Here is a 70,353-nt window from a genome sequence, read left to right on the forward strand (position 1 = left end):
CTCACTGCTTGCATCTTCCTCCTAAACTTCTCCCAGGGGAGGTTTATGGTGGGCATTAGGAAAACCATCTTCACCAAAGGGTTGTCAAGGCCTGGTATAGGCTGTCCAGGGCAGTGGTGGAGTCACCATACCTGCAGCCACTGAAAAGCGATGGATATATGGTGCTGAGGGCCATGGTTTAGTGGTGACCTGGAAGTGCTGGGTGAATGGTTGGGTTTGATGCTCTTAAAGATCTCTTCCAACCAAAATGATTCTAGTCCCAAAGCTGTGGGACATTTCTGCTGTTTCTAACAACAGGCAACATAAAGCAGTCCCTTTGTAGTCTGCCTACTGCAGAGCCAGAGGCAGGAGAAACATCTTACTACTTCCATGAGGCTAGAGCTGCGTGCTCTTGGGTGCTGCACCCACAGAAGACGCCACCATGGGAACCATGGCTTGGGAACCACTTTAATGAAGTTTTGTTTGGGACAGAGCTTGGAGCTTCAAAGGCAAATCCAAGATAGGAAGCACAACTCAATGTATGGGCAGGAGTGAAACACCAACTAAGAAATAAATAGAGAAGGAAGTCATAAGAGTGGAAAGGCATTAAAATCATCCTCCTTATAAAAACCATTCATTAGGGAAAAAAAAAGGGCTTCATGATGGTAACTTGAGCTTGCAGGAGCAGTGCTGACTCTTTAGATGATGTTGAGATGCAGGTTGGCTTGGTATATATATACACACAAAATGTGCATGTATTTAGTCAGAGGTCCTTGTTATCAGCTAACTTCAACCAAACAACACCCCCCCCCTTTAAATCAATTAAAAACCTGGGTGGCTTCAACCTGCTTTTGGAGACTGCCAAGAGGAGCCTCTTCCATCAAGTCACCCGTGGGAAGCCCCGTGACATCTGAGGCTCTGGGGAGCAACGTTTCCCCACCCTCACCTCATGATGCTTTTGGGCAGTGGGGTTTAAAGCAGGTGGTGAGTCCAATGTGTGCTTTGCACCCGGGTTTTAAGGGGTGAGAAAGCCTTGGCCAAGCCTCTCTGACTGCTGCCAGGGGTCTCTCCTCTTTCCCTAAGGCAAGGGATGCCTCCTTCAGTCCTCTGGGCCCAGGTGAGGTGCTGGCCCTGTGGAAGGCCAGGAGGAAAAGCTGCCTTTTAACTAAACTCTGGAATGGCCACAAACCCCTGCTGGGGTACCCGCAGGCCACACGAGACCCATCTTCATGTGTCCACCTACCCTACCAGCCTAATTGGCCTTGTGGGGAGAACACAGGGAGCTGGACTAGGTGAGCTTTAAAGGTCCCTTCCAACCCAAAGCACCCTGCAACTCTATGATCATGTGCCCCTCAGGGCAGCAATTCTTCAAGGCACTGTATGCCGACCATGGACAACATCCTGCCCCTCAGTGTACCTGGGAAAATGCTCTCCCTACTGCACCAAGACCTGCTGGAGAAGCCACCTTCTGCCATCCAATCCTTTGGTGGCCCAGGACACTCAGAAGCTTCCAGTGTGCCCGGTGGGGGGGGGATTTCCACCTTGTCTGGTTGGTGATTTCTGTCCTGATCCAGTGATCACAGTTAGCACCTAAGCCATCAGGCTCAATGGCCGAGTTGAAAGTTCAGGCTGGCACCCAAGTCCTGGCTGCTTGTGGTGGGAAAGGCTCTGCTCATGCATGTGGTGTAGGTTAAGGGTGTGGTGTACCCAGGAAGGCATCCTGAGATGCTAGAAGGTGTCTCTAGAGGCTGGAAGGCATCTCTAGGTCATTGAGATGCCTTCCTTGGCACTGAAGAAGACGGTGCAGTGGTGGACTTGGGGGTGCTGGGTTCCCTGTGGGACTCAATGACATTAAAGGTCTTTTCCAAATGAAAAAGTCCCATGCCTCGTCTCTGCTGCTGTTCTCTTATCCCAGCAGGTTAGTGGTGGCACCGAGCAGGAGGAGGGGGATGCAAGTTCTGGTGGCAGTAGAGCCCTGCGTTTCTCTTGTGAGCCTAGGGGGCAGCTGCCCCAGCTCAGGCCACGCTTTGTGGATGGTGGTGCTCAGAGAAGCTTCGGCTTCCCCCTGGTGGGGCAAAAGGTTGGCCCAATGTTATTCCTTGGAAAGCACTGGGATGGAAAAGCAGAGGAGGCACATCTGGCAAGCCAGGCACGCTCTGGTGTCTCCTGCTTCCTCTGCAAGATGAAGAGGATCCGAAGAGGCTGGAGGTGTCACAGCGTCACCTCACCCAGCCCTTTGAACCTTCACAGCCTGCTCCCTGTGCTGTACCCACCAGGAGATGCCCATAGCAGCTGTGTGCAGCAGGACCCTGGGGTGGAGGGCTGCAGGGAGGGGCTGTGGTTGCACATATCCAGCGCCAGGGCAAGGTCGAGGAGGGTTCTGATGACCTTAGGCAGCCTTGGTTGTGTGCTGGCACTTCTCAGAGCAGTCTCTTTGGAGACCTGCGGGTTTTCACCGCAGCTGTTGTCCCCTCCCTTAGCTGCTGCCTCTAAACTGAGAGCAGTAATTCTCAACCCAGGGAAAGCCAGAGGAGATATTTTGCTGCCCCACCATGCACATGAGCCTCAACACTGACTGTGACTGTGGGCAAGCCAAGCCCAGGTGCTCCCTGGGACAGCAAACCATGCTGGGAAGCTATCTTCTACTGGGGTGGGTGACCAGAGCCTGGCCAAAACTGCCAGCACCATGGAAGAGAAAAGGAACATACCCTGCACAGCCTCCTACATCTCTGAGCTTCGTCTCAGCCTGCAGGATGGAAAGGAAGCAGGGCAGGAGGAGATGGGTGGGCAAACGTTGCCTTCTTTCTAGCTTCAAGGTGTCTCCCCGGCTTGGCTGCAGGAAGCCATAGATGCTTGCTAAAGAGTGGGAACCTGAGAGATGTCTCTGTGTTGGTGCCAGTCTCCATCCCATCCACTGGCCAGGGCAGAACAGATCTGAGCAACACTGCCACCAAGTTAGGAGGCGAAGGGGAGCGTGGAGGTATGTATGGACTAGTGGTGGTGGCGGTGGGCTGGCAGAAGCCCCTGAAAACACCTTCGGGCTCTTGCTCTTTGGAAAGGCAGGTCTGGTGTCAGAAAGAGGAGCAGGGAGGAAAAAAACAACCCTGGGTTATTGCGGGGAGGGGACGATGGGAGGGGAACTCATCCCAGCCCAGACCTCAGTGGAAGGGGGCACTGCTCCGCACCCCTCCTTCTCCTCGCACGACCCCAGGCGGCGGCGCGGCGGGGCCGGGAGCGCCCCACTTACGTCCCCATGTGTCCTTGAACGCGCCGAGGGTAGCTGAAAGTGCTGCGGTCAGATCCTCGAGGAGGCAGCTGCTGGCTGGAGTCCGAGCGGGGTGGGGTGGGTTCTGCTGTCCCCCCACGCGTGGCGGGTGCCGGGCGTGCCGCCCCTCGTCATGTGGCCCAGGAGATGGCCGCGCTGTGCTCCTTCGCCTTCATGCGCAGGGCAGCGATGCTGGAGGTCTTGCGGTCCGGCTCGCCGCTCAGCTCGTAGCCGTTGAGGCTGGGGCTCATGCCGGCCGCGCCGAAGAGGCCACCCATGTGAGTCTGTCCCACGGGGCCGCCCGGGCCGCCCAGGAAGTCAGAGACGCTGCTGGCCGCGTGGGGGTGGGCGTGGGGCGACATGCAGGAGGGCACCGTCTCGCAAGGCACCACGCAGGCGGGCACAGGGGAGGCGGCTCCGTTGTTGCCGATCCAGGAGGGGTTCTGGATCTGGGGAGGGACGGTGGGTGGGAAAAGGAGGGTTAGGGCTACCCAGTTTGGGATGTGACCAATGGCTAGGGGCAGGAAGGGATCTGGGCAGGCTGCACTGAAGGACTAAGCCTGCATCGGTGGGATGAGGCTCAACGAGGCCAAATGTTGAGCTCTGCACTTTGGTCTCCACAACGCCACGAGTGCTCCAGGCCTGGGGCACAGCGGCTGGAAACTGCCCAGCAGGGAAAGACCTAGGGATGACGGTCAAGAGCTGGCTGAAGATGAGCAGGTGTGTGCCTGGGTGGCTGAGGAGGACAGCAGCATCTTGGCTGGGATCACAGCATCACTGAATGTTAAGGGTTGGAAGGGAACTCTAAAGACCATCCAGTCCCACCCTCCTGCCAGGGCAGGAACACCTAAAGCAGGTCACACAGGAACACAACCAGGCAGGTTTTTTAATGTCTCCGGAGTACAAGAGTCCACAACCTCTCTCGACAGCCTTCCCAAGGGCTCTGGCACCTTCACAGTGAAAAAGTTCTTCCTTATGTTCCCATGGATCCTCCCGTGCTCCTGCCTGCACCCAGTGCCCCTTGCCCTGTCATTGCACATCCTTGAGCAAAACCTGGCTCTGTCCTCCTTACAGTGCCCTCTGGCTCCTCTGCTCCAAGCCCAAGAGCTCCAGTGCCCTCAGCAAGGAGACGATCAGCAATTGTGTGGCCAGCAGGACCAGGGCAGGGATTGTCTCCCTGTACTCACTGATGAGACCACACTTCAAATGCTAGGCTCAGTTTTGGGCCCTTCACTGCAAGAGGGACATTGAGAGCCTGCAGCAGGTCCAGAGAAGGACAGCAAAGCAGGTGAAGGGTCTGGAGAACAGAGCTGGTGAGGAGCAGCTGAGGGAACTGGAGTTAGTTGTGGAGAAGAGGAGCCTGAGGGCTACACCTCCCTGAAAGGACATTGCAATCAGGTGGGAGTTGGTTCTCCTCTCCCAAAGAACAAGTGACAGGACAAGAGGAAATGGCTTCAAGTTATGCCAGTGGAGATTTAGGTTGGACACGAGGAATAATTTCTTCCCCAAAAGTGTTGTAAAGCCCTGGAGCAGTCAACCCAGGGCAGTGGTGGAGTCCCCATCCCTGGAGGGATTTCAGAGCTGTGCCAATGTGGCCACCTGGAGCAGCCACCTGGAGCTGCTGCAGCATCCCTGCAGAAGAGGCAGGGGGTAGGTGTGCTGTGGTGGGGGGATGCTGGATGAAAGCAGGGAGGTGAGCAGCTGGAGCAAGAGAGCAAAAGGCCTTTCATCCCACCACCCCACTGCACCCTCACCCATGGCCTCTTCCTGACCTCCTACCTCCTGCAAGTTGTTTTTTGGCTCTCCAGAGTTGGGAGAGGAGGCCAGGAAGGGGGGGGGGGGGGGGGGGGGGGGGAGGGTGTAGAGTGGGTGACAAAGGCAGGAGAAGGGCTGCTGAGAGTGTTCTCTGCTCGCAAAGCTGCCTTGGCGTCTCTCAGCTGTTTCATAAGGGCCTCTTGTTCAGCTCGGGGGAGATGCCAAGCAGGAGAGAGGTCAAACGCTCTTGGCTTGGCTGCAGGGGAAGCTTTGGTAGGGAAGTAGCAGACAGCTGTGACACCATGGAGAGAGGACTCCCAGCAGACCTCGGAGGACAAGTCGGGGCCAGAGCATCACAGCTACAGAACTATATTCCATAAGTCTACAACTATGCCCTTGAGCAAGTTCTGGGTGGTGGGAAGAGCGGTTGGCCAGCTGGAGGAGTGGTTATTTGAGGGCAAAGCCCCCATTCTTCCTGCCCTAGCATCAACTGAAGGCAGTGCTGGAAATCAGAGGCTGACCCAATGCTTAGGAGGCTGCTGTGGCATGTCCAGGTGTCCCAAGACAGAACGGTGAGGCAGGGAGGAAGCTCTGTCCTCTGCCTGCTGAGCCAGGGCAGGAATGGTTTCATCAGGCTCCAGGAGCAGCCCCAGATACTGCCAAGGAGGCTGCTCTCACCCTTCTTTTGGAGCACAAAGGCACAAGCCCCTTGGAAAACTTCCCTGGATGTCACCAAGCATGCTGCAGGTGCATGCTCTCATTGGAGAGAGATGGCTGTGAGAGTTTGCCAGGGGAAAAGAGATTCTGTCCAAGAGTCTAAAGAAGGTGCTTGAGAGAAGACAACCAGGGAAGTTGTCCTGCCCCTCTCCTCTGCTCTAGTCAGGCCTTATCTGGACTCCTGGGTTTAGTTCTGGGCTTCTCAGTTCAAGACAGACAGAGAACTAGAGTCCAACAAAGGCTGTGAAGTTGCTGAGGGGCTTGGAGCAGGTCTGTGAGAAGGAAAGGCTGAGAGCCCTGGGGCTGTTGAGCCTGGAGAAGAGCAGTTTGAGGGGATCTGAGCAATGCTCAACAACAGCTAAAGGGTGAGGGACAAAGAAGCTGGGGCCAGGCTCTTTTCAGTGGTGCCCAATGACAGCACAAGTGGCAACGGGCACAAAATGGAACCCAGAAGGTTCCATCTAAACATGAGGAGGAAATTCTTTGTTCTGAAGGTGTTAGAGCCCTGGAGCAGGCTGCCCAGAGAGGTTGTGGAGCCTCCTTGTCTGGAGACATTCCAAACCCGCCTGGCCATTGTGATCCTGGGCAAGCTGCTGTGAGTACAAAGACTTTGGGCTGGATGATTCCCAGAGGTCCCTTCCAGCCCCCACCAGGCTGGGACTGTTTGGATTGTGTGAAATCAGAGTGTGGCAACAGGGAACCTTCCTGGGGACTACTCAGGTTTTAACCATGTCTCCTGCACCCTTTCCAAACCAGTGGCAGCAGCAGATGTGGTAGAATAAGAGTGGTGGAACACAGTGTGCTGGGCAAGGTGACCTGTGCCCAAAAGGTGACTGAGCTTTGTTTCTTCACTGAGAGTGTGATCAGGGATTGAAACAGGCTGCCCAGGGAGGTGGTGGAGTCCTCATCCCTAAAGGTGTTCAAGAAACCTGTGGCCATGGCCCTCGGGGACAGGGTTCAGCAGCCATGGTGGTGTTGGGTCTGAGGTCTTTCCCAGCCCAAACAGTTCTCTGGTTCACTGATTGTGTGGGGCAGGGCAGGGGGTGTGGGGCTGAGCTCACCTGGGCGTAGTTCTCGGCGCGGGTGAGCAAAGGCAGCTCGTAGGCGGTGGAGAAGTGGGTCCGGACCTGCTGCATCTGCCCAAAGCGCTCCCGCTTCCGCCACTTCGCTCGGCGGTTCTGGAACCACACCTGGGGAGGGGGTGACAGCAGGGGGCTGTCAATAAAGGGGAGCTGACAGCAGCCTGGCAGCCCCCGGAGAACCCACTGGCAGGCAGGCGGTGGTGCTTGGCATGGGAGCAGAATGCTCCACACACAACCCCAGGGGAACCTGGGGGTCATCCCATGCTGCTGGGATGCTCATCGTTTGGAGCTTGCCTGCCTGGGGATGTTCCCAGCTCTAAATTCCCACAGGGGCAGCCCAGCACCCTCGCACCCCAAAGCCAGTGTTCCCCAGGTGCTGCCACTCAGCCTCAGATGAGAAGTGTGAATCCACTTGTGCATGCTGCTGCCAGGATGAAGCCAGTAGCGCTGGGACTTTCCCCAAGCCTCATCCCTGGCTATGATGGTGCTGTTGGCTCAGAGCTTGCATTTCTCACCAGGTTCTCAGCATTATTTCTCTTCACTACGAGAAGAAAAAAACAACCAACCGAAAAAGAAGTCTGACACTCCTTCCCTCATTAGCTGCAGGAAAGGACCAGAGCCCTTCTGCAGCGTGGCACAGCCTTTGCTGTACACCAAGCTCTCCTTGCTGGGTTTGCAGCTCTCTACTTCACGAACCCTTCAAGGCAAAGACCAAAATTCTCTTTCTGCTCTTATTTTTACTGGCTTGACATCAGTGTGGGTTATTGCACTGTTGTCAGCACCACTGCTCCTGATTTGCATCAGCCTGAGAGAGATCAGAGCCTGGCCCAGTGTCTTCAAAGCCTCTTGAAGCTTGTGAGTCAGGGAAACACATCAATCAAGAGCCTCTTTGAAGGCACTGAGAGATGCAGGCGATCACCAGGGGCTGGGTTGTGCAGGTCACGTCAGTGCATGAAAAGAGCGGCCCTAGAGCCGCTTGCTTCTGCTTCGAGTTTTGCACGGTGGTTCAGAAGGTGGGAGGGGGGACATGGCTAAGGAGCCATGCCTGGGCTTTCCAGAGAGAGGCAGACCCAAGGGATTGTGGTTTCTGGTCTGAGCTGACCTCCTTGCCTGTGCTGGAAGGGTTGTTACAGGCTCTCCTGCTCAAGTTTCCCCCTTGCCACTATGTTAGCTCCCCACCACCATGCTAGCAGCAGGCAGCTGAGGGTCTGGCCATGCTCACCTGTGGTTTGCTCAGCATGGGGAGCACCAAGACATATCCTCCCCATGCTGCCCCACAGCCACTGGCATGGGCCATCTCTAAGCTGCCCATACTAGCCATACCCAAACCTGCAACCCCCACCCCCCACTCCCCAAATCAGATCCCCCTCTGAGGACTCTCAGTGGGTGCAGAAAGCCCCAGAAATAAGGCCCTGACGTTATCCCAGCTGCACATGGAGAGAGCCCTACTGGAGCAGGTTTGATGCCCCCAGGCAACTGTCTGCTTTTCTTCTACCTCTTCTTGGCACAGCCGCCGCAGCCCAGCTGCAGGCCAGTCCCAGGGCTGGCCCAGCTCATGCCTCTTTGATCTGCAGATTCAAAGTTAGCGCTGGTGACCCGGTTGCTGGCGGGCGGAGGAGGCCCTGCTGTGCACAGAGGGGTGGGGAGCAGGTAGGGAGCAGAGCCCTGGCTGTGCATGGGGCCAGGGCCAACATGTGCCAGGCATATGCGGCCCTTCCCCTGCCTGGAGAAGGCACTGCTTGCCCTGTCTGTTCAGCTAGGCTTTGGGCAGCCCCTTGAAACATCCCACCTGAGCATCCCACCCGAGCATCTTGCCCGGCCTTCCTGACTGAGCATCTTGCCAAAGACCATCCCCCCCAAGCATCCTTCTCGATATCCATCCTGAGCATCCTGCCCCAACATCCCATCTGAGCATCCAATCTAAGCATCTCCCCACGGCTCACCACAAAGCTGGTGAGAGGCCTGGAACACAGTCCCTATGAGGAGAGTCTGAGGGCACTGGGGGTGTGCAGCCTGGAGAAGAGGAGACTCAGGGCAGAGCTCACTGCTGTCTACAACTACCTGAAGGGAGGTTGTAGCCAGGTGGGGTTGGTCTCTTCTGCCAGGCAAGCAGCAATAGAACAAGGGGACACAGCCTCAAGTTGTGCCAGGGCAGGCCTAGGCTGGATGTCAGGAGGAAGTTATTGGCAGAGAGAGTGATTGGCATTGGAATGAGCTGCCCAGGGAGGTGGTGGAGTCACTGTCCCTGGAGGTGTTCAAGCAAAGCCTGGATGAGGCACTTAGTGCCATGGTCTAGTTGATTGGCCAGGGCTGGGTACTAGGTTGGACTGGATGATGTTGGAGGTCTCTTCCAACCTGGTTGATTCTATGATTCCATGGTGGTGCCCAGCTCTGTGGTGCAACCTCTGGAGCCATTGCTGTGGAGTTTGTGCATTTGGCTTCCCTGGGCTGGAGCTGTGGGGAGGTTTCCTGGAGCTGAGCAAGGCAGAACAGGTTTTTGAATCTGCTGCTCCTTAGGCCTCCATTGGATTGAACTGGCGCTGGCAGAGCAAAGTGGTTGAAAGGGGCAGTTCCTGCAAGGATTGGATGAGCTTAGAAAGTCCCTTCCAACTCCTAGGATCCCATGGTGCGATGAATTGCAGTCCCCGTGTGACGGCTGACTGGAAGGCTGTGGCAAACCATCACGTCAGTCGTGCTGCTGGGGCTATTGGAGACAGCCTGAGGGATGGCGTCTGGTCTGTAACACTTGTGGCAAGATTTGGACCACTTACTGAAGTTCTCCTTTCTTTTCTGGTCCTTTTTGGCTGCTTGGTTTCTTCTGACCTCCTTAGTGCTCCAGGGAAATCAGGACAGGTAAGGCAGTGTGTAATGCAGTGATGTCAGCAAAACCCAGCTCAGCCTAAAGATTTAGGATCACTGGATCCTGTAGGCTGGAAAAGACCTTGAAGAGCATCAAGCCAAACACTCCAAGTCCAACACCAACTCATGTCCTTCGGCATCATGTCTCCGTGGCTTTTAAACTCCTTTGGGGATGAGAACATCACCACTGCCCTGGGCAGCTTGGTCCAGGGCTTGACAACTCTTTCAGAGAAGAAGCTGTTCCCCATGTGCAACCTCAACCTCCCTTGGTGCAACTTGAGGCTATTTCCTCTCATCCTATCACTTATTACCAGGGCGAAGACACCAACCTCCAGCTGCCTGCAGCCTCCTTTCAGGGAGTTGTAGAGAGCAATGAGGTCTCAGCCTCCTTTTCTCCAAGCTAAATAACCCCAGTTCCCTCACAGGACTTGCACTCTAGATTGAAGACACCTGCTTTAAACACCACACCCAAGCCCCACCAGAAGCTTGTTTTCCTTGCACTGCCTCTCACCCTTCGCCAAGAGAGACTGTTGTGGGACAGGGACATGCCAGTGGCTGTTGCAGAGGTCAGTGCAGGGTGGAAGGGTAAATGTCATCTCCCCAGCTCCTGCAGACGCAGCTTTGATAAGCCCTGATGTGCCAAATCAGCCCCATAAAACTCCACAGAACAGAAAATGTTTCGTGTCTCCATAAACATCCAGCCAGATGCTGGTACCTAAATCCATATGGATCCACAGCTGACGTGCTGCAGAGGGGGCAGAGAGGCTGGGAATAGCCTGGGACAAAGAAAGCAGGAGGCTCCTGCTCACTGCTGCTGCTGGCCTGTCACCCTGCCCCTGCCACCAAGCTCCCTGTGCTTAAGCCGGGACCTTACCAGCCAGCTGGATGGATGCCTGGGGACTGAATGTCTGCAGGCTGCATTGCTGTGTCCATCCTTCCTCCAAGTTACAGAGAAAGTGGTTTCCCTGCTCTCCTACCCACCCCAGCCTAGGCTAGAGGGCGACGTTCTCTCCATCTCTGCCTTCCAGCCTTGCCTCTCTCTTCCCTCTGCCCAACCTGTCTGCCTAGCTCCAGGACTCCATCCCTCTGCAAAAGTCTTGTCTCCCCTCTTCCTGGGGATGGCCACCAGCCTGCAAGAACAGAGCCAGAATTCATCCTTGAGCACTGAAACTGGACACCATTTTATCAGTGGCCTGGAATGGGAAATTGGAGCCTGGGATGAGAGAACTGAATAACTCAAGCTTGTTTTCATTTCATGTTTAATTTCCTGCAGGCTTAGCTCAGTCTTTCCACTCCTTCCACCAGCCTCCCAGGGTTTTATGGGGGAAAAGGGACCAAGATATATTACTTCTTGCTTCGTTTTGCTTTTTGGGTTGGGTTTTGTTGTGTTTTTAGGGTTTGTTTTATTCTCCTTTTTGACATTTCCCTCTCATCCCAAGCCCCTGCTGCATCACAGGGGCACCACCAAGAGCTTTTCATTAATGGGCTCAGGAACCATGAGGGTGGCTCTGAAGTGGGGTTTGGCATTCCCTGACTGCTTCCAGTCCCTTCCCTTCCTTCTCCACCATGGGGCAGACCAGGAGGCAAAGATACAGCCCAAGAGATGTGGTTTAGGTATCTGGAGAAGAGAAGGCTGATGGGAGACCTCATTCTCTATGAGCCCCTGGAAAGAGGCTGGAGCAGCTTTTTGCTCTGTATCACCAGGTTTCACAGAGTCTCAGCACAGACTTAGCCAATCAGGCAAACGAGACCTGCCTCTCATGTGTGACCCTCAGTCTCTCCAGAACTGAAACACCTGGCCACCTCTTCATCAACTCGTTCAACACAACCTGTGACATTCCCCGTCTTGCCAGGAAGAGCCCTAGAAAGGTGTGATGGTGTGCAGCTCCCCCTGCCCCAGAGGGGTGCAGCTCCCCCTGCCCCAGAGCGGTGCAGCTCCCCCTGCCCCAGAGCGGTGCAGCGGTGCAGCTCCCCCAGCCCCAGAGCGGTGCAGCTCCCCCAGCCCCAGAGGGGTGCAGCTGTGCAGCTCCCCCCGCCCCAGAGGGGTGCAGCTGTGCAGCTCCCCACACCCTCGCCCAGCCCCAGGCCGAGCCCCGTTACCTGCACCCGAGCCTCGGTGAGGTCCGTCCTCATGGCCAGCTGCTCCCTGGCGTAGACATCTGGGTAGTGCGTCTTCTGGAAGACCTTCTCGAGCTCCTCCAGCTGGTAGCTGGTGAAGGTGGTTCGATTCCTCCGCTTTTTGCCCTTGTTGCTTTCTGAGTCGGTCTTGTCCATGGGGCTGGGGAGGTCTGTGCTGGCCCTGTCCTGGGGCACTTTCACCCCGGCTTCCTTCACGCTGAGGTAGCTGCTGTCCATTCCCGGCGGGTCAGAGCTCGGCTGCAAGTCAGCTTCTCCCAGACTGCTCTCCTTACCTGTTTGGGTGGGAGAGTGAGGAGAGGAAGTCAGGTTTGAGCCAGCGGAAGGAGGAGGACGGAGCTAGAGAGAAGGCAACAGGTGTAAATCTTTCAACCTGCTAATTGGTTCCACCAATTAAAGCTAGCCATGATAGCTGGGGGGCTAGCACCAGCCTGGGCAGAGGCAGAGGAGGGAGGTGAGGTTCTGGGTGTAGAAAAGCTGCTGTCTTTGGTCTTGGAGGGTGCTGGAGCTCAGTTTGGGTGTTGCATGGGGGCTGGCCAGGCTGTACCTAAGGAGGAGATGGCTGCTATGGCAGAGAAGTTGATCACAGCCCATGTATGCCAGCACAGCCACAGAAAGGGGCGCTGGGACAAGCTCTGTCAGCTCCTCCAGGAGTCAGGCTGGAGGATGACCCAGGAAGGATGCATGCACCTCAGCAAGACCCTCCTTCACCTTCCCCCCACCCACAGTGGGACTGAACCTCATAGACCACTGCATGCCTTGCTCCTGGCCATAGGAGAAGTCTCTGAGGACAGAGGCGTCCAAACCTAGACCTCAGAGGATGGTCCCCAGCAGCATGCTTGGTGAGATTTGTTTCTGCCTGTTCCTCTGTAGGGCTTAGTAGCTATGGGTAAAACCACCTCTGAGCTCCTGCAATGGGCCCTGCATACACTCAGGCACAGGCACTGAGATGGGATGTCCTCTCCTGGCCACCCTCTGCCCCCAGTGACAGCAGTGTACCCCCTATCCATGCTCTCCTGACCAAGCCAAGGTCATTACAACTGCTCAATCTTTTAATTTTCTTTTAAAAAATACTTCCTATTAGCCTATTTTTAAATGTTCTCCATCCAAGGTAAGTCTTTCTGGGAAACAGCTTCACCATCCAGTGATGTCCCCTCTGGGAGCTTCCCCTAGCAGGGTCATACCAGGCTCGTCAAGGCCAGCTGAAGCATCCTAGCCCTTATTCTCTGTCCCTTGCCCTTGTGTCTTTGCAAATCCCCCCATTGCTTTTGCCAGCACTCAGCCCTCATCACCACATCATTCTGCCCAGTTCACTGTCCACTTTCAGCTCAGCCCTTCTGAGAAGGGCTCTGCTATGGCTTCACAGCTGACAGCCCACAGGTGGGTATCTATCCTCACTCTCCAGCTGTTTTGAGGTGACTGGAATGAAAACAGAAAGGTGAAATGTAGCTGTCACCCTTCTAAGGCTGAGCTGTGAAAAGGATTGGAGAGAAAAAATTCCCAGTTGGTGCAGAAAAGCTGAACTCAGACCTGGGATGGAGGCTCTGGGAGGTGCAGGAACCATCTGCCACCATCACCCTCCTGTGTTCCAGATTTTTTGCTTTCTCTAATACCATTCCCTCAGGCTTTGGAGGAGCTCCCTGCAAAGCTCAGCAGAGCCTGCTGCTGTCTATCTAAGCCCTCTTTAATTTCATCCTTAGTGGCTAAGATTTACTCTCCATGAGCATAACTAGTGACCACCACCCTGCCTCCTCCTCGCACCTCTCCACCCAGCAGACCTCCTCCACCACTCTCAGGGGATGCAGGTGGACAGGACCACCCAAAAATGGGCTGGGGGCAATGCCTTACCCCACAGCCTGGATAAATCCTGACCATCATATTTATGATTTCTGAAGCTGGTGGTAATAAACCAGCTCAAGAGAGTCCACAGCAATGGATGACCACCTTTGACATGAAGTAATACAGACCACCTAGAGATGAAGTAATAAGTTAAACGATTCCATGGAGTGTTTTGTCTTTTTCTTCTCCTTTCTTCTCCTTTCTGTTTTCATTATTTATGATGTAAGTAAGCTCAGAACATTTTCTCCTGCACCTTTGTGTGGGCTACCTCCCTAACACCCAGGTGTCAGGCCGGACCTGAAGCCTGTCCTCAAGAACCCTTCTTAACTTCTCAAGCAGCTCAGCTGGTTGGGGAATGGTCTGCACAAACACAGAGAGCAGCTCTGGGTCCGGGATAAGTTTGGGCATAGCTCAGAATCCCAGCATGGTGGAGACTGGAAGGGATCTCTGGAGATCATCCAGTCCAACCCCCCTGCTAAAGCAGGGGCACCCACAGCAGCTTGCCCAGGAGCACAATGGCTAAGGGGGTTTAGAATCTCTGCAGACAAGGAGACTGTCACCTCTCTTCAAGAAGAGACTTCTTTTCCTGAGTAATATAAACCAGGAGCTGCAGCATAAAGGTCTCCAAAGCTCCTTCTGATCCTGAAAGACAGGCAGGAGATAGTTTCAAAGTTCCAAAGATCTTCCCAGTGCTCAGCAAGAGCTAAAGGGTGGAGGGGCAAGAGGCTGGGGCCAGGCTCTTCTCACTGGTGCCAAGTGACAAGACAAGGGGCAGTGTGCCCAAACTGGAACCCAGGAGGTTCTCCCTGAACACGAGGAGCAACTTCTTTGTTGTGAGGGTGCTGGAGGTCTGGAGCAGGCTGCCCAGAGAGGCTGTGGAGTCTCCTTGGCTGGAGAGATTCCAAGTGGCCATTGTGATTCTGAGCAAGTTGCTGTGGGTGCCCCTGCTTCAGCAGGCTGGTCAGACTGGATGATCTCCAGAGGTCCTTTCCAAAGCCCACCGTGCTGAGAATCTGGGATCCTGTGTTATCCAGCATCAGTTGATGCTTGCAGCCAGCACAGAACTGAAGTCTCTGTCTCCATTCTGCATGCCTCTGAGGTGATTCCGGAGTCCAAACCCCCTGAGCCCTGGCTGCATTTCAACCCTCTTGTGCCTACCTTCTCCTGGAGTAAATCACAGGATGTTAGGTTGGAAGGGACCCAAGGAGACCATTGAATCCAAACCCCTGCCAGAGCAGGACAATGCTGTCTAACACAGAGGAACACATCCAGACAGGCCTTGAAAGGCTCCATGGAAGGAGACCCCACAGCCTCTCTGGGCAGCCTATTCCAGTGCTCTGTGACCCATAGACTCACAGAATGGTTTGGGAAGGATCTTTAAAGGTCATCTGGTCCAACCCCCCTGCAGTCATCAGGGACATCACAGTGTGCTTTTGAGGACAAACAGCATGATAAAGATTAACAGTAGTGCTGCTGGGGAGCTCACACCACAGCAAGCCTGGGGAAGTTGTGTGGTGTGTCCACACCTGTGGAGGTTGCTGTTCCTCCCCCTTTTTATCTGAATGAGCTTTTTTTTCCTCTGCTTTTGAGGGCACTTTGCTGCTTGCTTAGCTGCATGCACACCCTCCACCATGGCTACCTGGGCAGAGCTCAGCCTCATCTGTACCAGCCCAACACCTGCTGCTAGCTCCTCTTTCATGTTCTTTGAAGGCCATTCACAAAAATTGGCTCTGGTATAAAGGAATCCCTTCTGAAGTCTTCGCATAGAAGCCGTGGCTGGAGTCTAAAAGGCAGAGTTTATGCCCCAAGCCCTTCTTCCTGTGGCAGCTTCATTTCAACAGCAGAAAGAAGCTGACTTGTGAATTTTGAAGGGAAAAAAAAAAGTGCTCACCACCTGCTGTAGTGGAGGCTGAGTTTCTATCAAGCAGGACCTGGTATGGGAACAGAGAAAGGGCAAGAAAACATTCTGCCATGGCCTCCACCAGAAGAAAATGGAGCTGGTCAGATATGTGCCATGGCCTTACTACTGAATGTGAAAGGTGACCATTTTTAATACCAAGTATTCTAGAGTTGGGCATCTGGGTTCCCCCTGGTGAAGCCAGGGGTTTCTTAGTGAGCTGGCTCTCTCCTCCCTGACACCTGAAGGTCCTCAGTGGTAGTCAGAGCTTCTTTTGCTGACTAAGATGTCTCTTCGACCACACCTTGAGTTCTGGGCTCCTCAATTCAAGAGAGGTGCTGAGCTGGAAGGTGTCCAGAGAAGAGTGACAAAGCTGGTGAGAGGCCTGGAACACAAACCCTGTGAGGAGAGGCTGAGGGAGCTGGGGGTGTGCAGCCTGCAGAAGAGGAGGCTCAGGGCAGAGCTCATTGCTGTATACAACTACCTGAAGGGAGGCTGTAGCCAGGTGGGGTTGGGCTCTGCTGCCAGGCAAGCAGCAATAGAACAAGGGGACACAGCCTGAAGCTGTGCCAGGGGAGGTCTAGGCTGGATGTTAGGAGGAAGTTGTTAGCAGAGAGAGTGATTGGCATTGGAATGGGCTGCCCAGGGAGATGGTGGAGTTGCCATCCCTGGAGGTGTTGAAGCAAAGCCTGGATGAGGCACTCAGTGCCATGGTCTGGTTGACTGGCTAGGGCTGGGTGCTAGGTTAGATTGTCTGAGCTTGGAGCTCTCTTCCAACCTGGTTGATTGTGTGATTATTTTGTTCCCTCTGAGAAATAGTGATGTGTGACAGAGAACCATAGAGTGATTTCAGTTGGAAAAGACTTCTAAAGTGAATCATCCAGTCCAACCATCAGCACAACCCCACCATGGCCATTAAACCATGTCCCAAAGTGCCATGCCCACAGGTTTCTTGAACACCTTCAGGGACGGGGACACCACCACCTCCCTGGGCAGCCTGTTCCAATCCCTGACCACTCTTGCAGCAAAGAAATTATTCCTAACTCCCAACCTAAACCTCCACTTGCACAGTTTGAGGCCAGTTCCTATCATTCTATCACCTGATAGATAGCAAGAAGAAACCAACTCCTACCTCACTGCAACCTCCTTACAGGGAGTTGTAGAGAGCAATGAGGTCTCCTCTCAGGCCCCTTTCCTCCAGACTAAACAATCCAAGGTCCCTCAGCTGCTCCCCAGCAGCCCTGTTCTCCAGACCTTTCACCAGCTTCACTGCCCTTCTCTGGATCTGCTGTACCAGCTCAATGTCCTTCTTTGAGTGAAAGGCCCAAAACTGAATCCAGTATTCCAGATGTGGCCTCACCACTTCTGAGAAGAGTGGGACAATCCCTGCCCTGCCACACTATTGCTGATCCAAAATGAGATGGTGGTGGCCTTCTTGGCCACCTGGGCACAGTCTGGCTCATCTTCAGCCAGCTGTTGACTAACATCCCCAGGTCTTTCTGTGCTGGGCAATTTCCAGCCACTCTCTCCCAGTTACTTTGGACTTCTTATTGCTAATTCATCACCAGCTACCTGAAAGCTCAGCAGTGGATAGTGGTGTGAGGAAGCTTTATCCTCACATCACCACCCTGGGAGGCAGCAGACTTCCCACAGACATGGGTCTGGTCTGCCTATCAGGGCCTTCTGCTTCCTTCAGACATGAGTCACCCATGGCAGTGACCCATCTTTCACCGTTACTGAAGAGGTTTTGATGTGGGGTTATTGGCCAGCTGAGCCTCAGCAGCTCCTCCAGCCTGGGTGACCCATCATCCTAGTCACTCTCTGCTTCCCTTTGCAGCTGGGAAGGTTGGGTAGTTTCTGGAGCTCCTGCCCTGTTGTGCCAGGCAGGAAGGTGCTGCCACTGCCCATTGTCTTTGGAGCCACCACAGTTAGGGGGTTGTGAGGACAGGGAGCTCTTCATAACATGAGCTCTGCTTCTTGGGGTCCTCTCACAGTGGGCAGTGACGCCAAGGCTTTGTCTCTTTCTTGCTTTTCCTGATGGGCCTCAAACTGCTTTCCTCCCTTGGAGCTCCATAGCTCCAAGTAGGCAGAGAAGGTCCTCCTCTGGGCACAGAGATGCTTGTTGCTGCCATCCAACAATGGTTTAAGAATGGGGCACACCCTGCAGCCCCACACCTGGGCTGTGGAGTGTTCCCACCAGAGCTCCATCTGGGAAGCTGTGTCAGAGCTGGCTGGTGCAGGGCTCAGGGCTGGGTCAGGTTGAAGCTGTCACTGCTGACTAGATGACCTTTGGAGCCCCCTTCCAGCCCAGCCTATTCTACAATGGCCCAGACTTCTGCTGGATGGACACCATCACCCCCTGCCCCAGTTGGCCAAGCTTTAGTGCTTTCCTTATGTGTCCTTCTGTGTGAACTGCTGTGCCATGCCCAACCATACCCTGGCTGACTTCACACACCTCAGCTGGCTCAGTGTCACTGCTCTGCTTCAGGGCTTCCTTTAACAAGAGGGAGTCTGGTCCTTCAGGGCTTCTTTTAATGGTGTGCTTCAGGAAAGCTCCTGTGCACTGAGAGCTGTGTGAGCTCTGAAGAGCAAGCTCGATGCTGAACAAGGTGATGAAGAAAACAAAATCAGCTTGGCTAACACAGGACAAAGGTCATCTCTGTCATAGCCTCCTACCTACAAAGAGGCTTTTCAATGGGTCTCAAGTCCAGAATGGACTTACCTTGGGTAAGTGAAAGGCAGAAGAAGCAGGTCCTCATGCTCTTTGATGGAGACTTTTTCCAGAGAGGCACTGCAGAACCCTTACACTGATGCACTGACTCAACATGGGGCCTCTGTCCTGCTGCCATCTGAGCTGAGTGGCCATCAGCCTCTGGGGGATCATCTACCCCATCCACCTGTCTGCCTTACTCTAGGATCATCCATGTCTCTCAGCGTTGTTTCCATCAGAAAAATCTAGATAGAGGAAGGTTGCTTCTCCCCTGCTTGCAGGTTACCCCCAGCTGAGTTACATGATGATAGGGTTTAATGCAGCCAGAATCCAACCCCCTTCCCTGCTCCATGGTGAAGCCAAGCTTGGCACCTACAGCCCTGGAAAGAGATGACCTGAGGAGCATTGCAGCTGCTGGCAGGCAGTGCCATCCAGTGCTGAGGGCTCTCCAGATGCGAGTGACAGCTGAGGGCAAAACAGGGCTTAAGACTAAGCTCCACTCCAGAAGGAAGAGCCTAAGCCTCCCTGTCAGATGCATTCATCTGAACCTCAGCCATGCCCTTTGGCTACCATGAAGATCTGAAAAGAACCTTACCTGAGCAATGCAAGAGAAAAGGAGGTGCTTCACTGCAAGTTGTCATCTCCTCCAGTACCCCACAAGTTGAACTAGATATCTCCCCTACATTTTCCATCCAAATCCAGCTGCTGAGTGAGCAGGGCATCCTCTGCCTTGGAGTGAGAGGAGGGCATGAAGTGTGAGTGCAACCTGCCAGGGTCTCAATCATAGAGGCACTTTGGCTGGAAAAGACCTTTAAGACCACGGAGTCCAACCACTCTCTGAATCTACCAAAGCTGGCGCTGGACCATGTCCCTCAGCACCACATCTCTGCCTCTTCAGTACCTCCACAGATGGGCATTCAACCACCTCCCTGGGCAGCCTGTCCCAGGGCTTGACAACACTTTAAGTGAAGAAGTCTCTTCTAATGTCCAACCTAAATCTCTCCTAGTGCAACCTGAGGCCGTTTTATCTCTTCCCATGCTCAACCACGTCCAAGCAAGGCACCACCACTGTGTAGGACAGCAGATATCCATCAGCCAGCCACTTAGTGGAGAGCAGGTGGGGAAGGCTGGTGAGGAGGCCAGACTTGCCTGAAGGAAGCTGAGCTGTGGCACGGCTGGAGAGTGATTCAGCCTGTCCCGTGTGTCTGTGCCTGCCCGGGCAGTGCTCACGCCGCTGGTGGGTCCGTCTGTCACTCTCTGCATTCTTCTGTCTGTTTGCCTTGCTAAAGCAACCTCTCTGGGGCAGAGGCAGCGAGGCATTGCTGAAGTTCAGCTGCCTCCCAGAGGTGGCTTCCCGTGGCTGGTATCAAGGCTGAGCTGCAACCTGACACCGTGGGCACAGCAGAGGGACAGGAGGAGGAAAGGCAGAACCATTTGGTCGAGAGCTGACCTCCCTCCTCCTGCCCCTGCACTATGGAGCCCTGGTTGCAGGCACCAGCCAGAAAGGCTCTGACCACCTGAATGTCCTGGTTCAAACTAGGACAGAACTAACCCTGCCCAGAGATTTGACTTCTTGGCTCAGGCTCTTCTCTGAGTGCACTTTCTGAGGCTCAGGTCAGTTTGCACAGCCAGAGGCATCTTTTGGCAGGGAGAAGCTGATGGGAAGAGTTCCTGCCAAGGGCTGGGCTGCAGAAAGGCTCTGCCTTAGACTTGCTCCCTCTCAAACTGAAGGCACTGCCACAGCTTGTGCCCCACCATGGGCCACAGGAAGGCAGAGGTGGCAGCCGTGGGGAGAAGCAGACAGGACAGGTGACCCTTAACTGGCCAAGAGGAGATTGCATCCATGGATGGCATCTTCAGGAGAAAGATGAGGGATTGCCAGGTCAGGGCTTTTCTTCATTGGCTGGTGTTCCTGGAGAACTCTGTCCCTTCTGTCTTCAGTCCTGATCCAAGGTACTGCTATTGCCCACATAGTACAGTTGGCACAGAAGAGCCACCAGGAGGACAACAACCCTAAGTTTTAGACTTAGTATTGTCTTTAAACTTAGCATCTTTGCAGCTTGAAGATGCAGATCCTGTTGGCCTCAGCCTCTCAGATACCCTGGATCATATCTTGGTCATCCAGACCTAAGACCTCGGTTCAATCCAACACACTCCCCAGTCTCCAGACCTTCAAGCCTATGCCACATCCAGCTTTCTTATCCCAGCCTTCTGCTGCTTCCCCACAAAGAGCTTTTTTTCTGCCCATAGCTACATCAATGCACTCCTACTTTCTCTGGACCATCTCCTGGGTTAAACTGCCACTGCAAGAAGAGTGAGTTCAGAGCTGGCTGGAACCATGCCCAGGAATCTACAGTGTTCAGATGTGAAAACGAAAGCTGTTGCTGCCTTACTGTCTAGGGCTTGTTCTGAGACAGCTTTGCAGAGAAAAAGGCATGAATCACAGAATTGCTTTGGTTGGAAAAGCCCTTTCAGATTATCCAGACCAACCATTCTCTAACTCTACCAAAGCTGGTGCTAAACCCTCAGCATCACATCTCTGCCTCTTTTCAACACCTCCAGGGATGGAGAACCAACCACCTCTCTGGGCAACCTGTTCCAGTGTTGTCTCTGTTCTAATTTGAGTTTCCCAGAGACTCAAATATAGTTGATAGAACCAATAACAATTTATAGGATGCCCTTCCCTCTTCCCCCTTCTTTCCCAAAGGAAAAGGAATTAGATGGAGAGAGAAAGGAAGGTAAGCACACCCAGGCAAATAATCTCACTGCAATTTGGAAGTTAAAAGAAGAAGTTTAACAATAAATAAAAGCTATTTGAGGTAGGGAAGTTACAAAGGTACAGGGAGGGGAAAACAAGATACAAACCAGGTAAATATACAACCAGATTTGATGGCAGTGGGGTTGTCCTCTCGTGAGTGCTGGCCATGTGGTGTAACAAAGAGCAGCAGGAAAGAGGACTGGTGATTGCTGGTGAGCAGGAAGGCAGGGCAAAGGGGCAGCCCCCCTGCTTTTATGGATCTCAGGCAGGAAGGGAGAGTGGGCTAACCACCATCACCTGGTAGTGTTCAGACCCACCCCTGGGGAGGGGTCAAGACCACCTGGGGTCAGGGTCAAGATCACTCCTCCCTGAAGGGTTAACCCTGTACAGGTGTTTGAGAACCCTTTCAGTGAAGAAGTTTCTTCTAATGTCCAACCTAAACCTGCCTTGGTGCATGAAGCCACGAAGCACCTTCCCACCCCAAGGCCCAGTTCCACTGAATCCACAGCACAGTGCACCAGAATGTAGGAGAAAAAGACATCATCCTTTTTCTGCCTGACATGAAGAAACCAGAACTGTAGTTTTAGCTACACTCTTGGAAACAGCTTCACTGACTCAGATGAACTTAAAAAGGGAAGAGAAATAAAAAGATAGCCAGAGGCAACTGAGTGCTGTGGGAGCTTTTAGACCAAATCGGTATGTTTGGATGAAGTTAGAAGCAACTGGAGGCAGGAGTTTGGTGGGAAATGTCAGACAGCAGACATAAACAACAGCAACTCTGGTAAGATACATCCTAAGAGACAACAAAAACCTCAGGGCTCTTGGAAGTGATGAAGCTCCTGGAGCAGCACTAGAGAACAGGGATCTTGGAGCTCACTTCAGCCAGTGATGCTTATCCAAGAAGGGAATAGATAAAATTCTTATCTCATGTGTCCACCTTCATCTTGACCTTCTGTCCGTGTCACAGATCAGCTTTCCACTGCCTGCTCCCTCCTTGCAGTAGCTGACAATCTGCTGACCAAAAATTACTTACAAACATCATCCCAACACCAATCTTGGGTCCCAAGTAGACCTCAAAAAGCCCTGGAGCAGGCTGCCCAAAGAGGTTGTGGAGCCTGCTTCTCTGGATGCTTTCCAAACCCACCTGGATGTGTTCCTGTGCAACCTGCTTTAGGTGTCTCTGTGTTAGTTGGCAGGTTGAACTTGATGGTCTCCAGAGGCCCTTCCAGCCACCATGGGGCAGTGGTTCCTCCTGCTCCCTGAATACTCCTGTAGGGCTTAGTTCTTGTTTTCACAGCGGGGAAGGAAGGGACCTCTGAGGATCATCCAGTCCAATGCCCTGCTAAAGCAGGGTCACCCACACCACTTTGCCCAGAATTACTTTGCCCAGGAGATGTTTGAAAGTCTGCAGAGAGGATTTCTGGGCAATTTCTGGCCTATGCATGGATGTGTGTGTGATTACTCAGTCCCCCAGATCAGAAGAGCTCTGCCTAAAGAGGACTCCATTCCTACACCAGAGCCACACCCAGAGCTTTGAGGTTTGAAAGTTGCCTTTTCTGACAGGGTGGGAAGGAACAGGAAGCCTTAATGCATGTGGAAAGAGCAACTGCAGGCAGGGTGGCCTGGAGAGGAGAACAAAACCATCACGAAACATGGGCTGTGACCAAAAGTGTTCATGTGGAAGGTAGATGTTGTTGCTGACAGCAAGCTAGACTGCACTGTCCTCTTCCCCTCTTCAGGCATAAGCCTACTTTGTTCTTTCTGGAGAGGATGGACTTGGAGAAGCACAGATAACCACTTCAGCTCCCAATGTTGGTGGCCTCTCAGCTTTTATTTGGGGCCACTACGCACCAAAGCGTCTCAAAGCATCCCAGCTCCTGGGCTCAGAAAATCAGTGAACATTGGAAGTTGCAGCAGGATGCTTTCTCCTTCCTTCCCAGCTCAAATTAAGGCTTCCCACACACTGTTTTCATGGATTTGCTGTCTCACCAGGCATTTGGAACATGATTTTGAAGTCTCCACATGAGGCCTGTACAGGCATGTCTGATTTCTGCTGCCATCCATAAGGCTCTCAGGAAAAGACAGATGGATGCAAGTAATGGGGCTCCAAACTACAGAGCTCCTTCAGTTATGAGGTTGTAGATCCCAGCAAGCCAGAGTTTTACAGCCAAGGTCTTAGTGCTGGAAGAAACCATGGAAGCTTTCCATCCCAAAGAAGGGATCAAGGAGCCCCTGACCTGCACTGGTAACCAAGAGGCTTGACTGGGGTTAGGGACTGAGTATTTGCACCTGGTGTCTTCTGCCTCCCAAAGCAACCACACAGATTCCCAAATCAGCTTAAATGACTTTGTTCTTGCCCCATCAACATGTCCTACAGCTGATGAAGCTGAGGCTTGTCCACAGGGGTAGCACAACTGCTGTGCATTCCAGTTGGCTTCAACTTGTGGTATGTACTGGACTAAATGGCCTTCCCTGGTGGGTAACTCCTTTGTAGAATGCCTCCCAGCTGAGAGGGACAGGGGTTATGTGTATGTGGCTTTCTCAAAAACATGATGTGGCACAAACAGAAGAGAACCCTTTGGTGCTCCACGGCGTTCAGATGCCACAGCAGAAGCTCTCCAGAGCATTCCTAGCTGGGGACAGCCTGGAAGCCAGTATGTCACCTCTTTATTTAACGAGTCTTGCTGCCAGGAGAAAGCTCTGCCAGAAGACCTGAGTACTGTGGAGTAGCCTGTGGAAAAGGTGGCCTGGCACAATGCCCCTTTGGGTAGGACACAAGGGTGAGGACCAAGCAGGGAGAGCCCTGCTGGGCTCAAGCATAGTGCTCTGCTGCCATTGCCACCACACTGCTGTATCCCCTGCTTAGCCTTGTTCCAGGCTGTGCTTCAAGCCCATCCTCACCCTACTGTGTTGGTACTCCTGGTATGGGGCATTGCTGCCAGCCCCCAGCTGCAAAACCAGCTCCTATCAGCAGAACCCAGACTCCTGGAACTTGGGAGACTATCAGAAAGCTGGGGACAGCTTTGGTCAGGCACCGGAATGAGCTGCCCAGCAAGGTGTTTGAGTCACTAACCCTGGATATGTTTAAGGGTGGTTTGGATGTGGTGCTTAGGGATATGGTTTAAGGTGAATCTTGTAGAGTAGGGTTCTAGGTTGGACTTGGTGATCCTGAGGGGTCTTGCCAACCTGGCTCTTTCTGTGATTCTGTGGCTTTTGAGCTGGGCTTGTTATGACAGGACAAGGGGTGATGGTTTGAACTGAAGAAGAGAGATTTGAGCTGGATAGAAGAAAGAAATGTTTGGCACTGAAAGTGGTGAGGCTCTAACCAAGGTTGCCCAGAGAGGTAGGAGAGGCCTCATCCCTGGAACCATTCTAGGTCAGGTTGTTTGTGGCTCTGAGTAACCTGCTCTAGTTGCAGATGTCACTGCTGGCTGCAGGGAGGTTGGAATGGATGGCCTTTAAGGGTCTCTTCCAATCCAACCATTCAATGATTCACCTCAGGCATTGGAGGAGGAAGAAGGTCAAAGCAATCAGTGTATCATATATTCCAGTCAGGACATTTCCATGGAGCCACCACTGACTGCTCCCACTGGGATGCCACTGCAGGCTTTCTGACTCCTGAGAAGCTCTCTTCAGCAGACCCATTGGTGTCATTGAAATCTGTGGGCTCTGTCTGTAGGACCTAACATTCACAGCTCTAATCTTGACTTTTGAGGCCAGCTTGGTTCCCCTCATAACTCCTCCATTGGCCTCCTATGTGTCAATGCTTGTATGTGGTCACTGCTGCAGACCATGGTTCACCTGCTGTGGGCTCCTGATCTCTCCATCCTCAGGAGATGTGGCATCAACCAGGTTTCCCCACCAAAGCTGACACCAGAGAATGTGCACATTGCCTGAGGCAATGCTCCCGTTTGGTTGGATCAGTCCTGATCCTTCTGCTGTTGTTTCACAGAGCATATGGGGAGGGAGGGGGTGATTTAGTTGCCCATTCATCGTTTTCTGGTGCTGTGCAAGACACGCAAATGTGTCTCAGATAGGATGGGGAGATACCAAGGCACTGAGGAGTCACAACAGAACATCTAGGCCACATTGCCATGCAGTTGGCTCAATGCCTCCTCCCAGCACCAGCCAAGCTTCCCCTCTCCACCATCCATAGGATGCTGAGTACCTCCTACTGCATTTACCAGCATCCAGCAATAAAGGGCTCTGCCTTGTTGCATGTTCTTCACATCTAGGTCCCCAAATAAGGTGAAAAATCCATCTCCTCAAAGCTTGGTTGCAATCACAGCTTCTTGGTTCCTTTTTGGGTAAGCTTCAGGTCATTTTCTAAAGAAATCCATAGCTACCAACAAATATTATCTGGCAGATTCCTTCTCAGGCAAAGAACCAACAACATCAACAGCAGTGAATCGTTGTGAAGTCCCCAGGAGACACTTCTCAGTAGGATTTCTCCCCATCTTTGGGGACCTCCTTTTCAAATAACAACACATGCAAGAAATCCATCCCATTTCCTGTAGTGATTTTCCATCATCTGTCTGCATTTTTCTCCAAACCAGCTCTTGCTTGGCCTTGACTGAGGATTTTGCAACCTCAGGATGTCCAATGGTTTTGACATCATCACGAGACCTCAGAAGCTCCTCTTTGAGTGCTTTGGGTGTAATGAGCTCTCATGAGTACTCATCACCCATTGTTCTATTTCTCCATCTCCCATACAACGTCTCATTCTTGAATTCCAAGCTTTCCCACCATCACCAGAGAGCTTTTGCCCTCTCTGAAGAGTCTATACCTAAGACCAGACACTGTTGCCAAATGAGTTGGGTTGGTTGCTTTGTTTTTTTTCCACTCACACCTCATTTTGCTACCAGGAGTCTCTTTGAGGGCCACTTTTAGCTCCTTAAATTCTACTCTTCCAAATCTACATCTATGACACAAAGCAGGAATAGTTTCACTCCTGCAGAATGTGAAAGGAGGAGAATAAGGAAGCAGCCTCAGTCTTTTCTCGCTGTCCTGCTGAGTTGTCTGACACACTGCCTTTCCACCCCAACCGAAAACAAAGGCATCAGAACAAAATGCTGGCAGAGCTTTGGTGACTCTGGTCTCGTGTCAGTGCTGTCCCCACAGGCACCAAAACTCTTTCAGCTCTGAAAATATCCAGCTGTTCTCCCCTGGCCACTGACATTGCTTTGTCTTCTCACAAGGAGCATGTGAAGCTTTGTCCTCCTGGCAAAGCTGCTGCTGAGCCTCCTACAGCAGGGCCAGTGGCCTGCAAGGCCAGGTAGTGCTATATTCCTTTCCTTTTCACTGAGGAGGTGTTGTCTCATCACCCCATCTAAATGTTGTTCAGATGTGGTGCTTGGGGATATGGTTTAGGGTGGACCTTGTAGAGTAGGGTTATTGGTTGGACTTGGGTATCCTGAGGGTCTTTTCCACCCTGAGTGTTTCTCTGATTCTTTGGTCACTCCTCGCTGAGAGGTTGCTGAGGGTATGTGCCACACTCTTTGCAACATCTCACCTGGGCTCAAGGGGAAGCCTCAGATTGGAAGTCTCAAGCTCATGGCAGCCTGCTTCTAAAAAGCTATCAGCTCCTGTTTGAGGGTCTGCCATAAACCAGGATGTCCCCATGGCTGGGCATGCAGTAGCAGCTTGGCTGGTCTCTCTCTAGGGAAGGCAATGAGAGACCCACACTACGTTTCACCATGGACTTGTGCTGACATGAAAGCCATTTTCACCTCCAAATATTGAATGGGGAAACCAAAATGAGCCCAATGAGGCACACCCCAGATATTATCTGCTAATGGCAAGGCACAGGCAGCCTTCTGTTAGTGTATTGCACACCAAAACTCTTGGTCTTTTACTTCTAACCAAGACAACAGATGAGGTCCAAGAGCTGGCTGCAAGCTCAGAGACAGCTCAAAGACTTGCCCACAGAGGCAGGAGCCACAAACAGATTGCCCAAACTTCTTTGCTTCCCATGAGCCTTATGTGTAAAGGAGAGCACGGCAAGCTGAAAGCCCTAGCGCCCACTGCCCAGCTCCAAAAACACAGAGCTGGGCATGCTGACGGTTAGTTCATCCCCCACCTCAGCTGTGTTCAACATTTCCAGGCTTCCACATGCATTTTTCTCCACCAAGCTTATCCCAATGTCCATCTTCCTTCATACCCACGAGGAAGCTCAATCTCTGCTTGTTCCATCATCTCCCTTTCTGTCTAGTGTCAGCTACCTGAGTGAGCACCCTGATAAACCCCTCTCCTCCTGCTTGACTTCCCCCATCCCCCTCTGAAGTGGACCATTGCCAAATGGAGACAAAAGGGTTTGTTCAACCAAGAACTTCAATTTTTGCCACCAAGGAGAAGGGAATTTCCAGCAGAACCAAGCACAAATGCACCTTTCCCAAAAGCAAGCTAATTAAAGGGAAGAGTCAAGTTCTCTGAACACCAACTTAATACCCAACCCTGGGCACAACAAAACCTTGCTGCAGCCTCAATTCTAACATCAAACCAGCATCACCCTGCTTGGCATGTGCAGCTCCAGGTCCTCCTGGTTGAGTCTGGGCTTTTCAGTCCATTTTCATGAGGCTCTATCCTGTCCAGTTGTATACTTACAACAACCTCCCTATCAGAGCCGTGCTTAACCATGCTAAACTGATGTTTGATGTTGTAGCCAAGTCCCAGTTGTATCCTACCCTACAAAACTCCCTTTTTCTAACAGCTTGGAGTGGTATGAACTGGGTGGAAAAGCTCTTCTCTTCTAGGAAAGAACCTTATACAAAGCAAACAGCTTCTCTCTCTTCCAGTAGCAGCTTTTCCAGCTGCTGTTTGAGGGCTGAGCCTCAGTATTTAAGCTCCACCATAAATCTCATGGCTTCATGGAGTGTTTTTGCCCTCCTGCACAACCTCCCTGAGTGTCTAGCAACTGGTCCATTGGCTATTTATCTTGGAAGTCCTCACTGGCGTCTGGAGAGGTGAGGAACCTAAAATGTCTGCAGGTTCTCTGCCAATTTAGGTGGGTCTCTTCTTCCTCTTGCCTTCTAGCATTTGGCTGTGTCCCGTCTAGCTTAGACTGGTATCTGACTCCAATCTGCTTATGAAAGTTCAGACCAAATCTTGATAAGGCAGGTTGTGTCTATAACACAGCACTTCTCAGCTCTCAGGTATGGGTCCTTGCCACGGCTGTGCTCCTGACTGCTCTGGGATGAGGTCTGGGCATGCATCATCCCAGAGGAGAATGGAAAAGAGCCACACGCTGCTCCCAGAGGTCTTGTAGGCTTCTGAATCCCTAGTCCAGGCTCCTGGGAACATCCCTCTTTGGAAACTGCATCCTGTCCCCACACCAGTGTTAATGACCCCAAAAGTGATCAGCTGGCACTTAGAGTCCTGAGGAGGAAGCCTTCACTACAGGGAGGGACTGGTGAGACTTGAAAAGTTTCTTGCAGGAAAAGTCCTGCCTCCTTGAACACAAGAACCAGCAGATGTATGGAGTGCTGGTGGACAACAAATTCACCACGAGCCAGCAATGTACCCTTGTGGCCAAGAAGACCAATGGTCTCCAGGGATGCATGAAGAAGAGTGTAGCCAGCAGGTCAAAGGAGGTTCTCCTCCAGCTCTCCTCTACCCTAGTGAAGCCACATCTGGAGGACTGGATCCAGTTCTGGGCTTCCCAACTCAAAATAGACAGGGAACTGCTAGAGAGAGTCCAACAGAGGCTACAAAGATGCTGAGGGACCTGGAACATCTGTGAGGAGGAAAGGCTGAGAGCCCTGGGGCTGCTGAGCCTGGAGAAGAGCAGCCTGGGAGGAGATCAGATCTGTGCTCAGCAAAAGATAAAGGGTAGTGGCGGGGGGGAAGAGAATGGGGACAGACTCTTTACAGTGGTGCCCAATGACAGGACAAGGGATGACAGGCACAAACTGAATCCCAGAAGGTTCTACCTGACCATGAGGGAAAAAACTTCTTTAGTGTGAGGGCGCTGGAGCCCTGAAGAAGGCTGCCCAGAGAAGTTGTGAATTCTGCTTGTCTGGAGAGATTCCAACCTCCCTGCCATTGTGATCCTGGGCAAGCTGCTGTGGGTGCCCCTGTTTTATCAGGAGGGATGGACTGGAAGATTTCCAGAGGTTCTTTCCAACCCCCACCATGCTGGGATTCAGGGATTTATAAAATCTACCACATATTACAGTTACTTCAAGACATTACAAACTTTCATTTATTTCATCCAGCCAGAAGTCAGCCCAAAATGCTTGTTCTGTCTCTTCCTCATCTCCACTCACAACACTTCTCAGATAGGCATTGGCTTTCTGCTGATTTTGTGATGTTTTCAGGCTTTTACTGACTAAGGTTGGTTGCTGCCTCTGCAAGCTTCACAAGTTTCCACCCAGCCTCAGTACAGAGTGTGTCTACCAGTGACTGAACCAATTCACCTCTCCAGCTCCACCACCAGCTGAAAATCCACTTGCCTTCCAGCAAGCAGATTAATTGCAGCAGGATAAACCCACATGTTAAAAACAAAACAAAAACCCCAACTCCAATTATTTATCAGATGTAAATAGGCACCCAAGTGCTGAGATAAGCAATGTGATGTCTTACATCAGTGCAGATAAGGAGACACCGTAGCTCATGACACACCAGCTTGTCGTGGCTGAATCCTGCCAGGACCTGAAGACAGCAGGATGTTGAATCACAGCTATTCTCAACAGCCAGATCAAGCATTTGATACTGGAGGATTTGTGCTGATACAATCTATAAAAATCAGACTGCCTTCTAGAATGGTGCTGAGTCTGCCACTGCTCATCACCCTTCCAAGATATCTCCTCTTCATCTCCCTCTTCTCATTCACCTCTGCTCCCTCTTCACTCTGTGATCTACCTCTTTTTCATCATAAAAGAGAAAAAATTACCCTGGAAGTATCAAAATTGCTCTTTACCATCCTGTCTGCTTCTGTGACAATCAAAACATGAAGCATGACTGAAAACATGGCATGCAAGAACTGCTTCAGCCCAACTCTACACAGACAACAAAGTGGAGGTCATTTATTTAATAGATGCAAGTAGATGTCCTCCTTCCTTGGAAGCTTTCATGCTGCAAGTTGAGGCAGCAGAGAGACCTGCAGCTGTGGTAAACTACTTTAACACTTGACTCACAGGAGATGTTCCCATCCTCTCTCCCTCTCCCTCTCCCTCTCCCTCTCCCTCTCCCTCTCCCTCTCTAAAGGCTTCCCAAGTCACAGGTACTCTGCATCAGCTGAAATTATTGCCCAGGCTTCTCCTCATCCAGAACTATTTTATCCTTTCCTCCTGAAAACATATCTACATAGAAACATTCAACTTATGCTTTCTGATGAGCAACTGAGATGAGATGTAGGGATTATTTTGGTTTTGTAGAAGGAATACCTCAGGAATGTGAATTACTGGGGCAGGCTTCACCCCAAGAAAGGCTGGAAAAGAGCTACACAGTGCTCCAGTTTTCACAGCCTTACAGACATTAGCTGAAAAGTTGTAATTAAGCCATATTTTGTGTTGGGCAACCAATATAGGTTGCTTGTGCTGATGAGCTGCTTTATAAAGATACAGCCATTAACAGATTGAGCCTATTTCATGTACTGGGAGGCCTGAGCATAGGAGAACACATCAACTGCGACATCCTCTCACACCAAATGAAGACCTGATTGTCCTTACAGCACCTTATGAACATTGTTAAAGACCAGGAAACCTATGTTCAGTAGCCTCCAAAACCAAGCACAGGACTCCTACATCACAAGCTTTCAGACTCTGTCAGTGGGCTCCTTCCCCAACCTACCAAGAGCCTCTTTCTGCCAGAACTATGGTCCTGGGAAGGTCACACTAATGTCACTAAGTGGGGACAGCTTCACCTTGCACAAGCCACTCACAGGTTCTGAGCTTCATCTTTTCCAAAATGAGAACAAAAGTCTCCTACCACCACAGGATGCGTCATGCTTTTTACCTGAATATTCCAGCAGCTGCCCAAATGCCCTGAAGAAGAGAATAAAATAGCTTAAGGACTCCACGGAGTGAAACTGGCTGAAGAACTGAGAATTGGGGCAATGGAATAGGCAGGGCTGCAGCTGGATATGTCCTTCAGCAGCTTTTGGCTCCCAGCCTCCCAGACACCACCTCCCTCTGACAAGGGAAATTCATCACAGCTTGGAAAAGGAATAAATCAAGATCTGAGGGACTGAAGCCTGCAACGTTAACTCCCCTTCAACCCTGTGAGCGTCTTTAACTTGGGAGGTTGGGAACCATAGCCAGAGAAGCCTCTTTTTATTCCTAACTTGTTTGGAGCACTCACCCGTACGAGTGAATCACTGCAGCCAGTCGGTTAGTCATGCAACCACACGGAGCATACCGTCAGATGGAGGGCTGCACAAAATAAACAGCCTCCAGCTCCAGATAACACACACGGAGCTCACCTCTGCTATCTGCCATCAACACAGCCTCTCAGCAGCACTCCTACACCCAGCCCTTAGCAAAAGAGGTGCTCAGGAGGCATCTCCAGATCTCTCTCCCCGCCCCACTACTCCAGTCAATGCTTTTTCTCCTCGGTTCACGCTGTGTTGGCTTTCAAAACAATGAAGTTCACTCACAGTTTCAAAGCTCTTTCTCACTCTTTGCTTTCCTCAGCTTTCTCCCTGACGGGCTTACGAGCTGCAGCAGAGCTGGGTTACAAACGGAGTTAATTACAGCACCATTAAACGTTCCGGTTGGGAAAGACCTTTCATATCAGCCAGTCCAACCGTTATCTAACTCTACCAGGGCTGGTGCTAAACCATGTCCCTCAGCACCACATCTCTGCCTCTTTTCAGCACCTCCAGGGATGGGGATTCAACCACTTCCCTATGGAGTCTGTTTCGATGTCTGAGAACCCTTTCGGTAAAGAAGTTTCTTCTAATGTGCAACCTAAACCTCCCCTGGTGCAACTTGAGGCTGTTTTCTCTCGTCTTACCTCTTGTTACTGGGGAGAAGTGACTGACCGCCACCCCATCATCAGCGGGCAAGTCGAAAATAAGCTGCAAAAGCCAACAACTCGTCCGGCGAGGAAGGAGAGGCAGGAACAGAGGAGGGGGGAGGCTCCTTTGACAGAAAAACAGCGCGGGGCAGGAAACCTCTCCAAGCCTCCAGAAGAAGGAGGCCAGAAGAAGGCATGAGAAGCTAAAACCAGATTTTTTGGGGGGGAAGAGTCGCGGATACAACCCTCCCGCTTGGCCAGAGTGAAGCCCTACCTTGGCGTTCTGCTCCCTGAGGAATTCCCGCAGGTTTTCGCGGAAGAAGATGCCGAACCTCCCTGGGTGTCTGCTCAAACAGAACTCCCGGACGGAGCTCCCTCCCCCTCCCTGGGAGGCTGCCGGAGCCCTTGAATGGCAGACCTGGTGGCCCTATTGTGGAAAAGAGGGCGATTGCCAGGGCGGCGTCAGCAGCACGCCGGGAACCGCCGGGGCTCTGCCCAACTGAGCACCGGGGGCAGGCACCGGCCTCGCCGCCGCCGCCGCCACCCCCCTCCCCTCCGCTTCTCCTCCCCGATGCCCTGCGGGATCCCGTCCCCTTTTTTCGTCCCGTTTCTCTCCCTTTATCCTCTCTCATTGCTGTCCCTTTTCCGGGCAGCATCGCCCTACACTCTGGTGTGCCCCCACATCCCGACGGAAAAAGTTGTGGAGGAGGACCCAGTTCACCGCCGCCCCCCTCCAAGCGCTTTCATCCACGGGAAAGGAACCGAAATCGAAGCTACGGGGAGAGAGAAGAGTGTGAAGGACCAAGACGGCGGAGGCAGCCGGGGATATCCACCTCAAACCCCTTCTGCACCCTCGGACCGGTCGCGAAGCCTCTCCCTCGGAGATGCTCAAGGCGCGGGGGTGAACGGGACACGGAACACTGAGACAGACGTTAAAACCCCCACATCCCAAATCCTGGGTGCTGAGACTGAGCATCCCCCAATATGGAGAAGCAGCTAGAGCACACGACCCTGAGACTGCCCCCCCAGTCCCTCCTCCCGGCGCTGCTGGAGCCAGGGAAAAGGGGGGAGATGCTCCAGTTTCCACAGCCCCCCTCTCTCCCTCAAGATTCGCAAAGCCCTTGAACATAGAGGGCGAGCGGTGGAATTGGGGAGGGGGGTGAGCTGCCAGAGAGCACATCCCTGCCGCTTACTTTATATCAAGGGGAGGAAGAGAAGGAGGAGAAGTAATGCATGAAAAGTGTCGGTTTAAAAACTGCCACCGATGAACCGATTCCGCCGACGGTTGCTTTTCCGCACCTTCTTTCCGCAAGCCGCTTTTTCCTTTGCTGGCTCGGTAGCGGACACAAAGGCTCGTTATTTGCATCACCCCGCACTTAAAAGATTCCGTCTGCCAGAGAAACCCCGTTTCCCTTTGGGTAAGCCTCCCAGTCACATTCCCCACACATTGGTTTTGGTTTGATTCCCCCCCCAGCCCGTATTTCTAACTGCATATATTTGTGTGTGCAGATCTCTCAAGGTATACAACTTACTTCAGCTCCGCACAAGACACAGAGCAAGTCGGATTACTACAGAGCGTAAATCAGTCGAAAACTCCTTCCAGTCTCCCCCACAAACCAAACCACCAAATCTTTGACGAGGGATTACGTTTAAAATTTCGGCTTTCATTGACGGTGCCCAGCCAGTATTCCCCAGGCATCCCTTCCCAGGGTCAGACCGGCAGTCGCCGCTCCGAGGGGTCCCTGGGGGTGCCCAGATGGGATCTTCCCGCCTAGAACCTTCCTAAGACCATACTGGCAGCCGTCCTCCATGAGGGGTCGGGAGGAAGCCCAAATAGGACCACTCTCCCCCCCCCAGGATCCCTTTCCAGGACCAGAGCTGCAGCTCCCACTCCGAGGGCTCTGTAGGGAGCCTAAATGAGACCTCTCCCAGGCCCTTCCTAAGGCCAGGTCGGCAGCCGCCACTCCAAGGAGTGAACTGGGAACCCGGCCGGGACTCAGAGCCGCCTGGTGTCTCTGGTGCCCCAGGCGGGCACCTCTTCCCCCGTGTCCTCCGTATATTTACGGCCGCCGCTCTCCCCAGCCTATATTTATCTGTAACGATGCGATAGAAGGGCTTAGATCTCGAAATAGAAGCCGAGAGCAATAGATGGCAGGCACGGGCTTTTTATAACTCCAAGCTCCGTGTTTATTAATTAATTTAAACTAGATTAAACGAATAAAAGAGGGGACACACACACACACACACAGACATCCTCTTTCCCGTCGGCTCACCGGGCCCAGCTGTGCGGTGCCCTCTCGGGGACTTGGCAAACGAGGAGGGGAGAAGCGGGGAGCAGAACTGGCTGCGGGGTGCCCGTGTTCTCCCGGGTAGTCCGAGGAGCTGGGCCACTGCAGGTCCCGAAGCAGCACTGGAAGCGGCGGGGAACAGACTGCATTGTCGGCATCTGCATTTATTTTTTAACCCTTTTAACCTTTTTTTGTTTTTTTGGTTGGTTGGGTGGTTGGGTTTGGGTGTTGTTTTGGTGTGTGTTGGGGTCTTTTTGTTTGGTTTTTTTTTGGGTGTAGGTAGTTGTTGTTTTTTAAATTGAAGGACTTAGGGGCCATGGCGCCAGCATCCTCCTCAGCACTGGGCTGCGCGATAGTACCCGCGTCGGAGCCGGGGTTCGGCGAGTGTCTCCCTCATAGCTCTCCCACTCCAGCTTGCATCCCGCCCGGAATTTAGCTGCCATGAGAAAGAGGACGGGTCACTCTTCCCCCGTTATCACCCGGGCTCGGTGATACTCCGGGCCCGTTAACTAGGCTCGGTGATGTCCCGATACCATTAGGGGGTTCCCGGGCAAAACGCCGTTTGGGAAAAGGCGGAGAGGAGCCTGCAACTGCTCTGCAAACCCCCGATTTGCTTATTATTAGCGATTCCCTCTCTTAAATCTTTATTACTTAATAAAATTATTATTTAATATAATTATTGTGAATAAAAATATTGTTACTATTATGACTAGTATTATTACCACTAATTTTCTTCCCAGATCCATGTGTATCTCATTATTGTCGTTCCTACCCACATCAAAAGGGTCTCGCCGCCTGACGCGGAGCTCCCACACACACCCCTCACCGAAGTCAAACCCGGGCCCCGCTTGAAAATAAATCTGGAGGGGGGGAGACACGACTCCGTGGTGGTGTTAAAGAGGGCGATTAATTAATGTGGATCTTTACTAGAGGTTGTAAAGTGTCATCATCACAGGCTGAGCCGGCGCTTTGCAACCTACGCCAACAGGAGAGCCGAATAACAACGAAATGGTGCCGGGGCCGTAAAGGTTCCGGGGACGGGGGCCTCTCCGTGTCCGCTTTCGCCCTGTGGAAGCGGTGAGAAGGTCCCCGAGGGGCTCCTCGGTCCCGTTCTCGCCCATCCGCGCCGTCCCCGGCCGGACTTTGCCTTCGCTATGGCTATGGCTGCGTGGGGAGGAGGTCTTCATGCCCTTGTCCCCAGTAGTCACCTGGAGAGGGGGAACCGCGTGTGTGGGCATGCATCAGGGGACAAGGGAGAAGTGCGGGGACACCTTGGGTGCGCTTATGGGATGAGGGACGGAGCCTGAGTGCGGCCCGGCACGTTGGGACTGGTTCGATGAGCAAGGAGAAGGCATCTCGGCCTCTTCTTCAGCCTAAAGATGGGGGAAAGGAAAAGTAAAGAGGGGAAAGAGCCCCCATAGTGATGCCGACAACCTAAGAGGTGGGATGGCAGCGCGGTCCGAGCTTCTACTTCTTTCCCCGAAGCCTCACTTTCGCAGCCACTGCCCTCTTTAAGAGATCCTGGAGACCCTGTCACGAGTTTGTCCTTGTCCCTACCCGGGATGATAGGACACTGGCTTTACGGGGACGGGGCACGGTGGATACCATAAGCGGGACGCTCTGAGTCCTGCCCGTGGCATCCTCTGCTCACCCGTACCGAGATCCCCGGGGGGGAGACATTTAGTTCCCATCTTCTTTTTCCTCGGGGAAAAGATTGAAACAAAAATTATGTTTTTGGGGAGTTATTGGTTTGGTTATTATTTTTTTGTTTGTTTTCTTTCCTTTTTTTTTTTTTTTTTTTTTTTTGAGAGAGGTGGTGTTTTGTGGGCTTGTTGTTGTTTTGGGTTTTTTTTTTTTTTCTGTTGGCTGGTTTTGAAAAACAGAAAAAATAATAAAATAATTATTTCCCCCCCACTCCCTCCTCGACATACCGGGAAAACAAAACCTTTTTAAAATCCACTCAAAGAAACTGTCCCCTCCAGCAGCCAAGGCAAGGATGTATCTTAATTACCGCTAATGGCCCTAACGAGGATGTGAGGGCCCGAGGATGCGAGCGGCTTATCTGCAGAGGGGCAGAAGCCATTTATGGCGGGGACAATCAGAGGAGAAAGTGGGAGATAAGGAAAGAAGAGAGACTCTTAGAGAGGAAAATGAAGATTTCGGCGTAATCCCTCCCAAAATTCTCCCTCTTGGAAGAGGGGTCACTATTTCGCGCAGTTGCCTTTCTCTTTCTGTTTCCCCATTTATTGCGGATTTCAGTGAGCGAAATGCTTCCATTCCCCGCTCTCAGAAACCACAATTAAAAGAAATTAGGATGAAAAATCACAAAGCAAGACACGACGGGGAGAAACTTCCAAAATAATAAAAAATATTTGGAGATGAGGAAGGCATGCAGGGGGAGTAGGACGACGAACGGGCAAGGGTGGACGGGCGGTCTCCAGCCCGGCACCGCAGCGAGATGAGGCTCTGTTCGGCCAGCTCGAGCCAGCCAAAATGTCCTAGACCCCCAAGAGGACTTGTCACCCCCACACACACTCCAACCCCCCCTTTCTCCCTCCCTCCTTTTCTAAGTCTCTGCTAGCCTCGGACTCACCGTAACAGGAGACCTGCAGAGCTCCGTTGTGGCCGCTGCTGTCTTGCAGCTTGAGGTTGCTCTCCGGGGGGGTTTTGCAGGGACCTCGCTGCATGTAGAGCTGCTGTTGCTGTTGTTGCTGTTGTTGCTGCGCAGGGTATTTGTTAAAGGCGGCCGGAGCCTGCCCGCTGCCATCCAGGGACTGACATTCCGGCTGGCTGTAGCGGCTCCGGCACTTAGTGCTGCTGTCACCAAAGCCTTGTCCTTTGCTGGCCAGAAAAGTAGGGCTGAACTTGTCACTTGCTTGAAATGCCCTAAAAGGCGAAGAGCCTTCTGTGCCCTGAGAGGCTGCGTTGTAGTAGGAATCCATGGCAGCCGGATCACAATAAGAAACACAAGTATCAGCATTCATTCCTAAAATTAAAAGGGCCCGAGTGTCCTTAATGAGCTTTGGAGGGGCACCAGGAACTTCTCTTCCCCTCTCGCATAGACACACACTCAGGGCTGGGCCAACGAGCTCTAAGAGGATTCAGATGTTCTTGAAAGCTGACCAGATCTCCAAACCCCCTTAAGATCTCGCACAGTAAAAGGGGGTATTTGGCTTTCCTTCCCTCCCTCTCTCTCTCTCTCTTCTCTCTCTCTCTCGCTCCTCTCTCACACACACATTCTCCCTCCCATCTCTCCCTCCAGACTTCTCTGCCCTTCTAACAGAGGCTCCTCTCCGCACTCTCTCCCCCGACAGATAGGGAAAAAAAAACCCCAACAAACCAACAACACACACATACACAAAAAGAGAACAAAAAGGGGAAAAAGAAAAAGAGCCTTCTCCCCCGATTAATATGTAGATGATGACAGTAGAGGGGAGGGGGCCCGAGAAGGGGTGTGCGTGTATGTGTTTGGGGGTGTGTGTGGAAGTAGAGAGGGGTGGAGGTCACATCTTTTGAGTTAAAAAAACCCCAACAACCAAACACCAAAACCACCCCCCCCCAAAAAAAAACCCCAACCCTCCAAACCCAAAAGACTCCCCCCTCACAAAAATAAAACAACAAAAAACCAACAATCCAAATCAACCAAACCAACCAAACTCCAAAATCCAAAACACCCAAAGAGCAATAAAGCCAACCCCAAACTAAAAAAAAACGGACAAACAACGCCCAAACCCAAAACTAAACAAACTGATGATTAAACCCCAGAAAATCCAACATGATATTGTGGCAGGATGGATACGGGATCCAACACCGGGAATAGATGGATTCGCTCCGGCCTTCACCCCCGTGGCCCCCTCCTCTCTCCTAAAGGCAATACGGGTTGTAGATACTATACGGTTTTAAGCTTCCCCACCCCCTATTAACCCCTTCAGGGATGGAAGCTCTTCCCTGGCACGGTGGTGGCCCAGCACATCGCCGGCCAAGCTTCTCCACACGTTTCTGATGGTCATTCTTGAGTGACCTCGGGATTTTATCCTCTCTCCAGGTGTGAAACTACTGGATCCAAAGCGGGTGGGGTTTTGGTCCAAAGGGAGGGATTGTAACACTGTCGCCAAGGGCGAAAAATTTGGAACTGCCCAGGGTGAATTTGCGAAGGGAGAAAGTCTGGCAGGAGCCGGTTTGTGGAGGTCAGTAGCAACTCAAAAAGGGATGAAAAAATGCATCGATAGTCACCTTCTGTCGTTGCTTTCCCCCTCCACAAACCGCCTGCCATTCAGCCTGATTCTCCTCCTCCCCCCGTTAACTGCTTCTACCCCTTCCACTTACGAGTGCCCTGCCTTCCTCCCGTCCCCCCACATCTGGTTTCCATCGCTCGCTTACCTTGAAGTTCTCAATAATAAAGATATTACACAAAATGCATCCACCGTGCCCCAGTCAGAGAAAGGGATGGAAAAAACAGAGAAAGGAGAGAAAGAAAACGAAAGAAAAAGGAAAGAAAGGGAAAAGCAAGGAGAGGAAAAACAAAGTAATTTAAAAATAAAAGAAAGGGAAAAAAGAGAAAAGAAAGAAGAAGAAAAAAGGAAAAAGATGAAAAGAAGAAAAATCAAGGGAAGGAAGGAAGAAAAGGGAAGAATAAAGGAGAAAAGATAAATACAAGCAAAAGAAACGAGAGGAAAAAGAAGGGAAGAGACCCTTAACCCCTTCTGTCCACGGCGGAAGCGACTGCGGGCAGGGAGCAGGGGCAGTGTCGGCGGCTCCACGTTCCCAGCGGGCTCCCTCTGGGGCTCTGTTACCCTCCAGGCAAAGATCTTGGACTCTCGTGGCTTTCATCTAGGTGTATCTGGGTGTGCAAGGCGGGGAGTGGGGCGGCAGGTTGGGGCCTGTGGCCACCACGGCTTCCCCCCTCAGGTGTTACTCCAGGAACAATCCCAGCACCATTTCCATTAGCTCTGCTCTGACCAGAACGTCCTCACTGCCCCTTACCCAGAGGAAGAAAAGACTTTTAGCAAGGTCGTCGTTTAAAAAAAAACATCCTGAGATGGATTTATTTGCTCGATCGCAACCCATTTTGGGGAGCTTTCTGCTCCAAGAAAGCCTTCAGCGGATTTACCTTCCCCACTCCTTGCTTAATTTTCCCCTCACCTCTTCTTCCCACTTCAAAATGCCCCCAGCCTAATCCCTTCTCTCCTCCTTGCCCAAGACTTTAGTACAAAGCAAACCCAACTCAACGCAGGGGAATCGTTGGGAAAAGAAAAATCACTTTGGGATAGTAAAAGGGGTCGCTAGGTTGCCTGGACCTGCATTCCAACATTCCCGCATTCCCAGAACTCACAAAGTGATTTTGCCGCGCCCCCCCCCCCCGCAATTTACTCCCCAGGAATTATTGACAAATGGAAAGAGCAGCCTGGTGAAACAAATAATCCTAAAAGTAAATTGTGCTAGGGCAGAGCCTCGATGCTGCTGCCCCGGGAATTCTATCTATTCTATTTTACTATCTATAATTTCTACTCATTATTTTGAGAGATATTTCGGAGTGGCAGAGCTGAAGGAGGGCAGCTTAGGGAAGTGCCTGGCTCGCCGGTCCCCTCCAACGAAAAATCCATTAGCTCCCAATCAGGGTTAATCAGCAGCCTCGAGGAAAGACCCGCAATAACCTCCCCCTCGCTAATGGGCAATCTGCATCCCTGGAAACGGGAGGTTAAATCGGGAATCGTTACCGAGAGAAAAAGGTACCCGAAGGGGCGGGGGGAGGATAAGAGAGGAATCGCCTTTTCCTGACGATTTTCCTTTGGCTGCGTTGGAATTTTTGCGTAAAGCTGCCTCAGAAAATTTAACGAGGGGATTCTCCCGCTCCTCCTCCTTCCTTCGCCCCCGAGCTTGTGAACGGAAGAGAACGGGGAGTCCGCAGCGGCCCCCCTCCCCATTAAACGAGGTGATAGGGGTCTGCCCTCCCGGTGCGTCTCCCTCCAAAAAAAATCCAAACCCCAAGACAGACCAAACCCAAACCCAACCAACCCAAAACCCCAACAAACCAAACCCCAAACAAACCCAGAAGGGCTTCGGGTAGGGTTCGTCGGTGAGAGCATCCCGGCCAGGATCGGCCGAGAAAGGGAAGGAAGAGGGGAGACACATGCACTACTCGAAACTCAATCTCCCTCCCATTTTTCCTCCTAGTACCCCCAAAGCTGCACCAAACCAAGCCAAAAAATCCCCACTCTTCAGTTCCCGCTGCCCCAGGCGCGTTATAGCGAGGTCGGTTTGAGATACGGTGGCTATCAGTTTGGGAAGGGGTCACTCTCGAGAGTGTCCCTCTCCCTACAACAGGGCTTAAGGGAGAGTCTCGCTTTTCAGGGGAGGGGCAGTTCCCACCGGAATAAGGGAAAATCATTCCCACTCTAGCTGAGAGTGTCCCCTCCTGATGACACTCCACGAAGGAAGGAGCATCCTAGGGCAACCCTGCCTGGCTCATTCTGGAGGAACCGTTTCCTTCCCACCGGGGTAGGAGCCGAGCATCACTCCCGGGAGAGGCGCTGGCGGTATCGAGTCCCGCATCCCCATCTCTGAGAGGAAGGAAAACTCTATTCCTCTGCGATTTAAACACTCAGAGTTGTGACGCCATCAGGGAAAAGCCACAGGTCCCCCCCGGTCCCTGAGCACTGAGGGCTGCGAGGAAATGTGCTGCCCGAGTGGCGGCGGGGACCGTTCCAGCTCTAGCAGGGAGGCGGAATAGGAGGCAGGAATGTGGTTCTCTGATTCCTCCGCCACTACCGAGACCTTTTCTTCCTCCCGGGGCTCCGGACAAGATTTCAGATCACCTCCACACTCCTCCAGCTCCCCTCGAGCTGTGGGAGAGGAAGGCTCAGGGAGTGGGTTGATGTCGCTGGAGAGGAGAATGGAGAGAGGGGGAAGGTTTTTCATCCCTCCTGGCTTTTTGGCGAAGTCTTGCTCTTGCAAAGCGCTTCCAGTTTGGTTCCCCTCTTGGACTGTTTTGTGTGGTCACTTTAGGGACCCTTTTGTACCGGTCCAAGATCTGACGGCAATGTTAGTGCTGGGAGAAGGGAGAGGGGGAAAAGAGATCCGTTCTCATCACCCCAAGCGGGCTTGTTGAGATTTTTGCTAGCTTGGGGGTTTCCTCCCCACCTTTCCAAGCAGGACCAATGCTGCATCCTTATTTCGGGCACCTTTTTCACGTGGAAAACGCGTAAGTGAAACAGCACCAGCTCAGCCCCGGGGCTCTCTGCTCCCACAGGATCTGGTGCTGCAGCTCCCCTGGCCCCTCTCTGCAGCTCCGGGGGCCGTTCGCTCCCCGTGGATCCATAGGGATGCGGTGTCCCTTATCTACATTTATCTGTTTGCACCCAAAGCGGGCACCTGCCTGGTCCGTCGGACTCCGCGTGAGGGACAAGCAGGAGCCAGGCGCACGCTGAGAACCCTTTCGGGGACAGCGGGAGAGGACCGAGGATGCTTCACTCCCACGGTCCCCTGGCAGCACCCACTGCCGGTTGGGCTCGACGGATGGCCCCGGGCCGCAGGGCTCTGCTCCGGATTCGCAGCCAAGCCTTTTGTTTTTTCGTTTTAACCATTCTTAAAAAAAAAAAAAAAAGAAGAAACAAACAAACAAACAAAACTGTTTTCTTTCATTTTCCTTCTGTTTAGTTTAGTTTGTTGTTTTATTTTTAATTCTCCTTTATATTTCTTTCTTCCCTTTAAAATTTCCTTCTTTTCCTTTTGATTTCGCCTTTCTTTTTCTTTCAGGTTTCTTTTTTCCTTTTGTATTTTCTTTTTTCCCCTTTTCCTTTTCAATCTTTCTATTTTTTCATTTTTTAAAAAATCTTTTCTCCTATTCTTTTGTATTTTCTTTTTTGCCTTTCCTTTTTTTCTTAAAAAAAACCTTTCATTTTTGCTCTTCCTATTTTCTTTTATTTTTCCCTTTATTTTTTCTTTTATCATTTCTTTTTTTGTCATTTATTTTCCCTTTCATTTTTATTACAGAATTTCGGTTTAAAAAACTGTTTATTTACTTTTAATTTGTTCTTCTTATTTCTTCCTTGTATTTTAATTTTTCTTTTCAATTTTTATCTATTCTTCCTTTTCAATTTTTGATTTATTTTTTCCTTTATTTCCCCTCTTTTCCTTCTTTTGATTATTTTTCTTCCATTTTTCTTTTCCATCCTTCTTTTTTTCTTTTTCTTTTTTTAAATGTTCCTTTTAATTTTGCTTTCTTTTCCAGCCCTTTCAGCTACTGGTCACGGAGGACTTTTCTTCACCTTTCTCTTCATGCAGTCTGCAGAGGTCGGAGAAAGGCAATAGCATACTCCTGGCTTCCCGCAGTATCCCAGACCCCTCAATCCTTTCCTCCCTTACACCAGCCTAAAAAAAAAAAAATCCACAACAAAAACAAAACCAAAAAAACCCACGTGGAAAATAGTTGCTTTTGGCATCGGTGACGCCAACACTTCAGATCCAATGGGAAAATGGAGCAGGAGAGGCCCCCGCGCCTCTCTTCACTCCCCGCTCCACACCCCAGGTGCCCCGGGTTGAGCCAGGCAACATCCCTCGGCTCCTGGCCTGGGCTTAGGGCTGGGTTAAAGTCCTGTCGTGCACTTCGTCCCCCTCCACATGGTTTGAGGGGAAGGAATATTTATATTTCATGCGAATTTTTTAGTGAAAATTCCTTCCTGTGGAGAAAAAAATCCACTTGCCTCTCCTTTCTTCCATGCTCTCTGTTTGCGGATGCCCTTGCCTGATCCCCTGGCTCTGAAATCAGGGGCCCGAGAGATGCGGGGCCGCGGAACCCAAAGGATGCTGAATCCGGGGAGAGTGGGGTCGTAGACCCTGAGAGACGCGGGGTTGTGAAGCTCAGGATGCAAAGCCTCTGGAATGTGGGGTTGTGGAGCTCAAAGGATGCAGAACCCGGGTACTGCGGGGCCCAGGGGCTGTGCATCGTGCCCCGGCTATCCCGAGGAACCGGGAGTATCCATTATCCCCGCCGGTTCCAGGGACAGGGCAAGGGCAGTCTCCCGCTGCTGGTGACCTTTTTGGATAGGGGCATTTCCCGGTGGCCTGGGAATATCTTTTTTGCACTGGACACGAAACAAAGAGGTTGGAGAGGAGCGGGCTCGGAGCCGAAGGCATCAGGAGGCAGTTGGTGCACCTGTCAGCGAGGCCAGAGAGCCTCCCCCCTCCGATCTTTCCGAGCAGGGCAGAGTCGGGACAGCCCTCGGAGGAGGGGAGGAGAGGCCGAGGAAAAGGATGGAGACCTCCGGGTCCGCCTAATTCCCCAGTCCGGCGACCCACCTCCAGCATCCCTGGGTGAGAAGCAGCTGGTGCCTGATGCCGATAGCGGCTGGAAAACGCTCCCAAGGAAGCGTGGATAGCTTTAATCCCAAGCACTCGGGGCTCGGTGGCCCCTGGGACGGGAGAGGTGATGGCTGCTCTATGGCCAGTTCTGTGCTCTGCAGTGTCCTGCTAGGTGCGCCCCCAGCTCTGGGACAACCATAGTGGAGAGCCTGGATCAGCCGTGTCCCTGTTAGAATGCTCCCAGCCAGGGAATTTGATTTGTTCCTCTTTGCCTTAGGCTCTGACAGGTATTTCCACTCTGTGTCCTTGGTTAAAAATCCATTTTTCTCCTTGCCAGCTCCAAGCAGCTCCCAAATCCACCCCAATCCAAACCACAACAGATGCCCCTAAATCAAGCCCCCTCCTGATCCCTTAAGATCATTTCCCTGATGATAATCACACCCCCATGACAGCCAGCCCAGTCCTTCAGTGCCTCAAACCCACATCTATTTTCTATCTGTTTTGCCCCCAGATTCCCTGACCCACTCTGGTTAGAGGGCTCAGGGCCATGGTGGCAGCTCTGGGGTCAGGGTAGCTTCTCACAGCTCAGAGTGGTGTTTTCCAGAGCACAGAGGGGCAAAATCCTCCATTTTTCAGCAAGTTCATTTGGGTGGGTGGGAGACACAGGAAGGGGAACAGGGGAGGCTTGAGGGTTGGAGAGGTCATTCAGGCAAGTTGTGTTCCAACAGGGAAAAGGGCAGAAGGGGGACATTCATCTGCTTCTCCCAGGACACTGCCAGTACATCTGGCAGCCCCCACCTCCATCCTTGCCCAGTTACCACCCTCTATAGAGCTTCCCAGTCCTCTCAGAGCTCCCCACTGAGGCTCAACTTCCCAACACTGCCACTGCAGTGGGATCCCTGAGCAGATGTGGCTCCTAGCAGGGATTCAGCACCGCTCCTCAGGTCTCTTGGATCATTGCCATGACCTTTTCTTTTCTGTTCCTCGTTTGCTTGTTTATTTTTTAAAGCCTTCCAGGAACGCTGCTTTTCCTTCTTTTTTTTTTGGGGGTGGGGGGAGGGGTGGAGTTTTGTTTTGTTTGAGCTCCCCCCCCAAAAAAAAAAAACCCAAATCTGACCAAGGCTGATTATGTCAGAGTCACACTTACTAAGGAAGAATCAGTTCATGAGGTTTGCTGATTCCTTCCACACCATGGCCTTTCTCTTAGAGAAATTACTCTTTCTCAGGGAGAAAAAAAGTTGCTTTTTCTTATGGAAAAAGTAACTTTTCAATTAAATTAAATTAAATTTCATTATTTTTTTAAGTAGGAAGCATCCAATAAATTCTATGAGTAGTGGAGCAGGCTAAGGGGTCTTCTGGATGTAGATCCCATGGGGTGTCACTTACTGATAGCCAGGTCTTACACTGAGGGGAAGCATCCTTGTTTTAGGGCAGAGAAACTGAGTCTCAAACAATTATTGCCCAAATTTACCCTTAAGTCACCAAATCTGGTTTCCAGCTGGAGATGGGGCCTGGGGCTCCCTGCCCAGCTTGGAACCACCAGCCACTCTCTGAGGTGGGCAGCTCAGGCAGACCTCAAATTCCAGGTTGAAGAATCTTACCTACTGACAAACACAGGCACAAGAACTTTATCTACTGAGAGATGCAAGTGGCTAAAATGTTCCCAGGTCCTGAGCTTCTTTAGCTTCCCCTGGAGCCAGCAAAAGCTGCAGCAGCTTAGACAGAAATCAGGCTACTGTGATTTGGGCTAGATGACCTTGAAAGGTCCTTTCCAACTTAAAGCATTCTATGATCACGATCCATTTGATGCTCCTGACCTCCTGGGTCAGGAACTCTGGTGATGTGTACCCAGATTCCAAACTGTCCAGCCATAATGAGGCCTCACCTCAGCCCCTAACCTCATCTTTTAGTGCCTGTCCACCCACCAAACCTTCTGATCAGGACACAGCTGCAGCTGGGACATGGGAGAAAGTCACTGAGAAAGCCCAGGAAGGAGAAATGTCTGAATGACATCATTAGGACACCCAGCATCAAGGCAGGAGTGACTTGTCAAAGAGTCATTGAATGATTTGGGTTGGAAGTGACCTTCAAAGGTCACCTAGGGCGACTTTTACTAGAAGCACAAAGAAGAAGGAGCAAACCCAACAGGAACAACACTAAGAGGTGACGAAGCAAATGCAGAACTGTCAAGATCTGGGATACAGGCAGCTTGGTGATAGTGGGACAGGGCTGAAGACAGTCAACTGGACCTTCCCTGGGTCAGAAATGACAGTTGGGTCAGTTGAGCCCTGGGGCCACCTGTATCCTCCCTGCTGCTCAGATTTATAGAGTGTAACATTTTAATAAAAACCACACACCCCTCCCTGCTTTGGTGCATTAAGAGATTTCTAGCAAAACACAGCCATGTTGCTATAAATTTCCCTCCCAGCACCCTCACAAGTCATAACTCAAGCCCCAGCATTTTGGGTTTAATGTTTATTTTGATGGCTGCATTCCAGAAAGAAAAGGGATAAAAAAGAAAGAAGAAAAAAAAAAAAAAAGAAAAAGAGAAAGCCTCCAAAAAAAACTCCTCAGCCACTTCTCCCCTTTGCTATTAGCCTGGTGTTTTCAATAAAATTTAGTACAAACTGGGAAAAAAACACTTGGCAAAAAAAATGAAGGAGAAAAATAAGCACACTTGGGCAATGTTCTCCCAGCCATCTGCCAAGGCTTGGGTTCAAATCCTGGCTTCAATTACAGATGTCCCACCACGGGCTCTCCTCATGTCTTCCTTCACCTGCTCCTCCCCTGGCATGTGTGGACAGTGCCCCAGAGAGCTATATAGTCAGAGATGGGATGCTCCAAAGGATAGAGGTATATGGAAGAGTGAGGTTGAAATGAGAGCTACAAAGATGCTGAGAGGCCTGGAGCATCTCTGTGAGGAGGAAAGGCTGAGAGCCCTCGGGCTGGTAAGTCTGGAGAAGAGCAGCCTGAGAGGGGATCAGAGAAATGCTTAGCAACAGCTACAGAATGAGGGCAAGAGGATGGGGCCAGATTCTTTTCAGTGGTGGCCAGTGACAACAGGCATGAACTGGAACCCAGGAGATTCCACCTGAAGATCATAGAATCAACCAGATTGGAAGAGACCTCCAAGATCATCCAGTCCAATCTATCACCCATCCCTATCCAGTCACCTAGACCACGGCACTAAATGCCTCATCCAGTCTTTTCTTGAAGAAACTGTGTTGTGAGGGTGCTGGAGCCCTGGAGCAGGCTGCCCAGAGAGGTTGTGGCATCTCCTTGTCTGCAGAGATTCCACCCCTCCTGGGCATTGTGATCCTGGGCAAGCTGCTGTGGGTGCCCCCACTTAAGTAGGGATTTAGCAGGGCCTAGATGATCTCCAGAGATCCTTTCCAATCTCCACCATTCTGTGATTCTATGAAATAGCCAAGCCTAGAAACTAAGGACTGAGGCTTCCTGGCCAGATAACACAGGACAGAACACGAGGAGTGCTGCCAGCCATGTCTGAGGTACATGGCACAGCTATTTCAAGCTTCCAGAGCACCTGCTCCCCTGCAAAGCCACCAGGCCTTCACGTGCAGCAGCACTAAGCCCACACTGAAAGAGGAGAAAATCATGGGGGGTGGGTGGCTGGCGGCACATCCAGACCAGCCACGCTCCAAGAGATGAGCCCCAGTGCTGCTGAGAGCAGCTTAAACCTTCATACAAGGGGTGAACATCTAACCAGACATGAGTTACACTTCTGATTGCTTTCCAGAAACAGCAGCTCCTGAACTTGACTTCAATCGGATGTGGTTAACAAGAACTTGTGGAGAGAGAAGCCTGATTACTAGCTCATGAGGGATGTGTCCCAGCCTCGTGGTGAGCATGTGTGTGTGAAGTCTGCACAGGTTAAGCCTGGAGATCTGCACATCCAAAGCATAAGAAACCCATTTTTCAGTCCATCAGAGCAGAAGAAGCCAATGGGCTTAAGGAGTAAGAGGCCAGTCACTAGTGGTGTCCCTCAGGGATCAGTGCTGGGCCCCATCCTCTTTAACATCTTCATAGATGATCTGGATGAGGGCATCGAGTCAGTCATCAGCAAGTTTGCAGATGACACTAAGCTGGGGGCAGATGTGACTGAGCTGGAGGGCAGAAGGGCTCTGCAGCGGGACCTTGACCGCCTGGACAGATGGGCAGAGGCCAATGGGATGGGGTTCAATAGCTCAAAGTGCAGGGTGCTGCACTTTGGCCACAACCCCATGCAGAGATACAGGCTGGGGTCGGAGTGGCTGGAGAGCAGCCAGACAGAGAGGGATCTGGGGGTACTGATTGATACCTGCCTGAACATGAGCCAGCAGTGTGCCCAGGTGGCCAAGACAGCCAGTGGCATCCTGGCCTGCATCAGGAATGGTGTGGTCAGCAGGAGGAGGGAGGTCATTCTGCCCCTGTACTCTGCACTGGTCAGACCACACCTCGAGTACTGCGTTCAGTTCTGGGCCCCCCAGTTTAGGAAGGACACTGAGATGCTTGAGCGTGTCCAGAGAAGGGCGACGAGGCTGGTGAGAGGCCTCGAGCACAAGCCCTACGAGGAGAGGCTTAGGGAGCTGGGGTTGTTTAGCCTGGAGAAGAGGAGGCTCAGGGGTGACCTTATTGCTGTCTACAACTACCTGAAGGGTGGTTGTGGCCAGGAGGAGGTTGCTCTCTTCTCTCAGGTGGCCAGCTCCAGAACAAGAGGACACAGCCTCAGGCTGTGCCAGGGGAAATTTCGGCTCGAGGTGAGGAGAAAGTTCTTCACTGAGAGAGTCATTGGGCACTGGAATGGGCTGCCTGGGGAGGTGGTGGAGTCGTCGTCCCTGAGGCAGTTCAAGGCAAGGTTGGATGTGGCACTTGGTGCCATGGTCTAGCCTTGGGCACTGTGGTAAAGGGTTGGACTTGATGATCTGTGAGGTCTCTTCCAACCTTGGTGATACTGTGATACTGTGATACTGTGATACTGTGAGTAACCAGCATTAGATGCTGCAGAGGCTTTTGGGTTGCCCTTTCTGCTGGGAACACTTTGCCTTGTGTTATCTGCTCAGTAGCTTGGGGGACATGCTGGTGTGTTTGCTGCTGTGGATTTTCATTGAATCACAGAATCATAGAACAGTTTTGGGTGGAAAAGAACTTTGAGATCATCAGGTCCAAACATTAACTCAGCACTGCCAAGTCACCATGAAACCATGTTCCTCAGCACAACGTCTAGATGACTTTTCAGTCCTTTGAGAGATGAGGACTCCACCACTGCCCTGGGCAGCCTGGTCTAGGGCTCAACAAAACTTTTAGGGAAAAGATTGTTCCTCATGTCATAGATTCATAGAATCATAGAATCAACCAGGTTGGAAGAGACCTCCAAGATCATCCACTCCAACCTAGCACCCAGCCCTGGCCACTCAACCAGACCATAGCACTAAGTGCCTCAGCCAGTCCTTTCTTGAACACCTCCAGGGACGGTGACTCCACCACCTCCCTGGGCAGCCCATTCCAATGCCAATCACTCTCTCTGACAACAACTTCCTCCTAGCATCCAGCCTAGACCTGCCCTGGCACAGCTTGAGGCTGTGTCCCCTTGATCTGTTTTTGGTTGTCTGGGAGAAGAGCCCAACCCCACCTGGCTACAGCCTCCCTTCAGGTAGTTGTAGAGAGCAATTAGGTCACCCCTGAGCCTCCTCTTCTCCAACCTAAACCTCCCCTGGCACAATTTCAGGCCATTTCCTCTTGTTCTATCACCTGATACTAAAGAGAAAAGACCAACCACCACCTCACTGCAACCTCCTTCCAAGGAGCTGTAGAGCACAATGAGGTCTCCCCTGATCCTCCTTTTCTCTAGGCTAAACAATCCCATTTCTCTTAGTTGCTCCTCACAAGTCTTGTGCTCTAGACCCTTCACCATCTTCATTGCCCTTTTTAGGACTTCCAGATTTCCTTATCTCCCCAGATTGCTCTGGACTCCAAGAACATTCAGGGTCTGACCGTATTGCTACAGATGTTTCAGTGAACCATCAGTGTCTCCAGACACTCGCTGAGGACACAGTCTACTGCTCCCTGAAGGACCAAGCCCCACAGGTTTTCTCTGGTCCCAGAATACTTCACTTTTCCCCATTTTTCAGCAGGGGAATCAGAAAGGTTCACTGCTCCGCGTTAGGGGCACTGAATTGCCACCCACCCATTTGGCCAAGGTGACAGAGGGGTGACTTCAACCCCTTCTTGCCAGCGTTGTTCCAGAGTTTGCATCCGACACTGAGGTTTCATGGACGAAATCACCCTGCAGACATAACCCTCATTGTGACATTTGGCTGATGACATTAGGTTCATTGGGCAAGTCTCTGACCATGGTGTCCAAAAGGGACTTTGTGCTGTCTATGACTCTGACATTCCCATGCCATCTGGGTGAACTTCTGCATTCCATCCTGCTACAACAAGCAATCAAAAGAAAAGAAATACAATAACCCCACCAAGTCATAAAGGGCCAAAATATATTACTCATGGTGTCTTCCTGTGAACCTCCTTAAACCATCATCAAGACCAAGCCCTGAGCACACTGACCAGTGTGAAAGGGTCACCATCCATAAGGGCCACTAAAGCTTGCTGATCTCCATCTTTTGAACACATTGCTGGCATTTGAATTAATCCTGGTCACACACCAGGTGTGTGTAAGGTGTGTAGGAGCTCATGCCTACCTTACTGCGAGGAATGGATTCATGGCTGAGGCCCACCAGTGACCTTGTGGCTCACAGGGGTGGGGACAGCTCTTAGCTCCTTGGCAGTGTTTGTCAAATCCAAGAGTAAGACTAGAAGACATCAGATTTGTCCTTACTTTGAGGTGTTTGCTCTGTTGACTGATGAGTATTAATCAAACACCTCTCTGCTATCAACTTGAGGACATCTGGGGAGGAATAACAGCAGGCACCAGTACAGGTTAGGGGTTGCACTACTGGAGAGCAGCTCCACAGTGGACTGCAAGTTGTGCATGAGGCAGCAATATGCCCTTGTGGCCAAGAGAGCCAATGGCATCCTGGGGTGCATCAGGAAAAGTGTGGCCAGCAGGGTTGGGGGAGGTTCTTATCCTCCTCTACTCTGCCCTACTGAGACCACACGTGGAATACTGTGTCCAGTTTTGGGCTCCCCAGTTTAAGAGAGACGGGAACCTGATGGAGAGAGTTCAGCAGAGAGCCATGAGGATGATTTGGGGACTTGAGCATCTCCCTTGTGAAGATAGGCTGAGAGCCCTGGGGCTGTTTAGTCTGGAGAAGAGAAGACTGAGGGGGGATCTGAGCAGTGTGCACAAATATCTGAGGGCTGGGTGTCGAGTGGAGTGGGCAATCTGGTTTTGGGTGTGCACAGTAATAAGACAAAGAGCAATGGCTACAAACTGGAACAGAGAAGGTTTCACCTCAACACAAGCAGAAACTTCTTTACAGTGAGGGTGACAGAACACTGGAGCAGGCTGCTCAGAGAGGTTGTGAAGTTTCCTTCTCTGGAGACTTTCAAAACCAGCCTGGATGCATTCCTGTGTGATCCTGCCTTGGCAGGGTGGTTGGACTTGATGATCTCTTGAAGGCCCCTTCCAACTTCTAGCATTGTCTGATTCTGTGATCTGCTCCATCCAAAAGTCCAAACTGGAGAAGCAAAGCAAAGTCAAGCAAAGAGAAGAGAAGTGAAGTGAAGCAAAGAGAAGAGAAGTGAAGTGAAGCAAAGAGAAGAGAAGTGAAGCAAAGAGAAGAGAAGTGAAGCAAAGAGAAGAGAAGTGAAGCAAAGAGAAGAGAAGCTAACAGAGAAAAAGAGAAGTGAAGAGAGCCCAGGGACGTGTCCATCTACATCTGTTTTTTTGGGCACCACACAGCACTGACAAAAGGTTGGAAGAGATGTAAAAGTTCCTCTTGAAGGCCTCAAGCAGCACAAAGGAAATGCAATCACTAAAAGCCTTCAATTGACTCAGTGAACTGAAGCCACTTCCAAGAAGCTCAGCATTTTATTCCCTACTACTATTACTACATTTTTTTAACTAGATTAATATTTTTTTCTTAAGGAGAATGGGAATAATGGTTGAATCTGGATGACTTCAAGCACCTCAGCACTCCTCCAGCTCCTATCCTTGGGTGATGTATCCAGGATGGTGAGGGAGATGTGTGGTGCCTTTTAAACAAAAGAGGAAGCTGAAAGGTGCTTTCTCCTATTTTTGTTTTTACTTTCTTTCCCCCTCCCCCAAGATTCCTTGTGGGACAAGAAGAAATTTGTTTTAAAAACCTTCAGTTGCCTTAAATCCTTTAATTTATTTCATCTTGGGACAAGTAGCAAGGATGAGATCACCAAGCTGCAGGGGTGAACAGAGACCTCATAGACACCACAGAAACTGGAGTCTTGTTACCTAATGAAACTCTATCCATGGCCATGGTTCAGCTCCCCCTTCCCGGAGACACCATGGAGTATTTCAGCCAGCTCTGGAGCCCTCAACACAAGAAGGACAGGAACCTGTTGGAGCAGGGCCAGAGGAGGCCACAGCAATGCTGGGAGGGCTGGAAGCCCTCTGCTGTGAGGCCAAGCTGAGAGAGCTGTGGTTGGGCTCCAGGGAGACCTTCTGGTGGCCTTTCAGGGCTTGAATGGGCCAATAAGAAAGCTAAGCAGGGCCTGTTGTGACAGGACAAGGGGTGATAGTTTGAACTAAAATAGGGAGATCTGGACTACAAAGGATGAAAAACATCTTTCCACTGAGGTGGTGAGACCCTGGCTCAGGTTTCCCAAAGAGGTGGCAGAGTCCCCATCTGTGGGACCATTCCAGGTCAAGTTGGATGGGACTCTGAGCAACCTCCTCTAGTTGCTGACTACAGGGGGTTGGACTAGGTGGTCTTAAAGGTCCTTTCCAGCCCAACCCAGTCTGTGATTCTGTGATTCCATTCTGTGATTCCCATAAGGGCCACACACAGCAGTGACTGGTCATGGTGGGAAACAAGTGACTCCTTAAAGAGATACAGAAGGTGAAGGGTGCAAGAACCTCCAGCAGTTCTCACAAGCTCTCAAAACCCTCCATTCTCCAGTCCACTTCATCAGGAAGAGTCCACAAGCACATGCAAACACCCAGGACAGACATGTGGCCTTGAAATTTTGTTTATCTACCTGTTAAAAAGATAAATATAGATACTATTTTTTTGAAGGTGTCAGGAAATGTACGTCCAGGTCTGTGTGGGAAGCTGAGTTTTGGGAACTGCCTCCTCTTACTCAGATTAAACTCGAGAGTTTCCAGCATTTCCACCTTCTCCCAACCCCCCTGAGGTTGGTTGATGTTGGCTCACAGAATCTAGATATTGACTTGTCCTGGTTTCTGTGTGCCAGGTTTGCACTAAAGGCAATAAAAGCTCTGCCCCTTGGCAGTAGGATTAGACTTTTGCTTTGGATTCCTTTTTTAGCCCTGATTTGGTTTGGTTTGTTGTTTTTTTCCTGCCAAGGACTTCAACCACTGATGTCAACTGCCATTTTTTTCACTTGAAGTATGTTATTGAGCATTGAAGCACCTTCCCTGTTGTGTGAGAATGGACAGTTCATCATGCAGAGGCCTTCTTGGGTTGGAAGAGCTTGGTACAGTTGCTTTGCATTCTCACTTTTACTCTGCTCTGGCGAGACCTCACCTGGAGTATGGTGTCCAGCCCTGGGACTCTTAACACAAGAAGGACACAGACCTGATGGAGAGGGTTCAGAGAAGGCCACGAAAAAGATCAGGGTCTGGAACACCTCTGCTATGAGGACAGGCTGAGGAAGCTGGGGGCGTTTAGCCTGGAGAAGAGAAGGCTCTGGGAAGAACTAATAGCAGCCTGCCAATACATGAAGGGGCTACAAGAAAGCTGCAAAAGGACTGTCTGCAAAGGCCTGCAGGGACAGGATGAGGGCAATGGCTTCAAACTAGAGAAGAGCAGATTTAGATTGGATGTGAGGAACAAATTTTGCACCATGAGGGAACACAACAACAGGTTTGCCCAGGAAGGTGTTGGAGGCCCCACCCCTGGAGATAGAATCAACCAGGTTGGAAGAGACCTCCAAGCTCATCCAGCCCAACCTAGCACCCAGCCCTGGCCAATCAACCAGACCATAGCACTAAGTGCCTCAGCCAGGCTTTGCTTCAACACCTCCAGGGACAGTGACTCCACCACCTCCCTGGGCAGCCCATTCCAATGCCAATCACTCTCTCTGACAACAACTTCCTCCTAACATCCAGCCTAGACCTGCCCTGGCACAACTCGAGGCTGTGTCCCCTTGTTCTGTTGCTGCTTGCCTGGCAGCAGAGCCCAACCCCACCTGGCTACAGCCTTCCTTCAGGTAGTTGTAGACAGCAAAAAGGTCTGCCCTGAGCCTCCTCTGCTGCAGGCTGCACACCCCCAGCTCCCTCAGCCTCTCCTCACAGGGCTGTGCTCCAGGCCCCTCACCAACTTTGTTGCCCTGCTCTGGACACCTTCCAGCATCTCAACATCTCCCTTGAATAGAGGAGCCCAGAACTGGACACAGCACTCAAGGTGTGCCTTGACCAGTGCTGAGTACAGGGGAAGAATAACCTCCCTTGTCCTACTGGCCACACTGCTCCTGATACAGATATTCAAGGTCAGACTTGATCAGGGGCTCCTGTGCAACCTGAACTGGTTAGGTATGTCCCTGCTGACTGCAGAGAGGTTGGACAAAGATAACCTTTCAAGGTCCCTTCCACTCCAATGCATTGTATGCTACTAACAGCTCTTACAGATTATTGTACATCTCAAGCCCTCCGAGTATTACAAAAGCCATTCAAGAGCCAAGAGGAGGGACTCATCCATGAGTTGCTTCTTCAGACACTGGATAAAGAACAGTCTAAAGTTGAAGTCATCTTTGTTTTCCTCTCTCCCTGTGTCTCATACAGGCTGTAAACCCACATCCTCTCCCTCCAGCAGCAGGAGCTGTGCCTAGTAGTGTAAACATACAGATATTAAAACTGAGCTTCTCCAACCATAATTGACCAAAAGGAGACTGAAGTGAAAAGAAAAAGCTTAGTTCCACTGCTAAGAAACAATTGGTGTCTCTCCTGGACACAGAAGGGTGCCATTTCCTCTGTCTGCTGGGAAATCCTCAGAGGTCGGTGTTTCGAGAGCAGTTAGAAGCTTTATGGTATGTTTAGCCAATGCATGGAAACCCAACAGCTCTTTTGGATGGGCAGTGTATCCCTGGAGCAGGCAGTGTTTCCAAACACTGGGCTACTGCCCAGCTGGGCCATGCACATCCTTTCTGGGCCGTGCTGGGAAAGCAGCTGTGCAATGGCAGTCATGGCAGATGGCTTCATACACGGCATTGGCGAAGAGAGGAATGGCGAAAGGCTCTGGCAGTCACTGTGTTGGGGCAACGAAGTTAACCTCCTACCCTGAAGGGTGACCCTCAAGTGCCTGAGGGTCATCACCAATTCCAGCCCTTCCTCCCAAGCACAAAAATCTCTTGGCCAGCACAGGGTTGGAGCCTTAATGCTGCACAGAGCTGTGACAGACAGATGTTCTCGTAAAAGAGAGAATCAAAGGATAAACCCAGTGTTCTCTAACAAAGTCACAGACGTACAGGCACAGGAATTTCTTGTGGGTTTGGATCATTGCTGCCAAATATCACTGCAAAATATCCTTGTTATGTCCCTTCTCCAGTGTGTAAGTGTAGACAGGACTGCTCCCAGTTGCCCAGACTGGGCTCTCAGTTACACAGAGGTAAATCGAGGGCAAATCCACAAAGCTCCAAGAATAAACAGTACTGAGTCTGGGACTGAAAGAGAAGATTCAGGGAGCTATAGATGTGGGAGTCTGATATCAGGTCATGGATTAAAGAGTGCAACAGTCATGGTAAACAGCTTCAGAAGAACAGGGCTTGTAAGAGAAACTGCTTGTCGTCTCCAAACAGGAACGGACCCTGCTTGGGAAAGTCATAGAATCATAGAATCAAGCAGGTTGGAAGAGCCGGGTGATGCCCCATGACAGCACAAGGGGCAATGAGTGGAAGCTGCAACACTGGGTGTTGGGGAGGTAAAGTTGGGATATCGCTGGGTGTTGGAGAGGTAAGGTTGGGAGATCACCTTCTGTGCTCCCAAAGAGCAATATCTAGAATACATGAGATTTTTCCATCCTGCAAGTGAAAATGGCTCAGAAGGTGCAATGGCTGGATGCCAGCAAGTTCATCCATGGATGCAAGGATGATTTCTTTGACACCCAAGGCATCTCTTGCCTGTCCCTGGGGGCAGAGCTGGCTAAAGACAGGCTTTAACCCAGCTCTTGGGAAAAACCCATTGCCTGTGTAACAGGGGAGGCAAAGGAGATGATCACAGTGCACCCCTCTGCTCTGGGAGCCAGGGAATGCAATAGTGGAAGGAGCTTGGCTTTGGCAGTGGCATGTGGTGCTCGGAAAGCTCCTCGCTCATTTAAACATTTTGGGGTCTTTATTTTATAGGCAGGGATAATGTCTAAATACACATTATTTTTTTAACACCACTAACCCCCTCCTCCCCTCCTTCTGCTTTGCAGGGTCCTGAGCCATGGTTGCAGGTCTGTGGTCAGGATAAAAGCCGAACAGCCCATCCATAAATCAGCCCCAACCGAGTTCCTTAACCTTTCATATTAACCTCTTGCGTTGACTTGAGTTAGGTGCTATGCTCCTGCTGCTGTAAATCATCCCACAGTGAATTTATGAGCCTCAGCACAATAAAGGGGTTTTACTCTAGCCCCCCACCCCCCAACCCCAACCCTTACACCCTTGCTTTTAGTTGCACTTTCGGAATGATGCAGGAAAAGCCTAATGATTTGGATCTGTGAATATTGCTAACTTCCCTTCCCCACCAAAGGGATCTGGCAGGAAGATGTGGGGGTAGGGAGGTGGGGGGAAGAGAGAGACTCTTTAATTTCACTGACTGGTGGCACAGTCAGGAAAGGCTGTGTTGGAATATACCAAGAAACCATTAGTTGTCCCATGGAACTGGGGGTCAGGAAGCAAGCTAGTAATGAAACCCATTTGAGGGTTCAAATGGCAGCTTGCTCCCTCAGAGGTAGTTATCACCTTGCTATCCCTCTGCCCAGAGCAGAGGACTGTGGATTGCTTGGCCCCATGGACTCTGCTCTGGGTGCTTCATCATGTTCTCCAGGGCCAAAAACTCTTTTCATACAATCATAGATAGTACCACAGAATCATGGAATCACAGAATTATAGAACCATAGAACCACAGAACTGTAGAATCAAAGAACCACAGAAGCATAGAAGCACAGAACCAGAACCACATAACCACAGAGTCATAGAATCATAGAATCAACCAGGTTGGAAGAGACCTCCAAGATTGTCCAGTCCAGCCTAGCACCCAGCCCTTGTCAACCAACCAGACCATGGCACTAAGTGCCTCATCCAGGCTTTGCTTGAACACCTCCAGGGACGGTGACTCCACCACCTCCCTGGGCAGCCCATTCCAATGCCAATCACTCTCTCTGCCAACAACTTCCTCCTAACATCCAGCCTAGACCTGCCCTGGCACAGCTTGAGACTGTGTCCCCTTGTTCTATTGCTGGTTGCCTGGGAGAAGAGCCCAACCCCACCTGGCTACAGCCTTATAGAACCACAGAAGCACAGAATCATAGAAGCACAGAATCGTGGATTCACAGAATTACAGAAGCAGAGAGCCACAGAAGAACAGAATTACAGACCTGCAGAATCGCATAGCTCTTCCAGTTGGAAAAGACCTCTAAGATCAAGTCCAACCATCATCCTAAGGCCGCCATGGCCATTAAACCATATTCCTGGAATCCAGCCATGCTCCTGGGGAGATAGTGCAGGACCAAGCCTGCAGCAGTATGAGAAGAGCTCATAGAAAATCACCCTCCTCCTCCTCACTTTTTCCCAGTGGAACAGAATGCAAACCAGAGCGGTCCCATCCCTTGCCACTCCCAGGGTGGCATTCAGGGAGAGGACTCGGGACTGGCATCCCCAAAGGTGGGCAGGGAGGCGAGGAACACTCAGTACCTTCCTGGTGCTGCCAGGAGGGAGGAGCAAGAGGTAGCTTTGCCTAGACACCAGAAGTCACAGATGCCTCTGGGTGTAGGCGGGAGCCTGTCAAATCCTTCCTCTTCACCGCTCCCCCGTACAGCTTGCTGTTTGCTGCTCCTTATCCCTGAGCTGGCTGTGTTTTTGTGTCACTCAGGCGTCGGGAAGCATTTTGAGGTATTTATGCAGTGATAAAATATGTGACTTACAGCTGTGTCCTGTCCATCTGCTGTATTTTCATGGTGCACCTGAGTCCAGAGCTGCCCTCGGTCACTACCGCTGAGCTTGCTCCTACCTCCAGCTCCGACTATGGGTGTTGATGAACATCACATTAGAGTGATGTCCCACCTTGCAAAACCACATTGCCTGACCCTATGCCTGCAGGCTGAAACTTTCAGGGGCTTCCACACCTCAGTACTTTGATGCCTGATGTGGGACATGCTCTGAGCATTTTGGGGCATTGAGAGCATTGGAGACAAAGCCTCATAGCTTCCAAATCAACAGCCCTGGGCCCCACATCACGAGGTGATGGGTGGGGTCAGAGGTATCTCCACTAACTCTGACCTTAGGAGCAAAGTGTGGGCATCAGCATGGCTTGCCAGCTTCCTGAAGTGTTCACTTTCCTTCTGCCCTGCCCGAGGGACATCCTGTTTCAGTGGCTCTTTGAGAGACAGAATGGCCATTTCACTTAAACATCACTACTGGGCTCCACAAATCCTCCTCTTTTTCCCAAGGGAGAGGGTTTTATTCCATGATTTGGATTTATTGGTACAGCTGGTGCTCCCTAAAGCCAGCATGACCTTGCTGCTATGCAGGGAACCAGCCAGGCTCACATGCCCGGGGCATGGAGGGGAGCAGCGGCTGCTCCCTGAAGCCAGGGATGGTTCAGGGGATCCCATAGTGAGCTCTATGGAGAGATACAGCCCCAAGGGCTCCATTCTCTGGCCCAAAAGGGCAGCACAGCTATTCCACAGCTGACAGAGGCAGCCTTGGTGAGCAAATCAAACAAGAAAAGACCTAAGCCGAGCAGGTTTCCTGGCTACCTGCAAGGCAGGGCTGAGGAGCTGTATCTTTTGGGGGTGTTTTGACTTCTTTTTTACAATGGGGAAAGAAAACTGGAGAGGGCTTGGGTTGACATTTTTTCTCCTGCTTCGTTTCTCCTTCTCTCCCTCCTGCTTTTCCATTTCCATGTCTGCCCATTAACTTGTTGCTTATCATCAACGCCAGCTTTCCCTAGAGCACCCCCACCTTGTTCCCTCTCCAGCCAAGCTGTGCCCCAGCCCCTCAGGGTTTGCTGGGGAAGACAGGATGAAGAAATAATCCCATTCACTCATTATACAGTGATCTCAGTTCATATAAGCCTCCTAGAAGTGCTAAGGAGCGCCTCACATCTAAAAAGCTTGGGGGAGATTTGTGTGTCCTACTGCCCTGGACTCCTCCATCCTGGGGCTTTAACCCCCCCACTGGCCAGCATCCCAAGAACAAGGGAAGCAGGCATCCATCCCACCTCACTGGGTGGGACAAAGATGGGCTGGGACACTTGGGGAGCACTCTCAACTCCCTGCCCTGGCAACAAGGGGAAAACAGCACCCAAAATCCTAGAGCAAACAACAAAAGGCTGGACCCCACCAGCCAGATCCTTCCCAGTTGCCTGTTTTACCTCCTCCAAAAGTTAATTGGCCTCTTTTGATCTCCCAGCAAAAACCACAAGAGGAATTCTGTTAGAGCAGGAGCAAAGATATTCATTAAAACAATTCTGTTTGAGTCTCAATTTTAAGAAGCATGAATTGTTTTTACATCCCCCCCTTCCCTTTCTTCTTATTAAGAGCTTCCTACGTCCCTAGGCTAAAGTGCTTGCTCCACAAATAACCTTCCTGGTAGCTGCCAACAAGGGGCAGTTTATAACCTGCCTTTAGAATAAGTAAACATAAATATTTATATTTAAAGAGCTGTGTTTAGAGAGGTGTTGCCTTTAAAAGTCACCAAAGAGGCAAACTGGAAACCATTGGAAAGCTTAGAGGGTTGGAAAAAAAAGCCAGGTTAAGTTCAGAGAAGGTGACTTGGTTTTATAGAATCTGATTTCTTTTTTCTCTCCCCCCCCCCCCCCCCCCCCCTCAGTGTGCTGAAATTAAAGTTGTTTTTGGTTATTTTGTTTTTATAGGATTCCAAATTGGAAGTGACTAAGATGAAGATGTGACAGAAACCCCCAAAAATCTTCATTTCTTTTTTCTCCCCCCCCCCTTTTTAACCCTGGAGCTGATTTAATTAGCAGAGCTATATTAGGGCAGAGAGTAACACGACCTATTTACGGACACACAGATCTCTCCAGAATAACAGGCAACAAAAATACATGAAAAGAGAATTTCCAGGCATAAAAATAGTTGGGGTTTTCTTCCCCCCCCTCAGGCCTCTGTTGGTTGTTTCTCAGGGGCAGATAACTGCTGCTGGTGTTATTTTTGTTTCGAACCAAGTGACATTCCTTCTCCTTTTAATGAACTCTCTGTTTCCATTGAGGATGGTCAAGGGCAAAACTGATTCATGCAGCAGCTCTGTTCTCATATAGACACCTTTGAAACGATTTGGTTTGGTGAGAATTGGTGACTTAATGGTGATGCAGAACAAGCAAATATGAGCTCAGTTGATGCTTGGAAGAGTTAAAAAATGAATCATGTTTACAGCAGACAAAATTCTGTTTACAGCAGGTAAAATTCTGAAGGGAGAAAGTCAAAAGGATTGGAACAAGCAGCATACAAAAACCTGAAGGGGCAAAATCAGAGGGATTCACACAAGCAAGAAATAAAACCCTGAAGGGCACAAACTCAGAGGGATCCACACGAGCAACAAATGAAAACCTGAAGGGACAAAATCAGAGGGATCCACACAAGTGCCAAACAAAAACCTGAAGGGATGAACTCGGAAGGTTTGATACAAGCCCTGTTGGCAAAAGAGTTCAGCTTGGAGGCAGGGAATGAAAGAGGTCGAAACTCCTGATGGAATTCCTCCATCTCGATGTAAACCTTCGTGATACCTCCTGCCCGTCGAGCTGTCTGGGTGCCCAGACCTCGGTGCGTGCATGGTTGTGGCTCTTTCTGCCTGTGCAAATGCAAACAGCCGTCAGAGGGGGAATGCTGTGAAGAGGAAGAATTCCTCTGAAGAGGGAGAATCAATGATCCATGTAGCAAAGTCCCCAGAACTGGGGTGAATAAAGCAAGGAGTGAATAAAGCAAGGGGTGAATAAAGCAAGGGGTGACTCCGACACGGGAAGGAACTCGCTGCCCCTAATCACAACATCATGGCCAAGGCTTTGCTGTTTCTTAATCTGCAAAGCTACCTAATTATGAGCCCAAAGGCACTAAGAAAGGATACCAGAAATAAGTGACTTATTAAAGGGTGTTTCAGAGCTTCTGGGGTAGTTTTGTGGGGGGTCATTTTTGAATCCACAAATGGGACACATTGGCCCTCTAAAATTAAATGGCAATATTTACCCCCCCTGCTGCCCCTTGGTTTGTGTTTTTAACATCCATATGTGAGAATTGTGATGCTGCCACAATCGAGCTGTAAATAATTAAAACAATAAAAGTGGAGCTGAATGTGGGATTTATTTATTTGTTTATGGTGGTGGTGGAAGCATAGCCTGTAGAAAACAGAAGACGTTCCAATTCTTAAACAAGGTTTTGTTGGTTGTTGTTGTTGCTTTCTTCTCCCCCCCCCCCACTTTCTGCTGTGTTTGGTATTTTCAGCCCCCCCCCCCCCCCCCCCCCCCCCAATCCTTTTTCAGTTACTATAAATCCACTCAGAAGCTCTTTTACTGACCCTAAATATTTTTTCCCAGTCAGTATAAAAACCACTCACAAACTCTTTTCCCAACCCTGAATATTCCACTTTTCCAGCCAATATAAAACCACTCACAAACTCTTTTCCCAACCCTGAATATTCCACTTTTCCAGTCAATATAAAACCACTCACAAACTCTTTTCCCCATCCTCAATATTTCAGTTTTCCAGTCACTATAAAGCAACTCCCAAACTCTTTTCCCAACCTGGACTACTTCACTTTTCCAGGCCATATAAAACTACTCAGAAACCTCTTTTCCCAAGCTGGAATATTTCACTTTTTCAGTCAGTATAAAAGCACTCACAAAGTGGTTTTTTTTTTCCAACATGAAATATTTCACTTTTCCAGTCACTATAAATCCACTCAGAAACTCTTTTCCCCTACCCTGAATATTTCACTTTTTCAGTCAATATAAAACCACTCAAAGTCTTTTCCCAACCCTGATTAGTTCAGTTTTCCAGTCAATATAAAACCACTCAGAAACACTTTTCCCTACGCTGAATATTTCTGATTCCAGTCAATACAAACCCACTCAGAAAGTCTCTTCTCTACCCTGAATATTTCAGTTTTCCAATCACTATAAATCCACTCAGAAACTCTTTTCCCTACTCAATATTTCTGTTTTCTAGTCAATATAAAACCACTCACAAACTCTTTTCCCTACCCTGAATGTTTCACTTTTTCAGTCAGTATAAAACCACTCAGAAAGTCTTGCCCCAACCCTGAATATTTCACTTTTCCAGGCCATATAAAACCACTCACAAACCTCTTTTTCCAACCCTGAATATTTTTTTTTTCAGTCAACATAAAACCACTCAAAAAGACTTTTCCCAACCCTCAATATTTCACTTTTCCAGGCAATATGAAGCTACTCACAAAGTTTTATCTCAAGCTAAATAAAAATGATTAAATATTTCTGACTGGCAAACCAGGGAAGGTTTTATTCAGCTACAGTTTTTTTGTAGTGGAGGGATAACAAGGAGTCATAAAATGTGAGTTGTGCCTAAAAAAGAACAGAATCTACTCGATTTTTGCCCTGTTTAGAAGCTCTTTGGATTTGTCTTCCTCAGAACAACTCTAAGCAGGATTCCAAACAGAATACTACTTGAAACCATTTCTCCCCTCACTAATTTTACCCCAGCAGAGTTATTTGTATTATTGAGAAGAATATATATGTATTTAAGATAAAATATATATACTTAACAGTAGGATATACACATATACTGTGTATATATATGCATGTATACGTGTATGTGTGGGTATATATATGTTTAACAGCATAAATAATATGCCCATATGTTATATACACACATATAATATGTGTATATATATGTTTAACAGCATAAAAAGTGAGAGAAAAAAAGACTTCAGGCTGGTGACTAAAAGGGGAGAATTGTTTTAGGTGGAAAGGAGAGGAGGAATGAAAAAATAAGTAATGATATAGATTTAATTAAGAGTGGAAGGAGGAAAAGAAAGATGTCTGCAGGGTGGTGACTAGAATGAGATCATTCTTTAGGAGCGAAGGAGAGAGGGCATAATAAATAAGTAAATAAATAACCAGACAGATATTTAACAGCAAAAAAAAACAAAAGGGACACACACACACATACATATATGTATATATTTATCTCTCTCTCTTTCTCTCTCTCTTTCTACATATATGTACATATTTAACAGAAGAAAGAGGATAATAGAGATTTCTCCAGGTAAGTGACTACAATGAGGTAATTCATGGGAGGGAATGAGAAAGGGAATGAAAAAAAAATATTAACAGAAGGAGAAAGAAGGAACTTGAAGATTTCTCCAGGTAGGTGACTAAAAGCAGATAATTCTTAGGACAGAAGGAGAGAGGGAATGATAAAAAATATTAACAGAAGGAGAAAGGAGGAACTCGAAGATTTCTCCAGGTAGGTGACTACACAAAGATAATTCTTAGGACAGAAGGAGAGAGGGAATGATAAAAAATATTAACAGAAGGAGAAAGGAGGAACTCGAAGATTTCTCCAGGTAGGTGACTACACAAAGATAATTCTTAGGACAGAAGGAGAGAGGGAATGAAAAAATAAATAGGTTTGGTTATTTTTTTTGGGGGGGTAGCAGCCAAAGAAAGGAGGAAAGTAAAGATTGCTGCAGATTGGTGGCTAAATGAGATAATTCTTAGGAGGGAATGAGAGGAGGAATAAAAAGTATAAATGGATTTATTTATTTTTTTTGGTAGCAGGAAAAGAAAGGAGGAAACCAAAGGTTTCTGCGGGTTGGTGATTAGTGATAATTTTTAGGAGGGAGGAAGAAAGGGAATGAAAAAAGAAATAGATTTCTTTTTCTGTAGCAGAGAAGAAAGGAGGAAAATTGAGGTTTCTGCAGGTTGGTGACTAGAATGAGAGAATTCTTGGTTGGGAGGGAGAAGGGATATGAAAAAAAAGTGTGGGTTTTTTTTTGTAGCAGCAGAAGAAAGGAAGAAGCCAAAGGTTTCTGCAGGTTGGTGACTAGAACGAGCCCATTCTTAGGAGGGAGGGAGAGAGGGAATGAGCCAACCAGGCAGCAAAAGGCAAGTGCCCCTTGTTGGCGCATTGAAGCGCCGGCAGTTGCTCCGGGAAGAAAGAGAAGCCCAGACCCTACCTTTGCCAGTTGAAAAGGGACGGGTAGAGTCTTCCGACAGCGGGGATGCCCTGTGCTGCCTTACCTTCCAACCTCCACTTTTCTAACCCAAACAGCTTGGAGCAATTCACATAAAGCAGACCCAAATGTTGCCCGTTCTGTGGGAGAAAAAAAAAAGATCAGGTTTCTGTCTCTGCTCAGCCTGTGATAGCAGACTTGGGCTGGGGATTTTTCTGTTGGAGTTTTTTTTCTATTGGCTTTGGCTTTTTTTTTTAGGGGGGGGAGGTTGTTGCCTTTTGTGTGTGTGTGTTTTTCTTTTTTGGTTAAAATATGTTTTCTTATGTTTCCAATCCTCCGACAGACTTTTTTCATCTCTCAGATTTCTTTGGGAAAGGATTTCCAACTTGTCAGGGGCTCTCTCTTTTCAGTCCAATTAAGCTTTCACTTGATCATTTTGAAGGCCAGAATGATTTGCTGTGGTCACCAGTTCTTGATTATTAATATTGTTGCCGATACATAAAGTTTACTGCAAGCTGTAAATATGTCAGGTTTGGCCACGGGGTTTGCTAATAAAGAACTCTTGGAAGGGGAATTATTGATGGGGAAGATAATCTTTTCAATAAGGGTTCCTGCTTTTTTCACTTCTCCTGCCTGGGTGTAGCAAGGACAGCAGGCTCCTGCCTTCCCCCTGCCTGCCCCCTGCCTCCCCCCTGCCTGCCCCCTGCCTTCCCCCTGCCTTCCCCTTGCATTCGCCCTGCCTTTCCCCTGCCTTCCTGTCCTCCTGGCCTTCTGTAGGATCTTAAATTGAGTTTTATTAATACTTTAGGTTTTTAAACAGCTTTGTGTCCCTAATGAATCGATTGATTAAGTGACACTTCCAAGTTGTTTCTGTAGGTGTCACCTCGGCTTAGCACAGCCGTATCAAGCAGCACAACAAAGTTTGTTTCCTTCCAATTCTGGCTACATAATTAATTCTTCTCTATTTCCAAACCACAGCAATGAATAAAAAAAAACAGGCAAGTATATTTAAATTCCTCTTCTGCCAGCCTTTCTCTTTCTTCTTTGAGAAATTCTGTTATTAAATATGTATATATTTGGTCAGTCATAATAAGTGCCTGATCAGACATTCTTTGGTATTGGCTGTAGTAACAATAAACAGTTTGGGGCTCATCTGGTGTTAATGTGACTGTCATACAGCTGCCCAGAAAGCTCCTACACACAGTGACTAGCAACTAAATGCATCATTACGGACGAGGAGAGGAGAGGAGAGGAGAGGAGAGGAGAGGAGAGGAGAGGAGAGGAGAGGAGAGGAGAGGAGAGGAGAGGAAAGAGAGGACCAAACTGCCCAGGGCAATGGTGGAATCCCCATGCCTGGAGGGGTTTCAAAGCTGTGTAGATGTGGGTGCTGAGGCTCACCAATTAGTGATGACCTGGCAGTGCTGGGTTGACTATTTGACTCGATAAGTTTAAAGGCCTCTTCCAACCAAAATGATTCTAGGGTTCTAGGGAGTGTGGGACAGCAGACACCTGTGGGACTCAGCACCCTAATATTCGTGCAGGCACCAGCCAGGAGAGCCCCAGCTCAGAAGGCTTTAGCTGCAGGCAAGTGGCCATTTGCCATCCCCTGGTATCCCCCTGCTAAGGGAGGTGATGGAGCAGCTGGGCTGGACATGCTGGAGCTCATCAAGCAGAATGAATTGGCAGGCATGCAGGGGAGGGCAGCAGGGCTGAACTTGCCACGATGGAGAGGAGAGCAGGGGGATTGGGCTCGGCAGGCAGCAAACCCCAAACCTCAGCTGTCAACGGCATAAAATAATGAGGAGCCGAGCCCCCAGCAAGCATGCTCAGGAAAGCGCCTAACCTCACACGTGCTCTCGGGCCCCACGGGTGTCAGATCAGCACTGTCCTGATGAGTGGTGGGTTCAAGCATGTACTTGAGAATTCCCTGGACTGGTGGCCCAAGATGGAGGCAGCTGACCAGAGCAGTTCTGAGCCATGGGTATGGCTTTTATCCACATGGTCACGGCCACAGAGCTGAGCCTGCTCAGAGTCAGCTGCAGGGTTTTGATGTATAATTGCAAGCAATTCCCATCCAGGCTCAGGAAAGCTGAAGAGGGGCCTTGTTTACTTTACCCTGCTTATTTTTTCCCCCTGAAGGCAAGCAGCCAGGGTTGGGTTTCAGCCCAGTGGCTGCTTGAGCCAATGACGCAAAGGAACAAGGGTCCAGATTGTGCCGTCCCCGCTCAGCCCCCCAGAGTCTCTGGGTACTACATCTCAGCTCGTCTTGTTAATGAGGTCCCTTAACATAAACACTGCTCTTCTAACACACTCCTTGGGGACATGGAAAAAACTCCCTTGGCTTCAGCTCAGGAAAAGGGCTGGGGCAAACACAGGCATGCAGTGTGTACAATCCAGCCGAGAAGAAAAAAAAACATATCTGATTGTTTCCAACAGGTCCAGGTAGTTGTTTAAACAAGACCTTTGTTTTGCCCCTCTTCTCTTTCCAGCAGCCCCTCCTCACAGTCAGCAATCAATTGAACTGATGCAGTGGGTGGCTTCCAGTGTCTGAAGGGGGTCTATGAGAAAGCAGGGGAGGGACTTCTGAGGAGGGATTGTAGTGATAAGATTAGGAGTAATGATCTTGGGCTGGAAGAGGGGAAACTGAGACTGGAGATTAGGAGGAGATTCTTTACAGAGACACTGGACCAGGTTGCCCAGGGAAGTTGTGGATGCTTCCTCCCTGGAATTGTTCAAGGTCAGGTTGGATGAGTCCTTGAGCAACTTGATCTAGTGGAGGATGTCCCTGCCCATGGCAGGGTAGTTGGAACCAGATGATCTTTAGATGACCCCTTCTCACCTAAAGCATTCTATGATTCTTTGCATCACAGCTTACTTCTCCTGGTTGTGTGATGCTCTCCTGGTACAATCACCTCATGGAAGTGTCAGGTCAGACCTGTGGGACCAGACTCTTGTCAGTGGTGCCCAGTGACAGCACAAGAGGCAACAGGCACAAACTGGAACTCAGCAGATTCCAGTTCAACATGTGGAAAAACTTCTTTGGTGTGAGGGTGCTGGAGCCATGGAGCAGACTGCCTGGAGAGGTTGTGGAGTCTCCTTGTCTGGAGAGATTCCAAACCCACCTGGCCACTATGATCCTGAGCAAGCTGCTGTGTGTGCCCCTGTTATTTAGCAGGGGGGTCGGACTAGATCTCCAGAGGTCTCTTCCAACCCCCAGCATGCTGGAATTCTGTGAGACGTGGCTTGCACAAGAAGGTCACCCTGCCCTTCTAAGCCAGCCTCTGGAAGTCTCTGCTGCCAGCCAGCAGCTGTTTGACAGACAGAGGTTGTCTGTTGTTGTCTCAGACCAAATGGTATCCATTGTTTCTGGTGGAGTGAATCTGGACTGTCTCTTCAAATGGCAAATTAATGAGAAAAGGGCAGCCTGGAAAGAGGAAAATTATTTCAGCTGAAAAAGGATGGATGGAAAAATCTCACAAAAATATCAAACCAGGACTGGGGCTTTTATTTGTTGTTGTTTGTTAGTTTTCTAACTGCTCTTTTTGCCACGATATGAATCATTGTACATGGGGAAAATGGCAATGCTTAACAAAAAGACACAAGCTAAAAAATGAAAGTGGGAGAAAAAATGAATTAACAGGGCCAAACCCCCCCCCATGGCTTGGAGTTGGAGGAAGCCTTTTAGAGCCAGAACACAACAAAAGGACAGGCAGCTTTTCCCTTCTTCCCTCAAAACGTCGTAGCTGGATGCCAAGTCATCAGTTTTAACTCAGCCTAAATTTCATCTGAACTACAAAACCCTTCACTTGTGCAGTGCTAGGACTAGCTGAATGGTCTGCTTGGACCTGTTCAGCCTTAGTCTTCACCACTCTAAGCAAAACTCTGACTGAAATTTTACCATATTGGGTTTATTCCTCTTGCTGGTGGGTAAGAGCCTTTCCTTGGTCCAATCTCTGTCAGAGAGGGATAAGCCACTTTGGCACCTTGGCTGAAGTGCCTTGCTCCCCCTCTACCCTGCGCTACTGAGACCACACCTGCAATCATGTGTCAAATTTTGGGCTCCTGGGTTGAGAAGAGACAGAGACCTGCTGGAAAGTGTCCATAGGAGAGCCAAGAGGTTGACTGGGGGATTTGAGCATCTCCCCAGTGGAGACTGAGAGCCCTGGGGCTGTTTAGTCTGGAGAAGAGAAGGCTGAGAGGAGATCTGATCAATGTGCACAAATATCTGAGAGGTGGGTGTCAAGTGGAGGTAGGCAATATCTTTTGGGAGGTCAGCAGCAATAATACAAGGAGCAATGGCTACAAACTGGAACATAAAAGGTTTCACCTCAACACAAGGAGAAACTTCTCTACAGTGAGGGTGACAGAGCACTGGAGCAGGCTGTCCAGAGAGATTGTGGAGTCTCCTTCTCTGGGGACTTTCAAACCCACCTGGGTGTGTTCCTGTGCAAACTCCCCCGTGCAAACTACCCCTGCTTGGCAGGGTGGTTGGAATTGATGATCTCTGGAGGTCCCATCCAACCTCTAAGGTTCTGTGATTCTGTAGAGGTTTAACTGAAGCACTCTGGCATGAGAGAAAACACTGATATTTCCCAATGATGAAGGTCAAAATTCCATCTGTGAAGGCATGGCATTTCCCTGGACTTGTAGATATCTGCATGGCCTTCCTAGAGACCTTAGAAGTTCTCAGTGCAACGTCTTCACTGCAGTTGTAGCCTTCACTTCAGTGAAGCTGGAGTCTTCAGTACAGTGTGGTGGTCTCTTAATGCCTTGCTGATTGCTCCAGCTGTAGTCCATCTAGCAAAAGCAGGAATAGCCCAGAGCAAAATAAAGTTTGACTTCTGGGGATGCAAAGTAGGATAAAAAATGGTGGAGGCTGTCACCACTTTGAGTCATAGAATCATAGAATCAACCAGGTTGAAAGAGATCTCCAAGCTCATCCAGCCCAACCTAGCACCCAGCCCTATGCAATCAACTAGACCATGGCACTAAGTGCTTCATCCAGGCTTTTCTTGAACACCTCCAGGGAGTCCTCAGGTTTGAGAACAGTAAAGCCCTCACTTAACTGTATCCTCATTTCTATCTCACCTACCTACAACAGTACCTCACTGCTGCTGAGCCAGCCGCCTGACCAGAGCTGAGAGTCTGCAATCAGCCCATACAGGGAAAGATGGTCCATGGGGACAAGACAACTTGAGGAAAGGGTGACCACCCTGTGGTAGTGCTGGCTTCTTCCCACTGACTGGGCAGGAACAATTCAGGGGTCTTCCAAGTTTGTGTCAAGTGGGGTGACCCTCTGCTGATGTGACTGTAAGGAACTGTAGAACAGTTTGAGTAGGAAGGGGCCTTGAAGATCATCTCGTTCCAAACTCCCCTGTAGGCAGGGGTGTGACATAAAGACTTAGAAGAGCATTAAGAAGAAGATGAGGTCTTGAGTAGCTCAACAGAGCCTAAATTTGTCTGGATGGTTGTGCTACAATACGTAGAGGCTGCAGTTTGTGTTCTGGGAGTTGGTGTGTCAACAAACTGCCTCTGTGGAGGACATCTCCAGTATGGTAATGGTAACGACAGGGCTCTCAGGTTTTGATGACTGATGGGTTTCATGTCTCTTGGGAGAGAGAGATGTGAAATTTATCTTCTCACCAGAATCTGCATGAAATTGCTCTATTTCCCCATCATTTCCCCCTCAATGGCTTCTGAAACTGATAGCCATCACCCAAAGAGACCATGAAATCCTCAAGCTGGGTGGACCTCATCAGTGCTCCACTTCTGAATGAGTACACAGCATGTCCCCAGCTGCTTTGCAGCCTGAAGAGGATCTGATCAAGGGCCTGAAGGAGCCAGATGAAATGAAATCAACTAAGAGAAAAAGTAACTCTTGTCAGGGTCTTGCTTTAGGTTCCAGTACACCAACAAAGCCACTGGTGTTTTAGGTGGCCTGCCATACATGTAAGGGACACCAAAGAGATGTTCTACTGTGATGATAAAGTAATGACCTTTTGGTGGCCAAGATGTTAAACTGTGCTTTGGAACCTGTCTTCAAATATCAGATAAATGTCTTTAAACAGTAGAGAAATGTCTTTAAACATCACATAAGTGTCTTTAAATACTGAGCAATTTCTTTAATGATAGAACCAGTCAGGGTTGGAAGGAACCACAAAGATCATCTAGTTCCACCCCCCTTGCCATGGCCAGGGACACCCTACCCTAGAGCAGGCTGCCCAGAGCCCCATCCAGCCTGGCCTTGAGGCATGAGGCCTCAACCACCTCCCTGAGCAACCCACTCCAGGCTCTCACCACTCTCACGCTCAACAACTTCCTCCTCACCTTCACT

The 70,353-nt window shown here is 50.4% G+C and overlaps 1 protein-coding gene across 4 annotated transcripts; it reads right to left on the reverse strand.

Moving 5' to 3' along the window:
* Positions 1 to 431: 431 nt before the first annotated feature.
* On the reverse strand, positions 432 to 37,311 carry ALX4 (ALX homeobox 4). 4 transcript variants are annotated; one of them, XM_064152543.1, is made up of 4 exons: positions 36,835 to 37,311; positions 11,758 to 12,068; positions 6,778 to 6,906; positions 432 to 3,693 (listed from the first exon to the last, which is right to left on the reverse strand). In XM_064152543.1, the coding sequence occupies exons 1-4, from the start codon at positions 37,223 to 37,225 to the stop codon at positions 3,376 to 3,378; spliced, it is 1,149 nt and encodes a 382-aa protein (XP_064008613.1). In that variant the 5' UTR covers positions 37,226 to 37,311; the 3' UTR covers positions 432 to 3,375. The 4 variants fall into 4 exon arrangements, with proteins under 4 accessions (XP_064008613.1, XP_064008596.1, XP_064008589.1 ...); XM_064152526.1 differs by lacking the exon at positions 36,835 to 37,311 and adding an exon at positions 32,228 to 32,273; XM_064152519.1 differs by lacking the exon at positions 36,835 to 37,311 and adding an exon at positions 21,121 to 21,202.
* Between the last annotated feature and the right edge of the window lie 33,042 nt (positions 37,312 to 70,353).

This window comes from Pogoniulus pusillus, chromosome 1, assembly GCF_015220805.1.
Source record: "Pogoniulus pusillus isolate bPogPus1 chromosome 1, bPogPus1.pri, whole genome shotgun sequence".
Taxonomy (NCBI): Eukaryota; Metazoa; Chordata; class Aves; order Piciformes; family Lybiidae; genus Pogoniulus; species Pogoniulus pusillus.

Bases quoted from the DNA above. Each gene is read 5' to 3' on its own strand.
- ALX4 (XM_064152543.1), bottom strand. From the start codon at position 37,225: ATGAATGCTGATACTTGTGTTTCTTATTGTGATCCGGCTGCCATGGAT. The intron at 12,069-36,834 runs GTGAGTCCGAGG...CCACCCAAACAG, and splicing joins TCTGCAGGTCTCCTGTTACG to GTAAGGAGAGCAGTCTGGGA. The intron at 6,907-11,757 runs GTAACGGGGCTC...CCCCCTCCCCAG, and splicing joins TCACCGAGGCTCGGGTGCAG to GTGTGGTTCCAGAACCGCCG.